This window comes from Physcomitrium patens, chromosome 1 (assembly GCF_059467195.1).
Source record: "Physcomitrium patens ecotype Gransden chromosome 1, ASM5946719v1, whole genome shotgun sequence".
Lineage (NCBI taxonomy): Eukaryota > Viridiplantae > Streptophyta > Bryopsida > Funariales > Funariaceae > Physcomitrium > Physcomitrium patens.
This window is the reverse complement of record NC_143410.1, coordinates 11375628-11435687: the sequence shown is the minus strand read 5'-3', so window position 1 is coordinate 11435687 and position 60060 is coordinate 11375628. Positions and strand designations below refer to the sequence as shown.

General features: G+C 30.1%; 4 protein-coding genes across 17 annotated transcripts in view; all 4 read right to left on the bottom strand.

Annotated features, from left to right (window-relative positions):
- Window positions 1–29368: 29368 nt before the first annotated feature.
- Window positions 29369–35065, bottom strand: LOC112291743 (PX domain-containing protein EREL2). The gene is made up of 12 exons (XM_024539596.3): window positions 34760–35065; window positions 34062–34187; window positions 33767–33865; window positions 33414–33506; window positions 33090–33198; window positions 32576–32964; window positions 31865–32320; window positions 31485–31649; window positions 30889–31038; window positions 30672–30764; window positions 30319–30522; window positions 29369–30094 (listed from the first exon to the last, which is right to left on the bottom strand). Exons 1-12 carry the CDS (start codon window positions 34847–34849, stop codon window positions 29855–29857), a joined length of 2214 nt encoding a protein of 737 aa, XP_024395364.1. The 5' UTR covers window positions 34850–35065; the 3' UTR covers window positions 29369–29854.
- A 9403-nt stretch (window positions 35066–44468) lies between these two features.
- Window positions 44469–46106, bottom strand: LOC112284261 (NAD(P)H-quinone oxidoreductase subunit M, chloroplastic). Its single transcript, XM_024523935.3, has 2 exons — window positions 45629–46106; window positions 44469–44973 (listed from the first exon to the last, which is right to left on the bottom strand). The coding sequence occupies exons 1-2, from the start codon at window positions 46061–46063 to the stop codon at window positions 44794–44796; spliced, it is 615 nt and encodes a 204-aa protein (XP_024379703.1). The 5' UTR covers window positions 46064–46106; the 3' UTR covers window positions 44469–44793.
- Window positions 46107–47057: 951 nt separating this feature from the next.
- On the bottom strand, window positions 47058–50663 carry LOC112284236 (putative folate-biopterin transporter 7). 8 transcript variants are annotated; one of them, XM_024523916.3, is made up of 6 exons: window positions 49936–50235; window positions 49675–49781; window positions 49272–49447; window positions 48877–49009; window positions 48524–48697; window positions 47058–48283 (listed from the first exon to the last, which is right to left on the bottom strand). In XM_024523916.3, the coding sequence occupies exons 3-6, from the start codon at window positions 49404–49406 to the stop codon at window positions 47343–47345; spliced, it is 1383 nt and encodes a 460-aa protein (XP_024379684.1). In that variant the 5' UTR covers window positions 49407–49447; window positions 49675–49781; window positions 49936–50235; the 3' UTR covers window positions 47058–47342. The 8 variants fall into 8 exon arrangements, with proteins under 8 accessions (XP_024379684.1, XP_024379647.1, XP_024379656.1 ...); XM_024523879.3 differs by having other exon boundaries at window positions 49657–49781; window positions 49968–50235; XM_024523888.3 differs by having other exon boundaries at window positions 49968–50235.
- A 9313-nt stretch (window positions 50664–59976) lies between these two features.
- LOC112290926 (uncharacterized) overlaps window positions 59977–60060 on the bottom strand; it is a 5418-nt gene continuing 5334 nt past the window's right edge. For all 7 annotated transcript variants that reach the window (XM_024537768.3, XM_024537834.3, XM_024537777.3 and 4 more), the window contains exon 6: window positions 59977–60060. This exon is cut by the window's right edge and continues 844 nt beyond it. The gene's annotated coding sequence lies outside the window, so the exon portion shown is untranslated.

Genomic DNA, 60060 nt, shown 5'->3' with positions numbered 1-60060 from the left:
CAAGGAAAGAATAAAAATATGCAACCTTTTATATTTAAGATGGTCAAAGATGTAGATATATTTGATTTATTTGGTAATGATATCAAGCTTGTATAAAATTCTATGTTCCAAGTAGTCAAAGATATGAATATGCTCATTTCATTTAGAAATAAAGTCAAGCTTATACCACCTTCTAAATTTAAAGTAGTTAAATATGTGAATTTATTCAAATCATTTAACAATGATGTTAAGCTTACACTACCTTCCAAATTCAAAGTAGTTAAAGATGTGATTTTATCCAATTCATTTGGCAAATACATCAATTTTGAAAAATAATTCATATTTGAAATAAATAAAGATATTAAATTACATAATTTATTAGATAAAAATATCAATTTTAAATAATTACTTACCTCCAAGGAAATCAAAGATATAAAGTTGGCTAATTTATTTGGAAACAAATTCAAATAAGTGGCTTTGTTATGATTAAATTAATCAACGATGTGAAATTATTTAATTCTTTTAGTAAAAATATCAAGCTTTTATACTTATTTATACTTAATTTTTTCAAAAGTTTGAAATAATCTAATTTTTTAAGCAATGATGTCAATTTAAGATACTTAGTTATATTTAAATTAGTCAAAGATAAGAGATTATCCAAATCATTTAGCAACAATTCTAAATAAATATATTTCTATATAACTAAATTAATCAAAGATATAAGATTCTTTATTTATTTTTTTCAATGATCTTAATCTTAAGTAGTTTCTTATGTTTAAAGTAATTAAGTTAAAATAAGCATTAACATCTAAGATAGTCAAAGTTATAAGGTTGCATAGTTTATTTTGATAATGATGTCAAAACAATACATTGCTTTATACTTGATGAAGTCAAAGATATGAAGTTGCCTAATTCATTTGGCAATGATATTAAATCAATACATTAGTCAATATTCAAGACAAACAAAGATTTGAATTTATCCAATTCATTTTGGCAATGATGTTAAATCAATATATTACACAATATTTAAGACAAATAAAGATTTAAGTTTACCCAATTTATTTGGCAATGATCTCAAATTTGAATACCTCTCAATATTTAAGGTAACTAAAGATGTCAAGTTTCTCAATTCATTTTGCAATGACTTCAAATCTAAGTATCTCTTAATGTTTAAGGTAGTCAAAGATGCAACATTGCCTAATTCATTTGGCAATGACATCAAATCTAAGCACCCTTTAATACTTAAATCAGATTATTTACTGCCCTTAGATTACAAGTACTGACTTCAACTTCTTATATCTCCTTCATCTTAGCTTAGAATTCATCAAGCACTATATAAAGAGTATAGCCAAAAAATGCTCTCTCCAATCTTAGTCGCTGATCCTTCATTTTTTTCTTTACGCATGCATTATATCCAAAAGAGTGACAATAGATATAAAATAAACGCCTTAACTTTGGGTACTTATATCTTTTTCATAAAAACTCCAAATTATACAAAATTTGCATCAAAACCATAGCAATAAATCTAAATTTTTTGATCCTTGCATCTTAAGTTCAAACGGCTTCAAATTAATAATCCTAATTCCTAATAAGGCCTTCAGCAACCTCCTTAAAGTTCATTGGGCATGAATTTTGGCCAATAAGAATGGAGATTTTTATCATCCATTTCCATTCATCCATATAAATACCTTAACTATTCTTTTTGCTATGAAGACGTTTTTTAATTCTTTTTTTAATAAGATTTATATAATATATGTCCTAAAAATTAAATAAATTAAATAAAAGAAATAAAATAAAAATTCAAAGATCATCAATATCTAATAAGAGTGACTTTAAATATGTAAAATTTACTACCAAAAAAATCAATTTCAAAAGCCACTTTCAAAAAAAATTTATATAAATTTTAATAGTAATTTTTTAAAATAACCATCTTTCAAAGTAGTTATCTAATCATATTTTGTGACTAATTAAAATCTAATAATGTGGCTCTCATCATATTGTATAGTAAATTATATATTAAATATATATATGCATTATTTTTACTTGGTAGGCAAATCATAACACAACAATAGGCTTCATCTTCTTGGCTATGGTTTTATACTTAGTTTGTATATAATTTCTTGTAATATCTTATGATTATTAACTATTCCAAGCCTCTTGAAAAATTCTAAAATCTCTTCATATATTTATCTTGAGTGAAGCACCACAACAACATTAGCTTCACCTCCATCCATATGTAAAGCGAATCTTTTTAAAACCTTTATATAATCATCTTCAAATACTTCTTCTTTAATAACACTTAAAATCCACTCACCACTTGAAATCATATCCAATCATTTTATTTTTATTTTTATATTTCTTCATCTAACTATTTTGATTTTTTTAATTTTTTTTTTAATTTTGAATTATATATATTTCTTCACCCAACCCTTATATATATGATTCACATCTCCAAGCTTTTGAAATCTCAAAACCTCCAAAGTTTTTAAATCCAAAAATCTACACTCAAAGCTATCTATATTAGTAAGTATAAGAATAAAAGACTCATTTGCATCCTTGTATCTCTATGCTATATGGGTGCTCTTTAAAAATCCAAAAACTCCTCATTAGTGCTGAAAAGAGCTTCTTTGAATTAGTCTCTATTTTTTTCATGATTTGATCTTATTAAAAAGGAATTGCACTGAATTTTTCTATCATAGTTCTTAATCCTTGTATAGTGAGAGCCATTATCTAAAATCTTGGTCTCCATCCTCGTAGCTTTGATATAAGATTGATTTAAAATAATAAGATAAGTAGCAAAGTTTTGCATAAATAAATTTTGCTCTACCTCTACATTACCAATTCTTCCTCTATTTCTTTACCGCTTCTTACTTCTCCTTGAGTTTTGCCTCTACCTTGGCCTTCAGTAATCACCTCATATTTTTTAAGTAGCATCTCTTCAAACATAAGTGCACAAAGTTGGGAGAAGACTTGTCCTATCTCTTGGCCTTCTTTCTTTGTCAAATAGAAATCCAATGCCTTCATCATAACTACTTCCACTATTATTTGCTTCTTTCTCTTGATGACATTAATGATAAGCTTTTAGAAGTCTTTTTTTGCAATGCCAAGTGCCTCTCTCAAGGTGAACTCAATTTTTTCATTAAAAATATTTTCCTCCAAAATTTCCTTTATATCAATAGAGCTTTCAATGTCCAATTGAAGCTTATAGGAAAGACCTTTATCTTTAGGCTTATTTGAGTTTATTTTTATTTTATTTTATTTTATTTTTTATTATTCTCTTGACCTTTAACTCTACTCTTTAGTTGAGATGAAGGCATTGCTTGAGCTTTTAGATAAGAAGATCTTTCTCCTCATTGAATAGACTCTCTAACCTTTGATAGCCTCTTCTTGTTGGAAAGCTCCACCAAATCTTCTTGAAAAGATCTAGTCTTTTTTTTCTTTCACAATGGCATTTTGGTCCTCTAAATCTTTATTACCATTTAAAAAGACTTTGATGCTAATAGCATCAATTAAGTCTTCTCAACCTATTGTCCTCCTAATAGCTTCTATATATCTAACCAAAACCTCTCTTAGTGGCCTTGAAGTAACAATTGTGCCTCCAATATCTACTTCAATAAGATAAAACTCGGCCTCTCTCACATATAATCCACTTGCTCTTCCAAAAAAATCTTCTACAAGCTTCTTCATACCTCCTCTTTCAAAATTGAGCTCTAAAGGTTGCTCCATAGTGGTGAACCTAACTCAACCTTCTTTAAAAAAGATAACTTCTTTTTTCAAGTCCTCATGATAATTAGAGTAGTTTTTTCTTTTATGCTTGGAACTATCACAATATATGTACCTTTTAATAAATCCCTTTGATTCTTCTAATGCATGCAAAGAAGTAGCCTTTTGTATCTTTTTCAATTCATTCATCTCAACTGTCAATTCTCTCATGTATTTAACTAACTCCTCAAAGGTATCTTCAAAAAGAGTCTTATATGTGTCTTAAATTGGAATAGATGTCATTCGACTTAACACAGTCATTAGCATCATAAGTGGTAGAGCTTCACACTTCAAAGTTCTTCTTTTTGCCTTCATCTGCTATTGCTTAGTCATCAATAGCATTGCATCTTCTACTCTCCTCTGATCATTAGTTAAACCTTTTTTAGTGGATTTATCAACCAAGAGGACAAAAATCATATCTCCTAGTACTTCATCTACTACTTGCAAGAAGAACTTAGTCTTCCTTACACCTAATAAAAGTCTCTCTAAGGATGAAAATTAAAAAAAATTCTTTTAAATTTCCTAAATAACTCATTGAAGGCCATAGACCTCCTCAATTATAGTTCAATTTATTCCAAAAATAATCTTTTTGTGATTCTATCCAAATTCTCATAAAAAAATTCATCTCTTAACTTCCCTTCAAAGTCACTCTACGTATCTAAATTATCTCTGTGTAAATCCTTCACTCTCTTTTTAATTTTAAGAATGCATGCCAATTCAAAATTAGGAATATAGCAAGACTCTAGGACTTGATGTACTTCTATCTCTTCAACATATACTTAGAAAAACTTAGTGATATTTCTCCTATTGAACTTTCTATGCTTGTTAACCATGCCTTGCAATGTCTTAGTCACATGCTTTTTATTTGATTGTATCTTTTTTTGCCTCTCTATAAACATGTCTAAAGCCAAGAATAAATCATTAGCACTTGCTCCCCTAATACTACTTGCAATAGCCCCTTTAAAATCATCTATCATCTTTGAATATAAAACATCTCTTACTTCTTCCTTTTTAACTCTTGAACTCTTCTTCATATTCCAAGCTTGTACCTTAGCTCCATAACTCCATTGTGCTCTACTTGTACTTCTAGTTGCTCTAATGATGCTTTCAATGGGAGCACCAAAATTTTATCAAGAAAACAAGCTTCCTCAAGAAAACATGGAATCTTTGATTATAAGTAGATTAGAAGAAGGGACAATGTTGTTCCAAATGAAATCAAATATAAAGGACAATTCAAAGGCTAGATACAATATATAGATTAATTTCTTTCTTGTATTAAGATGCATCTAGTCTCTAATCTTAATCTCAAATCTGAATCCTTTTTTTATTAAAATATCTATAATTTATTTATTATTAATTTATTTTTAAAAAAATTATTTCATTAAAAAATAAATAAAATCCAATAAATGGCATAGAAAACTCCAAACCAATCTTAAAATTTGCTATTCAAAAACTCAATTAATCTCCTTCTTACAAATTTGCTTAGATTTCCCTCATCACAGTTCTATTTTTTACGTGCTAAGACTTATTGAAAAGCTCACAACCAGATCTAGCTTCTTTTCAAATATCAATGTAAAAAGATAAAAATGCAAGAAGTATCATAGAAAAATCCAAATTAGTATTAAATCTCTCCTCCAAAAACTCAAGCAACATCTTTTTTACAAATTTGCTTGAATCTCCTTCCTCACAACTCTATTTCTTATATATTATGGCTGGTTGGAATGCTCACAATCAGATCTAGCTTTCCTTTATATATCAATACAAAAAGATAAAAATACAAAAAGTGGCATAGAAAAACCTGAACATATATTGAATCTCCTATCCAAAAAATTCTAGTAAAAAATAAAATCCTACTTGATTCAAAAATGCTTTAAATTACTATATAGTTGGATATCTATCCTAAAAGATAATATCTTCAAGCTTGAATAATCTATTCAAGCCAACAATCTCTTATTCTAAATTCTATTTAAATTTGTAAATATATTAGTATTATGTACTTCCTCTCTTATCAGTGAAATTAATTACCTTTCAAATAACTTTGATGTACTTAAATTAAGTGCATCACAATAGCATCAATTTTTTAAAGGTATTTTCATGAAAACTAATACATCAAACTTTGCTATGGTTGCTGTTTTATTACATATAGGAACAAATGACAAACTCTACCTAATAGCTTTTTATTCCAATGGCTAAGATTAATTATGAGATCCACGACAAAGAACGTTTTGTAATTGTGGATTTATTTTTAAAATGGCATTATTATTTAAAAGGTGCTTGAAGTCCAATCACCATATATATGATATTGTGTAGTGACACCACCATTAGGTAAAAGAAGAAGAAAAGTATTTTATCATAAAAGAGCTTAATTAAAAATATATAGTAAAAAAATATAAATAAATGATAGGAAGGTAATAAAATCTATTAGTATTAGAATTACCTTATATAAAAATAGATTCTATTTATTTTGTAGAGCCATAAATAAGAAAAAATAAAATAGATTAAAAACATAAAGACTATAGACATATGTAAGAAGAAGTTAGGAGTTGTTTTTAGCAAAAATTATTTCAAAAAGAAAAGAATTGATATTCAAAGAGGGCCAGTTGCCAATTAAGATTGAAATCAAACTTTAAAGTATAAAATTAAGCATCTATGGCAATTCCAAAGTTCTTTTGCAAATTGAAGAGTGGAGTTTGAAAGTAGATTTGAAAAAAGATTTTGAATGTTGACTTCATATTATTTGGATTAATATTGAAATTTTCAATAATTTTTTAAGTTAATAATGTATTCAATGGATTTGGATTTTTATAAATAAAAATAAGTTTATAAATTTCAAAATATTATAAATTTTATAATATGTATATATATATATATATATATATATATATATATATATTTATGGATAAAAATGAGGCAATTTTTTGTTGTACTTGTTATGAATGTGTAAAAAAAATATTTGAGGTCAATTAAGCAATTAGATTGAAGTATATGAAGATTTTTGTGGATTATGATGTCAAAAATTTGAGATTTAGGATCAATAAGTGATTCTAAGATCTATCAATAATTACAAATTGAATTAAAGAAAAATTTGGTGAAAGAAATTAAGACTTAAATATCTACACAAAATCTAATTTTTGGAGAATTTAGAGAATTTAATAAAGAAAAATTAGTGTTGAAAGATCAACATTCAAGTCAAAGAAGGAAAATGGCCAACAATTGAAAGATTTTGGAAGCTTTTGTTGCAATTGATAAGTTCAATTCTTTTCAAAATTTATATGCTTGTTAATTGCTTATTGGTTGAAGTTTAGATGAAATTTTAGTCAAGATCTATGGTTTAATTAATATTTATTGATGTTTCAAATAGCTATAATAATTGATTGAAAATTACTTGGGATTTTTTTGGAATTGTTTAGAATTTAGGATTTTTTCATGTTTTGGTTTAGAATTAGAATTTAAGATTTGATTAGAATTTTACTTAGAATTAAGATATATAATTTTTCTAAGATTCGATTAAGATTTTCTTAAGATTTTATTGGAATTTATTTAGGATTTAAGATTTTATAAAAGTTTTATTGAAATTAATTTAGATTTTTATTAGGATTAATTGTGGATTACATTAGAATTTGATTAAGATTTAAGTAATATTTCTATTTTTTATATTTTTAATTTTTTTTTTATTAAATATATTTTATTAAGATTAATTTATGATTTCTTCATGTTTCTTTTCTAACTACTTGAGACTTATTTTGAGTTTAATTGAAGTTTGTTTAGGATTCTATTAGAGTTAATATGATCATTTTGTTGTAAGTTTCATTTTTTCTTCTACAACCAAGTGCTCAATACATTTTTAAGCACACTTCACGTTATATGACAACAAATTATAAAAACTTCAAGTATTTTATATCAGTACGTGTTTTGAATACTTTTTAAGCTTATTATCGACTATATTCTTATTAAGATTTGATTTTAAGATTACTTATCAACCCAAAAATTAACAAGGTTCATTAGATGTCCTTTTTAGATATTCTTATCTTACATCAAAAAAAAAAATACAACTTTTAATCAAGAAAGAATGATTCTCTTAAAGTGAGAGTATTTTCTTCTTTGAGTAATAAAATCAACAATAACTATTGATTCAACCTTTTTCAAGCAAATTCTATTGAGTATATACTTTAATTTTTTTCTTTATAATATCAAGAATAATTCTTTTAAGTCTCATGATACTTCTAAGTTCAAGTTCAAGAATAATCTACTGTATTTCAAGGAAAAATTGTACATTCTAGAAGGTAAAACATGATTATATGTTCTTCAAACTTGTCACATTTTTTTAGCAATCCAATATTTTGGATATAATAAGACTTTGGACCTAATATCTAGAGATTTTTGGTAGCTTTAAATATGAAAGGTACTCAAAGACTTTGTACAATTATGTGAGGTTTATTCAAGATAAAAAACTCTTTACCATAGACCTTATAGACTTCTTCAACCATTATCTATTCCGAAACAACCATAGTCTTTTATTTCTATGGATTTTTTTATGGATGATTCAGTTTTACATTTGTATGATTTTATATTTTTGATAAAAAATCATTTTATTAAGATAGCACATTTTTTTGCATATATAAAATCTATCATATGTGAAGAAATGACTAAGTTTTTTTTTTTTATAGCATCTATTGCTATCACAAATTATATAAGAATATTATATCAAATAAGATGACTCAATTTGCATCAAGATTTTAGAAAATCCTTTTTAAGATTTTAAAGTGAGATATAAAGCTCTCTTTGGCTTTTTATCTTCAAATCAATAGATAGACAAAGCATGTAAATTAAGTGTTAGAATAATATTTGAAGTTTATCATTAATTAATAATAAGTTGATTAAACAACTCTTTTGATATTAATAAATTTTATTTATAATAATATGATACATTCTTCTATTTGATATTTTTTTTTCTAATTATGATTATCATCCATGATTTGATGCTTTTGATAGAACAATGCAGATGCATACTATAAGGAAGAATTTCAATTCTATATTGGCAGTAAGATATGATTATTTTATTATAATATAAAGATTAGCCATTCTTCTAATAAGTTAGATTATTGTAGGCTTGGACTATTTTCTATTTTTAAATAAATTAATCATATTGCCTATCCATTACATCTACTAGAGTCTATGAAGTTTCATCTTATATTTTACATATCTCTTCTTGAGCCATATGAGACAATGAATATTTCAAAAAGAAGACAAATGCTAATTCTTTCTATAGAAGTGAATAATAATGAAAAGTTCAAGGTAGAAGAAATCTTAGATTCAAGGTAGCACCAAAATAGGTTGGAATATCTTATTCATTGATATGGATATGATATCAATGAATACACATGGAAGATAGTAAAAAATCTTGAAAATACAAAAAAAAAAATTGATGCTTTTCATCAGCAATATCTATCAAAATCAAGATGAAAAATAACAATTCATTGCTATAAAAGAAACAAGATCTACAAAAGATAGAATTTTCTCTTATATCCTTATTTATAATTTTTGTGTATTTGTTGCACTAAGAAAATAAAAAATTAACAACTAGAAAATTCAATACAAGAGCTATTATTTGTTGACTTATAAGACAAGTTATTAAGATTGTCATAACCTTCAAGATAATATAATTAAGATGAAAATCCTCAAGAATAATATATTTTTTCTCAAATAGATAGCAAGATATAACACATTTGGTATCACAACCTTAGAAGAGACTTCTAATGTTTGATAATTTTATTAGAGGTAGAAACAACTCATGATGGTCTTATGAATGTATTTTTTGAAGGAAGATACAAAGGCCTCAAAAAAAATCAAATAACAAGGTGGTCTTCTTGTCTTAGTATGAAACATTATCAATAGCTAAGAGGAGCTATCAATTACCTTCAAAAGGAATAAAAATCAAAATATGTGGTGAATATAATTTGTCGTATCTTAGATTTTATCAACATGTAATGACGTCTCTTCATGGAACTCGATTCTAAAAGAAAGAATAATGTCATGTATATATATATATATATATATATATATATATCAATAATTATCTATATAATTAGGTATAAATAGATAAAAGTAAATTAATTAGATAGTATCTTATGAAGAAGCTTTTTAGAAGCTTCATAGATGTGGTTTAGACTTTACATGTATTTGCAGTTGATTAGTACCTTAGAAACTTGGTCAACAAATTAGCCACATATTGCATGTATTGATAACTTGTGAAAAAAGTTGTTTATGTGGCATACTTATAAAAAACTTGTTTTACAAGCTAAGATATGTATTTTGTAACTTAGACACATGTCAAAAGTCATATAGAATGTCACCACGCAGCTCTTAATTAAATAGTATATATAGAGACAAGAGTAAAGTCTTCTTCATTCTTGTCAAGACCTTTTTAATTCTTAGTCTTGTTTCAAGACTTTTTAGTTTTCTTTGGAAATAGCCATTTTAGTTTAATATTATACTATCTTTGAGTGATTTTTTAGTCTTTTTGAGTGATACAAGAATATATTGGATTTTTAATTCTCTAAGATTCATATTTTTTATAATTATTGATTTAATTCTTTCTACATGATATTAAAATGGATTAAATCTTGAGCTGTTAGCCTCTACATATCACTTACATGGTAATAGTATTTTAAATGATATTATATTAAAAATTACGAGATTACTTCTTATCTAGTTATGCTTATTATTTCTTGTCTCGTATGACTCTAATCAATTATGGATCTATATTCTTCTATTCTTTTTTTTTTAAAAAGATATTATGGATTTAGTTGTTTCTAAAGAGATAATGCTTATATAACCTTCAAACTACCAACTCTAAAAGTTGACACTACACAACATCTTCCTTTACGAAGACCTTTAAGATGTCGTTAGAAAACTACTGCCATCGTCACCTTCAACTAAGGTGGCACTACATTCGAAATAACAAATTTGTCAATTTAAATCTTTGATTTCATAGGCACTAATGGTCCCTCTAATCTACAGACAACTACAATTGATAGAATACCACTAGATCCAAAATGACTTTGATTTAAGTGGTAGTAGGCATCATCTATTATTGAACTCTCTTTACAATCCAAGTTGTGTATTTTTGTGGAGTACATCCTAGATCCATGCACTGCTTGAAATAAGCTAGTTATTTTATATTACACCAATACTATTATCAATATAATGGTGGTGTTGAACAAATGAGAGGGCCTTTGAATAACCAATAATATGAACATTATGACATTTATGACTTCGGTATATGACATTCAATGCAAGCTGGTCTATATTGGCCATCTACAAAATAATATTATTATTATTCATAAAATATTTAGTCACTTACCTCACTAATTTACTCTTCTTGTTTGTCAAATCTACAAAAAAGAGTAGATCCCTTCTCTTGAGGAGATTAATGCTTGATTCCAAATAAAAAAATATTATCTATCCTTGCAAAGAATAAAATTTGAAGAAGCCTTCATAATGTAACTTTGAAATACTTTTAATGGATAATATTGAGCACTACATTAAGAATGTTTATATGGCTTCTTTTCTTGCAACTAGATAAATTTCAAAACCTTTTTGTGTACATGTTGTAGATATCATGGCCACATATTTAAATATTTTCCAACACCGATTCCTCTTTATACAATATCACCATTGCAATTTCAATCAATACCATGGCAATCTACTTCCACTTCTTGATTTAACTATTCTACACACTCCAATTTCCATCTACAATCTTCTTATGATTATTTAACATTTATATAGTGGAGCAATTGGATGCTTATGATAAAATCTATTTTGAAGAACTCTTGGAGGTAGCTCTTCATGTTATTACTTTATATGGCAAAAAATCTGAGTGGATTCTTGACTCAAGCATATCTGCTCATTTCTTAAGAGACAAAGATGGCTTCCAATATATAGTTCTCTCTAATTCACTATTAGTAATCTTTGTTAGAGGCAATATTCACAATATTGAAGGATAGAAAATAATACATGTTTTTCTTCTTTCAAAAGAAATAAAGACTATAAAAAATATCAAGTATATCTTAGGGCTCCATTGTGATATTTTATGTATTTGAAAGATTACTAAAAAAGAGCATATTATGATATTTGATAAAAATTCTTGTATTATTCTATCTGGAGCAAAACCATTTATTCTTCTCACCTTGAAAAGACAAGATAAAGAAACGGTGCTATACAAGCTTATTACTTTTATCAATATATAAAATACTAAGCTTCATTCACTCATCCATCTTAAGTCCGTTGAACTCTCTAAGCTGTGGCATAAAAGACCTGGTCATGTGAATTTTGACAATCTAAATCTTCTTATAAAGTGGAAACTTGCTACAAGCATACTACGTTTCAATGAATTCACTGCATACCTCAACTATCATAGGATACTACGTGATTTATCTACTGCCTACAATCCCCAACAAAATGAGGTTGTTGAGTGCAAAATCACTCGTCTACAATTTTAGATAGAGATTTTTTTTAAAAAAAAAAAAAAAAAAAAAAAAAAAAAATCCGTAGTAGTTTTTTTTATTTTTTATTTTTTATTTTTTTTTATTTCTTGTAGCTCTTTTAGCTGTATCTTTATTAGTATATGAAGCTTTATTATTTTATTTACCAAATCTTCATATTTATATTTTAATATATTAAAATATCAAAAGTATCAAATTATAGATGATAAACATACTTCATAAAAAAATAGGATTTATTAAAAAAATTAATATTATATTATTTTATTTTTAATATTTAGATAATGGTCCAATTTTCTTAGTGATAGTTGACAATGCATTGTAAACATTGTTCTAACATTTGATTCACATAGTCTATTTGTTTATCCTTATAAGGAAAAAAAATTGAAGATAATTTAAAATTAATCTTTAATATGTTGAAGAATTTTATTAAAATTTATATCTATAATAAAAAAGCTTATAAACTTATTTTTAAAATATATTATCGAAAAAATATAGTATCAACTAGATTTTTTAATTTAATGGCATAATGATGAAACTTTTAATTTTTTGATTACTTTAATAGATTATAAATAGCATCTCTTTTTTTGATACAAGATATAAACTTTTTAATAATGTAATTAATAAGTTCTATTTTTTTCCTAGATAATTTATAATACTAAATATAAATATTTATAAATATATAATTCAAAAATTTTGGAAATAATTTAAAACAATATTGATTTGAAATATTCAAAATTCTTAAAATGTGATAAGATGAGAATCACCTTCTAGGTCATGTCATTCTTGAAATAGATCCACAAAAGTAAGATTTTGTTTCATTTCGGATCTCAAAATTAATTTTTTTTGTTAAGAATTTTCTTTAATAAAATAATAATAGATGAATTCTATTATTTTTAATTTTTTATAATAAATTGATACTATCTTTTTTTGATAATATATTTCAAATAGTATAAAATTTGGAAGGTATTAAATAGGAGCAAAGATAAAAGTAATATTAATATCTTAATATTTTATTTAATTATCTTTATTCTACTAAATTTTTTGTTACAAGTTAATTATATAAGTAAAGTAGCAATTACAAAGAAGTTTTAAATACATATTTAATAATAATTTATAAATTTTGAAAATTACCAAACATAATGTACTATTCTTAAAGGTACCTAATCTATAATAGTTTGTACCTTTTTAGGATCTATTTGCAATCCAACATTTAATATGATATATTCCAAAAATTCTACTTGAATTTTTTAAAAGATACATATTTTTATCTTGACATATAGTCTTGAATTTCTAAGTTTTTGTAATACAAGACAAACATTATTCATGATTGTCTATATTTTATAAATAAATAAATATATTTTCTAAATAATATACAATAAAATTATCTAAAAGTTCATAAAATACATTTTTTATCAAATTTTAAATCCCAATTGGAGTATTTAAAAATCTAAAAGGCATAATATTATGTTTAGAATGTATATGTAATTTAAAATTTAAAATTATTATTAATATTATTTTATAATAAATTATACAATTTTTATAGATCTATTTAAATATAGATTTTAGCTTTCTTCAATTGATTTATCAATCTTAATATGAAAGGTAAAATAAAAATAAAATAAATAATATTTAATTCATTGAATTCATGAAAATTTATATACATTTGTAAGGATCTGTCTTTTTTCTTGATAAAAAAGGTTGATTTTTGTACTAAATAATTTGAATGCTAAATAGAATTCTTTTCTAGATTTTTGCCAATTTATTTTCTTAAAGCAACAAGTTTGTTTTGTGACAAGTTGTAAATTGGTTTAAAAGATAGTTGAGCAACTTCTTGAGGGTCATATGCATCGTCATAAGATTGGTATTTTAGCAATGTAGCACTACTCTTCTTTCCAAAGCTAAAAAAACTTCTCTTAGACATATTATACCTTCAAGAAAATATTAATAAAATAACTTTCATTTTAGATGTTAGATCCACATGCCTTGTACTTCTTTAAAAAAATACAAAAGGGTTTCTTGTTAACAAGAATATATACATATATAGAAGCAAGGCTAAAGCCATTATTAGTGTTGTCAATGCTCTTTTAATATTCTAACATTCATTTCTTTCAAAATGAGACATGAATATATTACTTTTTCAAAAGTCCATCTAATTTAAATCTTTGATTATTAATATCATTCTTTTAGTAACTAAGTATTTCTGTTATAAGCTTAATCAGACTAAAATAATGCTATCATTTTTTTGTAAGTCTATTATACAGCATAAGTAAGAATCTTGAAGAAAACAATTCCTGCCATTATTATTAGAACAATATCCTTAGTATTATGATCATGCTCATACTTACAAAGTTTAAGTTTTTCAACAGTAATTTGAGCTAAGAAAGCCTATTATAGGTTTGTATGACACTAAAACCATAAGGATCCAAATTTTCAATCCCACAATACATATCACAAGTACACTTACTGTATTTTATATAGTTACTATTTGAAAACCCTTTGCTATGCTTTGTGCAATGATTTCAATTAGAAAAATATTATAATTTTATACCAAGAAAACATGTCAAAATCAAACAGAAATCAGCAGCTCTGCAAAATCTGGTGCAGACGCAGTCCATCATCTCCCACTCAAGCACGACCTGAAGCCACCCCGAGCAATGAGGATGAAAAACATGTGTTTATTCTTCTTGTAAGCATACCGACTTCACATCTAACAGTGAGTGATCAACATGTGCTGCCCTACCAACTACGAGAAATGAGCCCAATATGGGGGCAAAAAATCATGTGCGCGTTGTGACACATCACCGCAACACGGTGGCCATGAACACACAACGCAAGAATGAGGGCGATCATCGCGAAACAGACTGTACAAAGTGTCGCTCACAAGGCTTGCAACTGTCTATCTTTCTCCAGCGGAACAGCGTTGTGTTCGTCGCCGAAGCTGCGGCACCTCGCGCGTCGCTTTGTGCTGACAGGCAGGCTCCCCAGGAATGTAGTTTTTCATGATGGAGGAGCAGTTCATCACACGCTGGGACGTGTCCACCATTTCTCTTGCTCACAGTCTCCACATTCAGCGGCCCTTCAGGAGCCTCCAGCATCGCCTTCGCCCCCGCAGCATCGTTCCGGCCATGGTTGGAACGTCGATATCGGTGCTCCATCGGCGGGGAACCGCAGTCTCTAGTAGCTGGTGCCGCTGAAAAGGACTGCTCCCGGCGAGCGTGATCCAGACGGGAACCTACCAGCACTTAACACTTCTTTTCGTCCACTTGGAACCACCTCCATCACCGTCGGTGCGTCGTCCCGCCATCAGGAACGGCTCTTGGGTGAGACCGCGACCGATATAATCACCAACGAACCGACGCCTCCGACGCCTCAAACGCAACGCCTGATCTTGGGGACCGAGACAAGAGTCCGCCACTCCGACTCGCAGCCTCAACTGAAGCACAAAGGAAGCGCCGCACTGTGGAAGAATGGACCGCCAGGTGACGCTGGAGCAAGCTGGGGGATGAGGAATGAGGAATGAGGGACACCAGCACTTGATCTTATACATTCTCCGTGGCCGCGACGAACACTGGGCCGGAAGCATTCGGGAGCATTCCGAGGCATTCTCCATTCTCCAGACAGGTCTGCATTCGGCCGACATTTTTCGTCACTCACAGACTCGTCCGACGCTCGCGGATTCGGGGGGCGGGGGATATGGAGGGGCTCTCGCCCATCCGCTCAGCACAAGCCCCGCCCACGGTCTCCGTGCACTTTCCTGTCCTCAGCTTCTCGACACATGCCAAACTTGGCTGTCGGACGATTTGTCGGCAAATGGCCTAGCGACTGGGCTGTTTGTTGCCCAAGGTCGATGGAACTGGAATGATGTCTGAAGCCTGCGCACAGTCAAACCTTGCCATGCAGACGTATTATTGTATTGGGGGAAGGGGCTAAATATGCACATGCCTGTCTGTATGTGTGTGTACGTACACGACCATCCACAGATACGTACATGTACTTGACTCGGGATTGCGGAGCGAATTCTGGTGGATTCAAGGGAACGAATACGCGTGGGGTTTGACATCGCAGGGAGAGCTTCAGTGAATGGGTTGTGCACCTGGGCGGACTGCCATCCGCTGACCATCCGTGGACACATGGTGAACGAGCTTGAGACCACCACTGTCGACATTTCCCTCGCAGTCAAAAAGCCTATGTTTGTCAAATTCTACCTACTGCTATTGCATTCCTTCCCAGAACATTTCACAGACGATGTTGTAGACGGAAACAATCTGGATTCGGTCTGTTTTTTCAAGTTGCCGGTTTTTCAAGTATATGGTCGCAAATTGTTCTGTATGATGGAAATGTTTATGTTTCTTTGCGTATCCTCTTGTGTTCGTTTGTTTTTGTTTATATATGTTTGTCTGTACCTATATTTGTATTTTATTTCTGACTGGTAGATATTTCTCCTATATTTTTTCACTGGAAGTGTTGATGTTAAAATGTATTATACTTTTAATGAAGATGTAATAGTTGGTTATGGGATTTATGTTTTGATGTGCTAAGCGATGGTTCTGGTATCATATTACTTGTAAATTTATTACCCTTAAGTATGTTTGTTGAATGCAAAGATTGAATTTAAAGTTAGTGTGTGTGAACTAATTAATTTTGTACGCTCATGTTCATTTATTTGTTTAATTTTCCGTTAATATCAAATCTGTATACAAGTCTTATTTACAAGCTTAACATTTTTAAAAACACAAAATTTTTGTTTAAGTTCCTAGAAAAATTATCCCATCCATTCAAATACTTAAATCAACACCTGATTTAGATAAGAATTCGAGTTCATTTGGAAATTTACGTGTAGAAGTATATAAATAAATATAAATAAATACATAAGATTTTTGTAATATATTTTTAGGTAAATCAAGACTTAGTCACTTAAAATCTTTTTTCAAACCTAGCATTGAATAAAAGTAATTCTATAGGTAATAATTTATATATATATATATATATTAATAAACTAAATAAAAAATGTAGGCCATAACACATCATATATATTCAACTCTGTTTACTTTGAATCAAGTCTTTGTATGTATTTATTTGTTGATAAAATATTAATTTCTATATTTTCTAACTTCTTGCATTTCTAAGTATACAATTTAAATCAAAGCTTCTAATATTAAACCTACTTTTTTATATTTTAGAAGGATGACTTTAATTTTTAATAAATTAATAATTATTAAAATATTTTTAAATTAGATATATATAATATTTTTTGGTTTTTTAAAGCATAATATTTTAATATAAAAATAAATTATTTAAAAATAATAATAATCAATGATGTGTATCTTCAAAAGTTCCTCAATTTCACCTTCTAACTCCATATTTTTTTTTATCAACTTGCATATTTTAATATGAAGCCAAATCGTAGATCATTGCAAAGAAGCATAAAAAATCTCTTCTCTTAAGTCTTTTATAATTACAAAAAGAATTTGTAAAAACTTTTTTCTAAAGACTACCAAATTTTTGTCAAATAATTTTTTGATATCATTTATGTCTTGGACGAATTTTATACCATTTTATCAACTACTTTTGTAAATTATAAATCTTGCATTAGTATATCATCTTAGATGGTAAAAATTATTTTTTTAGAAAATTAACATACATTGCATTCTTTACAATATTGTAAATAAACAAATATTTATAAAAATCAAGATTTTTTTTAAAATATAGAGTGTATTATTTTTCAACCATTAAAAACTTTTACTCTTATGTCAAAAGAGACAATATAATAATTTTGTTTTGTTTTGTTTTGTTTTGTTTTTTTTTTTTTTTTTTTACTTTGGAACTTTATAATTATTTAATTATAAATAATTTTTTTTTACTATTTGGTAGTTTATAATTTATCACACCTTAATAAATGTAGGATATCATTTTGATGCTTTTGCACAAGAGCTATTTCTATATTAACAATAATTCTTTGATAATTATTTATTATTGATGTAAGTGTCCAAAATTAAAGTTGATGATAAAGTTTTTATCAATGTTTTGATATTAATTAATCAATTGAGGTCAAACACTCTATCAAGGTTAAATACTTTGCCAAGATTGATTACTTTATCAAGGTCAAGAACTCTTTTTTTTATAATTAAAATTTAAACCTATCTAAATTGACTTGGTTCTTTATTTTTTTCTTTATGTCTTGTAGTATTCCATTATTTCTAAATAAGTCTTTTTCAAAGAGGAAGTAGACTAATGATAGACTTTGCTTGAAGTAGAACTTTAACTTGCACTTAATGAACCTTAACTTGTAGCCATCTATTTTCTTACTCACTCCATGGTCCTAGTTCCAAATCTTCTTTAATCTTAAGTAAAAAAACTAAAAGTTTTTATGAATTCTTCTTTGAGTCATTTTATAATTTAAGACCTAAGATTTTCTTATGTACAAACAAGATAGAAAGAAAGAACATATATGAATGTTAATTATAATTTAATTATGATAAATATAAAATAAATATGTAGCTATTTATAGCCTTTATAATATTTTTTTATTATTTGATCTTAGTAAATATGTATTTTTTTGACTACCTTAACTACCTAAGGTGGCTTAACCATCATGTACTATTAACACATGGGCGGCTAATCACCTTATTTATATATACTAACTATTTATATTTTATTTTTTCTTTTTTATCTTTTTTATATTAAGTCTGAATTTATTTTATTTTTAATCTTTTTATGCCAAGTCATTTTTTCTTATGTTAATTCCTTTTATACCAAGTCTTTTATTCTTATTTTAACTCTATTTACACTAATTCTTTTCTTCTTGTTTTAGTTCCATTCATATCAAGTATTTAAACTTGTTCCATAGCTCTTCTATGTATATTGATATACATTAAAGTAAAAAAATAATATTTTTTAATTTTTTTATTATTAAATCTTTATTTAATCATTTATTCTACTCTTTGTTATCTTCTAATAGTTCCATTTCTAAGCATGCATTCTTAAAATTCAGATGATGTATTCTGTTTACAATCCACAAATCTTAAAATCATTGAGGCTATGTACAGCTATATTTGAATTCTAGAAGAAATCAAAAATAGAATTTTTTTCTTAAAGCAATATCAATAAAATATAAATTTCTCATTACAAATATTTATTGTCTTATTTTCTACTTATTTATGATCTTATTTTAAAAAACAAAATTGTAAAAAAGATTAATATTTATATTTTTACGAAATCTTGTAGATTCATACATTTTGAAAGATTCCATCAAAAAGTTTTTTTTGGAACTTTCTATGGATTTAGACTTCATTTGCATCAACATTAAGATTAAAAAAAAAACTTGATATATTTTGAAAAGATGCAATGATAATTAAATTACATATAAAACTTTTTTACTTATTTTTATTATAAAAAAGTACTATATTGTCTTTGTAGCTTTGATATAGCTTGTATCAATATATTATTTAACCTAATACTTCTCATTTCCTATTTATACTTTTGTACAATCATGTCATTTATAGATGTTCTTATAAATATTTTTCATAATTCAAACTTAAGCACCAATTTTAATATTGATTATATATTTTAAAGTCTACATAAATTATAAATCATAAAAGAGCTAATTATTACAAACTACAATAGGTCTTCTTCTTTAACATAAAACTTTGCATTAACTCTAAATTATCTCTTTTATTTTGCTACCTTTGTAAAAAAAATCAAGAAATGCATGTATCAAAGTCATCTCTTTTGAAATTCAATAGAATGCACTCTTATAAGAATATTTTCTATAATATGGTATTTAAAAATATCCTCAATCATTGCAAAAGGCCTAAATTGAAATACTCTTTATACCAATCTTTGGTATTTTGTCTTAAAAGAAGTCTACTTGAAATTTCTAAACAACATGGATTTGTAATTATAGTTTTAAATATATCTAGATATTGAAAATATTGAGTATTAGCCATATAGTCTTAAAATATCTTAAACAAATATTTTATCCTTTCAACATGAATTGACAAAAATTTATCTTTCGTCTTAGATTCTATAATTCAATTTTGTATTTTTGTACATGTATAAAAACATTTGTTTGTCTTTGATAAATACTTGTGTATAATTTATCTTAATTTATATTTAAGTAACTCATCTAATTCTATTTGATTATTTCTTAAGTATCTATTATAAATTCTTGTAACAACTTCATATCTTGTAATATGATAGAATATTTGTTATATTATAGAAAAAAATAATAAAAATAAAATTCCACTTTAATAATTTAAATAATCTTCTTATTTTTACCTCCATTTTTAATGCCATTCATATATATATATATATATATATATATATATATAGATATGTCTCATTTGGTCATGTCATCTATGTTTTCTATATGGAAAATAACAACATAATAAAGGGGCAAGTATGTAAGATATTTTTCATAAATTCATTGAAATAGAATCTTTTTCTATTAAAAAATTATATTTCTTATTTCTTCTACTTTTATTCTATTGCCAAGAATAATAATATCAACTTTGCTAAAAGTTGAATGATTATAACATTATTTGTTTGCATCTATATTAAAATGAAGATTTATGTACATATCATCACTACTCTCTTTCTATTTTCTTACTTTCCATAATATTTTATGATCTTTGTAATAAAAAAGAAAAAAAATTTGATGTTTTTTCATACATTCTTGAAGCTTCTACATTATTTGGACTGACAAATTTGCATTACATGCTATTCTTGCTCCATGTACAAAATCAACATCATACATATAAAGTTACATATAACTTACTTTTGATCCTTTTTAACTAAAAGAACATTTATTTAGTGGCCAAGTTTTTTAAATATATAAAAATTATATAGTTATGACTTTATAAGAAAATATTATTAATTTTTACACCAAAATATGTAAATGCATGTGATATATTATATTATCAAATATTCTTTTTATTTTATTTTATTTTATTTTATTTTTTTTAATCTTAACCATCAAATATCTATACAAATAATAAAAAGATATCTTTTAAAAGTGGAACTTTGATCTTTTGATGAAGATAATATATATCAAAACTTAAATTTGGTAGTAAAGTTTGTTTCTCCATCCAATGAAATATCCTAAAATGTGATCATCAAACTTCAATATTTTCAACATATCATTCAGAGAAATATTAAATAGATCCAATTTTTTTATTAAATCAACCTACCCAAAATGAAGAATATGGTAATAATGATGAATGTAGTTAATTTTCATTGGTTTTAGATCTAGTATTAAAAAAATGAATCAAAAGTTTTTTTTTTTTTTTTTTTTTTTTTTTGTTCATAATAGTTAGGATGGGATGGATAAATTTAATAAAATATTGGATCCATTTAATATTCTCCATCATTTATTGTGATTTTCAAGATAAAATTGTTGTGCTTGTCTACCATATTTTTTCACTATATTATATTCCTTGCTTCTCCTTTCCATATATTGTGCATGTATTGTTTATTCATCTTGTGTCCTTTGTCTTTATTGTGCAATTTCTTGATAATTCAGACTAAGAAATATCTCTACAAACACAATTATTTACATTAGTAACACCATATCATCTAATATAAATTCTATTGTTTATATTAGTTAATTTGTTCATGTATTCTTTATCTCAGTTATATAGCTCAAAGATTGAATATAGACACAACATTGTTAAAATCATTTTTTTCACACCAATCACCTCTAATATTGTGCTTGCTTGCTAAGCATCTACTTGTTTTTGTTGCTCTTCATTTTCACATGTTCTCTGTCTATGTTGTCCAATATGCTGGCAATTGCATAAAGGCAAACTATTGTTAAATCGTCAATTAGTGACGGCTTGGATGCTTGAATTGTGCTCACTACTCTTTGCCTGCTTTTTAAGGTTCATGACGAAAGTGGGTTTCAGCAAAAAACTGGACATTGTGGCTTGTGTTTGGATCACTCTAAGGCTGGAGCTCATCAACTAAGTGAGGTGAGGTTGGTTTGAGAGAGATGACGACGTCGCTAGCAGCAGCGCAGTTGCAGAGGCCCCACTTGGAGGATATTGGAGCTATATGTAAGTCCAAAGAGGTTGTGGTTAGAAGCTCATTGATTAGGGTTCGGGCGATGGCAGCCCTGGGTTGATTTTGGTTCCAAGGAGTCAGTTCAGAGGTCAAGTTTGTGCAATTAGTTTTTGTTTTGTTTTGTTTTTTTTTTTTTTATTTCATTTTTTTATTTCTTTTTTACTTGGTTCTGTCATTTTATCGTTTTGTAATATTTCAGTGCGACCTCTATTAGATAAAAAGAAATATCTGAATTGAGCGCTTTCTTGAGTTTAGTTTGGCAATTTTGGTTCTTGGATTTGGAGATTGAAGGCTAGAATCAGTTGACAAGAAAGTGGAGGCTGCATTTGTTTGAGATAAATTTGGAAATTTAGTATAAGATGCAAAGTAGCTGATTTTCATTGCATTCGTTTAGAGATTTGTATTCAATCTCAGAAAGAGTCATTTTTTTTGGTTTTGTGTCGGAATTCCTGGTCTTCGGATGGAATTGTACTTTGTAATTTCTTCTTGCATATTCTTCTTGTTTTCGTTGCAAAATTCTCAAATGATGTGCTACTTTGCTACTAATAATTTTTTTATTTCAGATTATATAAATGTAACAACATTAGACCCTGGATTGATAAAACTTATCATTATTAATGAGATGAGATTTAGGACTGTCAAGTGAACATCTTCTGCAAGCACAGTACAAGGCAAAGATCAAGTTAAATGTTGGACCCTATAGCTAATGCTGGGTGCTAAGATTTTTTTGTTAACCCTGCCTCTGAGTTCAATGGAATATGTGAAATAGATGAAATTAGCATGACGTCTTATTTAGATTAACTAATTTGCTGTTAAAACTGAACGAATTTCTTTTTTGACCCTCTTTCTTTGATAAGCTTGGGTTTCACTGGCTGTTCTTACATATCCAAATAAGGTCCTTAGTGCTTTATCACAAATTATTGGCCCTGATTTTGGCACGGACACAATTACTTGTGGCTTTATTAAGGAACTGGCTTGAGGAAGATCCCGGCCAGATACTCACATCTTCCTTAATGCATACTCATGTAGTTGGCTTAGTGTTGAAACTAGAACTCACAATCTTCTGTTGCCTTTCAGGTCTCTTTTCAGCCGGAGATTTCTACACCCGCTTGATCAGTGAAGGAAATAGTATGTGTTACTACTTAATAGTGATTAGGATGCAAAAATCTAATTTATATGTATAGCTATAGTTATGAATTTTTGTGCAAAAATTTAAACAACAAGCCAAGGAGAAAGTATTACCCATACCATGGCATGGGTTAATGGGGTTGATGTAAAAATAATTGCAAAACCTGTTGAACCACTTATTGTAGATAAGGCAAACAACAAAAGGCCTTCTTTTCAAGTGATGTGCCAAAATGTGCCAACATGTGCTACCAAGTTATTAGAAATTGTCCATTATGATGTATGTGGACCTATAAAGACCATAAGTATGGAAGAAATAAGGTGTCTCTTTACTTTTATTGATGATTTCTTAAGAATGATTTGGATTTATATTCTTAAAGCTAAGATGAGTGTTTTTAGAGATTTAAGAAATTTAAAGTTCTTGTTGAAAAACAAAGTGAATCTAAGATCAAATTATTACTTAGAAATAATAGCAATGAGAACATGTTTAAGCAATTTGATGTTTACTTGAAAAATAAAGGCATTGTTAGAAAAATCATAACTCCATATACTTTATAATAAAATAGTATTGCTAAAAGATCAAATTGTGCCATTGTAGAGATGGCAAAGAACATGATTTATGTTTAAAATTTTGGTTAAAAGTTTTAGAGTGAAGTTCTTATAAATGTTGTTTATACAAAAAAAAGATGTTCAAGAATTGTTCTTGCATCAATGACACTACAATAAGCTTAGAGTATAAGAAAAATTTGGATTTTATACATGAAGGCATTTGAATGCATAGCATATGCAAAGATATTAAATTGTATGAGATTCAAACTTGATGCAAAAGATACAAAGTGTCTCTTCTAAGCCTATTGTGAAGATATTAAGATATATAGGTTAATGTTTTTGGATAAAAAATTATTATTAAAAATTATAATGTTGAATTTTTGGAGCATAAGAGTACTTGTGAGTACTTGAAAATATATTTAAATAGAAATCAAAGTGTGTTTGTAGACACATTTTATAAAAACAAAAAAAAGATGAAGATGAAGCAATGACATTAAATGAAGAACCTAACACTTCTAAAGACAAGGCTTTATTAATCCAAAAGATAAGCAAGGATGATTCATAATTATAAGAAGATATGCATGAAAATCAACCTTCAATTAAAATGAGATATTTAAAATAAAATAAAAAAATACTTATTAGAGACAATAATGTTTAACAAGAACAATCTTCATCTAATAAAACAAGATATCCTATGAGAAAGAGATGGCTACTTTGTGAATGCTAAAAGAAGCACATCTTTTTTCAAGTAAGTAAAAGACCTACAAATATTGTTCTTCTTGATGATCCCTTCTATTTGTGTGATGACATCAAAACTTAAGATATAATTAAGTAGAAGAAGACTATGCAAGAAGAATATAAATCTTTTGTAGATAATAATACATAGGGATTAGCTCTTCTTTCAACAAACTAATTTAGTATTAGTTATAATTGCATCTTTAGGATCAATAGAGATAAAAATAATAGAAGATGTACAATAAGATATGCATTTTTTCTTGAAGTAGGAGCCATTTCATGGAATTGCAAGAAGCAATTTACCATAGCAAGATCAATTATAGAAGCTAAATACATTGCAAGAAGCTCTTAAACAATAGAAGTAATTTGGATAAAAAAAACTCTTTAAAGACATTAGATAGGTGCAATTAGAAGCAACACTAATTATATGTGACAATCAAGGATGTCTTGTATTTTCTAAAAATCCAAAGCACTATTTAAGAACTAAGAATTTTAAAATTTAACATCATTATATAGCAAAGAAGATTTAATATTGTAAAATAAGTGTGAAGTATTGTACTATAGAAGATATGCTTGCTAATGTGATTATAAAGACATTAATAAAGCATAGATGTTACAAGTTTATAATTCATTAGAATTGAGATTCTTTTAACAAATAACAAAGTAGAAGTGCTGAAGATCAAGAAACTATGATTGCTTACTACTACTTAGAATCTAATCTTGATAAGTTGCTATTAGTCAAAAGGCAATAAAAGCTTAGGCAAAGTTATTAAGATGAAGATTATTATAAATAAAGATCATTTACATCCAATGTAATATATCCACAAATGCAAAGTAGGACAAAAATAATTGTAGATGACGTTTAATTACATTTGATGTAATCTTTTTATCAAAGCTAAATGCAATGAAGATGATTGCAGGTGAAGTTCAATTACAATGTGATGTAATCTTCTACTTATATGTAAATAGTGTTAGAAAAGAAAATCATCTTATTCTACATTTTTCTTTGTGTGTAATCTTGCTAATTTTAAATTTTTATAACATTCTATTTTTATTTTTATTTTTAATATTTTATATTTTAATTCATTAAAATTCAAGCCTAATTAATACATATACTATTTAAAACCTTAAATAGAAATTCTTATGGAAATATTTAGAAAATATGTTATTTAAAAATAAATATTTAATTATAGGGAAAAATAAAAAATTATAAAAAATATAGTAAAAATAAATATATATTAAATTTATTCTAAATATAAAAATAAAAATAAAACTTATAATCTCTTTAAATTTTAATCTAATTAAAAAAATTAAAGACTAATAAAAAAATAAAATTATTATTAAAAAATAAGAAAGAATAATTAGAGTTTTGGAGTACTTAGATAGATATTGTATAGATACAATTTTTTTAATATGAAAAGCAAATACAAGATAACAAAATCTACAAAGACATAGCTTTATTTAATAACCTATGTACATAAGTATTTATTCATCTTCAACGTGTAATATCTAAAAAATCTACTTTAATAATAAATATCTTCTACATCAAAGATTAAAGAATTTAAAATAATACATATATATATATATATATATATATATATAATTTAAATCAAGGCATATAAGAAAAAAAATTATGAATATGAAAGAACTTATAAGATACTATAAAAATAATGCAAAAAATAAAACTATTTCAGAAATCTAGGAAGAAATTTAATTAAAATATTTTTTTATGAATGCACATCAAATAATCTAATCTAGTTTACAGGACATTGGTACCCAACAAATCTTTAAAATAACACATACCAACTTACTACAAATTTTTGAATATAAATAAGAAAAGAGATAAACTTAATTTTGAATTAGGTAAAAAAACATGTAAGAAAAGAAGTACCAAAATTTCTTTGATGTAATAAATTTTAATATACAAACATATATACATATATAAATTATATTAGAACTTTAAAATAAAAATAGATCTATAATTACATATATCTTTTTAGAAAGTATATATTTTAAGTTTTTTTTGTCTATGTACATATGTGTATATATATATATATATATATATATATATAGAGAGAGAGAGAGAGAGAGAGAGGTAACATAAGCTTTAAATTCTTTATAATATAAATTCAAAAGAAAATCAAGAATTCTGTGGATATGAAATTAATTAACCCTAAAATGTAATCAAGAATGTGGATAAAGATATAACAAGAAAAAAAAATCTTGAATTGAATTGAATTGGATTAGAATTGTTAAAAGTTCAATAAAATTTTAAAAAGACTATTTTAAATAGTCCTTCAAACACTATTCAAGAGCCACTTTCTACAAAATACTACAAAATATATAAGATTCTTATTCATAAAAGTAGAATATAAATAATTATAGATAATCAATCTTTATTATTTCTATTCAATTCAATATTTTTTTTATTTTTCTTAAGCTTTTTTTAATATTTCTTAGATTATATTTATTTTTTATTTAATTTAAGATCTTTATATATTTTTTAAAAACAACTGCCAAAGTCATCTATTATGAACTATCATAAATGCTTGAAAAAATTATACATCTTCATTACATTATACTTTTTCTTTTCAAATTATTCATCTTGGATAATATCTCTATGATTTAAAAAACCATAAGATTGGTCAGAGCACTAAAAATCAATTCTTCTTATTTAAATATTATTTCTTCAAAATTTATAATAAAGTCTTATAAGCATTCCTCTTTAGGCAATAGAAAAATTAGAATTTCATAGGTAATATTATTTTTTATAAAATTAATTTTTAAAGTTAAAAAAATAGTTAGAATAAATATTTTTTTACTTTTAATAATATTATAGAAAGAAGAATGCAATAAGGTTGTTGACTATCAACCTACTTGATTATAACTATTGGAGAAATTTTAAATTTTTGTACTATAGAATGTTGTTAAAAATGCATTACAATTCCAAGGATTCTAAATCAACAAACCTTATGCCAATATGCACATGATTCTACCCTTACAATTAGAAAGAAAGGAAGGAATATTTTCAATCTTATATACATACTTTATTGATTTAATATATTATTAAGATTAGTAATCAATTGGTATAAATGCATAATATATTGATAATTTTAAAAAGTGATAAGATTACAATAGAAACACATGTTTGGTTGGACATAGGTATAAATTAATGATATATATATATATATATATATATATATATATATATATATAAACTTTAAGAATCTCCTTTGATTTAATTTTATATATCCATAATAAAGATTGATTTTCAATTAATTTTTGAAAGAAGGATAAGATTACTAGTTGTTAAGGAAATGAATTATGATTGCCAAAGAAATGCCTTTTTAAAACCTCTTTCTCTCTTTTGTCTATTTTTTTGTATTAGCTATTATAGCTAGCTAATTAAAAGCAATTGAAAAATTATTATGATGCTACAAAATTTCCTATGGGACAACATACAATTGCTAACATGTATCAAAGCACCTTAGAGTATTTGCTAAAAAAGAATGGATTATAATAGACTTAATATTATTAATCTAAAAAATATAAAAAATCAATCTAAAAATAATATAAAATAAATTAATTTATCCCTCTAATAATCTTAATCTAAAAGGAGGTTTTGTAAAAACATTAAATAACTCATAAAATATTAACCAAAAATAAAAATTATATAATTATAAAACTATTCTATAAACTACAAAAAGACTTAATGTTTGATCCTAAGATGTATTCTTAATCTTCTACAGTAGATCTAATATCTTATTTTACAAATCTAAGCAAGAAACTAACAAAAAAGAATCAACAATCTTAAAACTTGAATTCATTTGCATAAAAATATAGCTATTAAATATAACTTTTAATTTAATTAGAAAAATGGTCACTTTACGGTTTTTATAAAAGTTAATATGTTTATAGACTATTTGGATCTTATAAAACAAATATATATATATATATTCAAAAATAAAATTTAGTTACTTTCATACCTAAAAATTGAAATGATCTGACTTAATAAATATATATATATATATATATATATATATATATTGTATAAAATTACATGTATTAAAATTAGAAAATAACTTAATAATGGTAAAAAAATTCTAAAATAATAGATCTAATTATGGATAAGAAGAGATATGTTTGAATTTTGAATTTACATTCCTATTAGTTGGAACTTATGAGTTTTATAATATAACTTAATAATCTTCAAAATTATATAGTTCAGTGTAATTTAGCTAAACTTAATTCTTTCCCTTTATGGCTCTTATATGTGCTCTTAATTAAAAGTATTAGAATACATTAGTGTACATGTTTACTTTCATCATAATCAAAGCATTGCATATACTTAGTTGTGTGTCAAAATTCATTATAAAGCTAAAAAAAATTTTCATTATCTTTTTATTTCGAGCAAAAAACTTTTAATAAAACTAGTATGACAAATTATGCTTTGTAAAACCATTCTCAACTATTTCTCATAACTTACGTTTAGTTGGTCATTTTGAGATTTCCGATGGATATCATGGCTTTCAAGGTTTTCTATGATTATCCGCTATAATTTTCAACAGATACGATATCAAGTCTAGCCTTAACCTTTCCACACAACAAGAGAATTTACGTTTTCATCAAAAAAACTGTGAATCTGCAGTGTAATATAGATAAAAGAGCCATTTGCTTGTGGTAGAGAAAACCCCACATACTATATTCAAAATTGTGCACACCCAGCTGCAGTGTCACAGTTGGTGTCACCGAGGAGCACTAATTTTGAGAAGAATCCATCAACTAAATAGTGATTCAGTTCAGTAGATATTATTCTACAGATCCAAAGTCAGAAACCTCAAGTGGAGTGAAATCACCTAACCCTGTTAATGAAAAAAACAAAAATAAAAAGCTCGTGCATAGAAATAAGAGAATAAGTAAAGGTGGCACGGAAGGCAGATACCCCTCGGTATCTCCACTATGAAGCAGACTAAACGGGTCATCGATGTCATCGAGAATGAGGTCTACGCTTTAATCAGTGTATGATATGATCAAGGATGAAGTACTGTGTGGCTAGCTTTTCTAGGACAACATTAGTTACATTTGAAATATGCAATTTGGTGCACTATTTTGTGGGACCCGCGTCTCTACGTTAGGCCTAATTATGTAGCTTCTTTAGACATGAGAGCGTTGCAAGTCAAAGAGTTCAGAGACCTGCAAAGTTGTGCCTGCTCAATAAACGCATCGATCAACATTTTGCGCAAAGCTGCTTCAGAGTCTTTGTCAGTGTAGAAGGTAACCCCAGAATCACCATTACTTTCTTCGTGTAGTCTGGGTGAAGGCCAATGCGTTGATGAGTCGGCTTTGCGGAGCTCCTCGTCCTCCTGTACAAGTAACTGAGCCTGTGATCCATTTTACTTTCAGGTCAATGACATTTTTTCATGAGGAAGTAACCAATGTGCATGTGCACGTGATTCGATAATTCTCGAAGGAACCAATTACAGTACAATGCAAAACTAACAGAATAAAATGAACTTCGTTAGCCTTGCTCGCAAACTGTTCCACTAATGACAGCCCAAAACGTACACTACACCATTTTCAATATCAAGGTTGGAAGTTATATCACCTGTCCGATCAGAAGGCTGATGCGGCTCTCGAAAGTAGCCACCATATCTGAAGCCTCGGTCCGTCCTAGAGAACCATTTCTTTTATAAAGCTCATCCATGTTGCATTCCCGTAAACGAGCCTGCAACATTGCTATTTCACGTACAAACTTGACTCGTGTTACCTGAGCCTTCTCTTGCTTTTGCTTCTGTTCGCTTAGGATTGCCTGTGGTTGTACCAAAAGAATGGTCCCGATACTGGAAGTGAGTGACTAAGAATAATCCACCTGCAATTCCAAACATATCTTCGAAAAATTTAACATAGAAGCCAAATGGGAGCTACATTTACACAAAGTAGAAGTATGAACAAGCTCACCTCCAAGGAGGCCTTGGCCTGCATAGCTTGCTTCACCTCTTGCTTGATTTCCATATGTGAAGCTCGTAGATTCTTTACTTCTTTCGCCAAAACCTACACGACAAATAATCAAGAATTGTCAGCGTATGAGATTGCATGATGTAAAAACTTTATGGATTTCTTGCCTTTGAATTTCGACGCACCGACTGTAAAGATAAGGTGAAAATCATCCGCATACCTTCTTCTCCGCACGTGCTTGAGCATCCACAGAATCACCTTCTTGTTGAAGTGAGTGATATTGCTGATTAACATCCGCCAACTCCTTCTCCATCGTTTCAAACTTAGCCAAAACTTCTTGAAGTTTTTCTTCTAACTGACCCTTTGAAGCCTGCAGAATCCAGATTGATAAAACAACTAGGTTACGTTTCAAAAGCTTCTTACAACTCGACTCTTTCAGTATTTCTCGTACTCTTGCTAAGGTGAATTGTACAGTTGAATCCAAATTAGGACAAATCTAAGATTTCTAGTGCAGTTCAATTAGTTTCAAAACAAAGGGAACAGTCGTGTGAGTTTCTATGTCATTGTTTTCATGTTTCCTTCACATCAGTGTTGCAATCTTGTGGAGATCGAAAAATTGAATCGTTGGAATGATGAAGCATCTTCAATGCTACGCATAGGCAGACACACTTCAACGTCTAATTACTAGAGTCCATATGTATCACTCGAACCAAGAATCAAAAGCCCATTCTCTTCAGTATAGTATGTTAATCTTCAAAGATGATTAGGTACATAGTTAGCCCAAGAAGTGCGGTCACACAAGGATGTAAGGTGTACTTGTAAAGACTGAACGTTCTCTTCGCTTGACTGCAAAGCCACACGACAATCATCTAGCTCCCATTGCAGAGAGATCATGCGTTCTCGTTCTGCCCAAACAGCTCGCTGCAATACCTCTCGACTCTTTCGTCGCATTCCATCAATCTCACTTTCTAAGTCTCTCACCTGCCAGAACAAGCCAAAATATGTGAGCCTTCCGTCCTATTGCAGCAAATCTCGCAAAATCAGTCAGAGTTTTGTTGAATTAAGCAAAGTAAATCTATACCATTGCTGATGGTCTTGAGCAACACGAACTTCATTCATAGCGTCTTATCTACTTGGTCAAACTGCGAACTATATCATCAAGTTAATAGTTGACAGTAGTAAACCCATAATGCTACCTTAGTTGTAAGGAATTCTTTAACAGCAGTTTCTTGACTCAGGCGACCTAGCAGATCTTCCATGTCAGTTTTCGCAGTCAAAAAGCGTCTCTGCAATGTACCCATCACTCGCTTGACCTTGCTTCGCTGGTCAGCTGGAAACACCGTTCCTACCCCTTTCAAGGACTCTGCGTCTGGCGAATGAGGTTCACCACTTGGATTAGCACCTGATGAACTCATCAAGGGGTTTTCAGTATGTAAATCCATAGACACACCTCTTAAAAGGTCGCTTCCTGGAGCAGAGCTTATCTCGCTGGATAGACTTTCCTGAGATGTTCTGTGTCTGTGCCGAGACCCTAAACTCAAAGGAGATTTTAGACTTGTTTCGTCTAAGCTTGTCCCTGCCAAACCAACCTGGTTCACAGTTGTAACAGCTGGCATTTCCTGACCATTCGGCGGTTGATTCTGTGATGATGGCTGTGCGCAAACGGGACCACGATAAATACATTGATGATTTTGCTATTGAGTGGAAAGAAATGACCGCGTGGGTTTCCACGTGATAAATGACTCAAAATGAATAACGATGAATCAAATGACTAATTCATGTGAAAATATTCATGGTACCAAAACAAGCCTATGGGCTAACATGCTTTTCAAACTAGTAAAACAATACTAATTGCACTACGTACATAAGGGAAAGACATGCACACAAAACAGTCTAAATGGACACACCTCATCTGCTGCGACGTAATCCATAAACACTGCTCGAGTCTGCATCCCCATCCCAACTCTTTCACTACTGTTACTGATCAACCCCACTGAAGTGATCTTCTCTTGCTGCTGATTCTCTCTACTCTCTATTGCTGCAGCAATACTAGCAGTCTGTTCTTCAAGAGCCAGAGCTTCCATTTCTGCCTCCAATTCACCTTCACTGCCTTTGCTTGGAGTGCCTACGACGGAGTTCTCGTAGGTCGCATCACTTCCATAATCCAAAGTAGAGTAACCGTGAGATACTACTGAGGAACCACCTCCAGTCCAGGATACTCCAGAGCGAAGTTTAGAAGTGGATTGCAATGGAATGCTGCTGGTCACACTCAGCTGCGATTGCCTTTCTGAGATTGCTACAAACAATCACAATCACCACTATGAGGAACCGGATACTGAGAGTGGAGGTGTTTTCGAAAAAGATTTCTGCCAACAATCAGGCACGTGATGATTAACATAAATGGGGCTTGTCGAAACATACCAGATCGGACTGCAGCCTCCAGCTCCAGGAATGAGGCCAGGGGTACACTACGGGAGATATCGATATCAGCGAGTAACCTTCCCATCCAATCCTCCAAAGTATGTCTTCTCTGCGCAGGAGAAAATAAAGCTTAATCAGTCATTGATTCTGATATGTTCATGCGGTGTAACCTCCTCCATACGAATAAAATAACATGAAATAAAATAAACGGTCTAGAAACTGAGTTTTCGAAATCCTTCCACATAAAACCCTAGTCCGCTTTAAATAGCCGGTAACCACTTCTAGCATATATACAATTTCATGAAACAGAAACTTCAACCTTACCTCCTTAAGAAGAGCCTGGTTTGAATTGATCCTCATCAATGAATTTTTAGGAGGAGCTGCTGGTAGCTTCTTCTTTGGAAACAATTTCTTTACCTACAAAAATCTCCAGAAAATTAAATAGGGCATACTATGAAGATACGAAAAAAGTTGTTATGTCATGTTATCACGATTAGCGATAACAGGAAGACAAGTTAGTGATGACGGCGACAAAAAACCAGAATTTTGGACTGTAGATGTGCCCTAATCGTAAGCAACTGGAAGAGAAAGGAAAGGTACATATAAAGCTCAGGGTCACATAAGCGCATGTCAATTCAATACAATGTTTCATAGAAGAATTCAGCTTCGTAACCAACCGCAGCATGCAGCTTTAGAAAATCGCTGAACCTTCTAAGAATTGGTCGCAATGTGCTGATGCCATCTGGAGACTGAATACCGACTTGTACTTCGAAGAACTGCCATACATACATGAATTTCAAACTAAAATCATCACGAGTACAGAGAGATGAACCTTGTCAACAGCGTTGTTCAGAGGTTGATATTCCGAATACACAACACTCATGTTTCCCTTGATTAAAACACATATGCAACAATCAAAGATAGCGAGCTGTACTTCGGCGAACGAAAAGCTATAGAAAAAATGTAAGATACCACTTTGGGGTTGATGGCTTTTCCATCAGATTCTTTTCCCTCGGGAACAGCCACCCACGATGGAATAAACACACAATAGCTCCAGCCTGTGCGAGGATCATGCGGCCACACAGTCTGTGGTCCGTTCTGTATCAATCAAATCCAAAGGATCTCAGGTTGGTATCTAGTGCAATCACATCTTGCAGACTAAATCCATAATTGCATCGACACCTGCGTCAAATCATTAAAGACGTAACAAAAAAATTCGAGACATATGCAAAGTAAGAAAACCATTCTACGGCAGTGCAAAGTCCTATAATGAAAGTCTTGCCAACATGAAATCACATTGATGCATGACCGGTGTCAAATTACACTATTAGCTGCTCAACATGTGTGCTAATCTACTCTAGCCTGACAGGAACCTCAAAGCCTGCTTCAGTACCAAGCAAACTCAGCTTGCAATAATCGACTTCTAACAGTTTCAGATACAGATTGCGTTCCTCGAGTTTATACAACAACCCCAACGCATAAGTCGGAACAAGCTAGGACAAACCCCAATGCACAAATGTGACCAAGCGTTTTTTCCTTTTTCTTTTTCCGACAGATTGGGGGAAGGAACCTAACATATAAACCCTTCTGACTTAGGCAATCAATTACAATAGGGTTATATGCTGCGAACCGTGGCAATCAGATCCAGCGAGAGAGGTTCAGGGACAAACCCAACGAGCAGGGGCAGGGCTGGCGTCCATCCCCAGAGGTAGGGGCGACGATCCATCGTGTCTGTGCCGAGGTGGGCTTCTCCCGGCCATTACATGAACCTGAATGAATCCCACGCCTCCCCTTTGTGCACAGCAGCTCGAAATTTCTTTCTGGCCTGCAAACTACCGCATCAGAGGGCAGGAATTGGACGCAACGGGACCGGGGGGCCGCAGCAGAGGCAATGGATTGAATCCCCACACACTGGATTCGTCTCCTGCTTCTTGTTGCGCTTCTCCTCGTCGTCGTCGTTCTGTGCCTTCTTGCGAGTTGATCGATCTCTCTGCGTCCCGGCATCGGTTTCCCCTACACGAGCTTGCAGTGTGAACGGAGGTTGGATTTGGATGGCCGTGTGAATGGGATTTACTTTGTGGTCATAGTGTGAACGAGGGTTGAATTCTGATTGTAGTGTGAACAGAGCTATTTTTAACGGGAGGTGGTTCCCTTCCGAATTGTGGAGGGCACGTTTGGTTCGCTTCGTCGTTCACGTCCAATGGAACTCTGCCTTCTCTTGGGAACATTATTGCCTCTCAAGTTCATCGAATTTGTTGAGAGTATTTTAGAGAAAGAGAGACAATAGTGGCTGGAAGTAATATGCATACATATGTAAACACACACACACGAAGTAAGTTTATTGATAGGGTTAGATCCTTTATACAAAGAGAAGGGGAGAAGATAAACAGTGTCTCCCTACTACATTCCAAACACTGTAGCTACAATAAATACTGTAGATTATAGTAAATAGCATGGAGAGCAGTGGCTACATTTAATGCTCTCATCACTCCTCCTCGCATGTCATAATATTTGTATGCATAGAATTATGATCTATATTTTTTTTTGTAATCTTGTAACTTCAACAACTGCTACTTTATTAAAACCTTATTTAAGAAAACTTTATTATATTTAAAGATAAAACATAGATAAAGGAAAAAGAATACAACTTTATCTCAAGAATTCATTAACTTTCTTGCTTAAGAAAAGCAAATCTTTGCATGCCAATGCCATAAGTAAATCGGCGATGGTTGCACAAAGGGAGAGCTTTGGTGAGGAGATCAACAAGATTATTTGCAGATTCAATTTTCTTGATCTTAAGTACTTGATCAGTAACCAAGTCATGGGTATAATTAAAATACTTTAGATCAATATGTTTTTTCATGTCCCTTTTAATGAAACCAATTTGTATTTGTGCAACACAAGTGCTATTATCTTCATACAAGATAGTTGGAGAATCATCATATAAAAATCCACATATTATTTGAATGAGTTTATCAATTGATCACAACCAAATACATTCTCTAGATGCCTCATGTAAAGCAATAATTTTTGCATGGTTGGATGAAGTTGCAATTATACTTTGTTTAATTGATTTCCATGATATTGCAACTTCATGTCTTAAGAATACATAGCTTGTTTGAGATTTAGCTATTGCAATATCAAATTTATATCTTGCATCAAAATATCCATCCAATTTTGGATCTGCAGATCATATGTAGTATAATCCCAAATCTTTAGTGCCTTTTAAATAACGTAATAAATGTTTGATACCATTCTAATATAGTAGTGTTGGATGTGCATTATGTTTTGTAAGAACACTAACTACAAATGTAATATCTGGTCTAGTAGATGTGGCTTAATATAAAAGTGCTCCAATTACTGCAAGGTATGGACATTGTTCTCCTAATATTTCTTCTTATTCGTCATATAGATAGTATGGATCATGACCATCACAACCATGTCTAACCATTGATGTGGACAATGGATAAGCATCAATTATATTGAATCTCCATAAGATTTATCTAATATATGTTAGTTAGTAGAGAAAAATGCTACCATCTATAAGATGCATAATCTGAAGATCAATGCAAAAAGTTATTTTTTCTAACATTTTCATCTCAATTTCACGTATAAGTAGGTTATTAGCTACAATGCATGTAGATCTAATATCCACTAGGTTAAGATTATCAACATATACAGAGATGATCACAAAATCAATTTTATCTCGTTTGATAAATAAATAAATAAGAGATTAGTGGATCACTTGTAAACTTATTTATAATTAAATAATCTCGGAGACATTGATATTACATACGTCCAGATTTTTTTAGACCATACAGGGCCTTATGTAATTTAATACCACAATATCGTCTTAGAGTAGGTACATTTGGAGTTCCTATTTCCAAATCAGGTAGAACTTTTATATAAATATTTGCATCAAGTGAACAATATAAATATGCAATTACGACATCCATGAGACACATTTCAAGGATGACATGAACTGCCATTCCTATAATATATCGGAATGTAATTGAATCTATGACTAAAAAATATATGGATTCATAATCAATGCCAAACCATTGGATAAATCCTTGAATAACAAGACAAGCTTTATAGCGGGTTAATTGACCTTTAGCATCTTATATCCCACAAGGCCAGAAGTAAGAGTATCCACAATTAGACCAAAGACTTTCCTCTTACACAAAGAAGCATATTCTTCCTTGATGGCAGTTTTTTATTTTAACCAATTAGAGCAACGCATCACTTCTTAAATGATTTGAGATATAAGATCTTTTTTCTCGTAAGAAAGAGCTTCTGCCATTATGAATACAAATGATTTATCTATTATAATAGATGGTCTATTCCAAAGGTCATTTGTAGCACAATATAGAACAAATAATTTTGTATTCAACTTGGTTTTATTCCTCCTAATTTCAAAATTTTCTATAGCATGAGGTGAAGGTATAATGTGCATAGACATATTGTCAATAATTGATGGTCTCGTAGGTTTAGTAGGAACTTCCATAGAAATAATACCACAATCACCACATGTTATAGCTTTCTTCTTTTGTAATTGCTTATCCGGTCTACAAGTCCTTTTAATTGTTGATGTTTTAACTTGAGGTATATTTGTTAGTCGTATTGTAATTTCAGCACGTCCACTTTAAGTCCCATTAATTGATATCTTAGTAATCCTAGGAGTATCATTGAAGCCATTAGGTGTTTCATTTGCAATCCATTTTAGACACATTCAACCAAAGATGTCCTAGGATCAAGATTCATTGTAAATATTTTTGATGCTCCAAATGCAAATAATATATTTTTTTATTGATTAAATACTCTTTAATAAAGAGATGGAAATACATTCTCTTCAAAACGGTAATTTTAAAAATAAGCATGTAATAATGTGCTAGTTGATGGATCAATTCTATGAATAATACTTGGTGAATCAAATCCAACATATATGCCTTCTTGTCAATGAGCTTCAATGGTACGCCGTTGAGATTCTGGTACTAGAAACCAAGTATGGCAACTAAATATTTGTAGGTGAGATATATTTGGAATACGACTTGAAATAAGCTCTTGTGATGTAATAATTTGAAGAAAAGAAAGATGGAGGCATACTAATGTTGCAACATGCAAAACTGCATGATCTCACATACATGCAAGTAAATTTGCATGAAGGAGTGGCTGAGTAATGAATTGTATAGGCTTTATAAATGACTCTGCAAGTCCATTTTGAGCATGTTCATATAGAATATAATATGTCAACTCAATCCATGTTGCAGTATAATGGTCTTTAAAGGACTTTGATGCAAATTCTTTTGTATTATCCATATGTAATGTTTTGATAGGATAATCAAGAAAATATGCTTGAAAATGAATGAGCATAGATATAAGATTAGTAAATACGATGTTTCAAGGTGATAATAATGAAACATGTGATTGTTTGCGTGATGCATCAATAAGGATAAAAGAATAATAATAAAATGGTCCACATATTGGATAAATAGGACTATAAATATCACTGTGCAATCTTTTAAGCATTGGTGGTAATTCTTGTGAGAGTTTCTAAATTGATGGCTAAATAATCATCTTACCCTGTATATATACACAACATAATTCTATAGAATTTACATCTGCAGGTCTTAAATTATGTCTAATTATACATGGAATTATCTTCCGAAATAATATAGATCGTAGATGTTCCAATTATCCATTCCAAAGAAAAATGTGACTCTTTGTTATAGATGATGCAAAATGAAATATAATAGGAGGCTAGATTGCAATCAGGTGTAAATCATTTGTCATAGCAAAGGCTTTTCCTATAGCTTTATGGTTCTATTCAAGGACCAAAACCTCTTGCCTATTTAAAATTATAATTGAGAGGTGATAACCATTGGTACGCACATCTCAGTAGCTGATTAAACTCCGAGGTGCTGAGGGTGCAAATCTTGCATGTTTATATTTTATGATAGAGCTTGTAGGAAATTTTACCATTGCTATTCCTTCTTCGAAATGAAATGCATTCAATCCAACCATAGTCATCAAATTTTTAATTTACCAAGTTGAAGATTTTTCAATAAAAAACTGTCTATTCTATAGGATAGTATGTGTTGTTGCAAAATCAATGAGCACATCATTTGATTCATCATTAGAGGTTTTGTCATTCATATAAGCTTCTAAATCATCAATACCAATTGAATTCATGGATGCATCTATAGTATAAAATTCACGAGTCTCAACTCAAAGTTTCTTATTTTCTTAGAACATTTTAATAAAGTCTTTTGAAGTATGGCATGCATGTGCCAAATGTCCGATCATTCCACATTTATGGTAAGAATGCATCTCTGATTTTTATTTTCTACTATAATTAGTTGTAGAATATTTATTCTTTCTATATGGGTAGAAATGGTCACAACCATGACTAATCTGGTGCTTATGAGCATATTTTCTATGTTTGTATAATTATTTCTTAGACTTTGAAATATTAAGTGTATGAGATTCTGGAACCATGGTTTCAATAGGATGAGCTTCTGCATTACGTGGAGATTACTGTGCATTATAATTACTTTCATAAGAAGTAGATACAACATGAGATCAGGATGACTTTGAAATTTCATATTCCTATATTGTTATGCAAGCATAACAAATGCGGGAGGAAATGTAGAGAGATTATTCTCAATCATTTCTTCTTTAGAGGTGCTTTGTCCACATAATCGTAGTTGTCAGATAATATAATATATTTCATGGTTGAAAGTATTTAAATTTAGAAAATCCAAGACAAGTTGTCATAATACGTGAAGTCTTGCTTGAGAATGCTCTGGGCACGTGACTGTGGAAGGTAGAATGGAAATTGTAACAAAAAAATCCTAAATATAATAGAATACTAATTAAATTCTAATTAGACTATAATAATATTAAGCAAGCTTTAATCAAATTCAAAAAAACCTCAAAAAAATTTCAAAGAAACATTAAGAAATCTTAAAGAAATATTAGAATGATCACAAATATCTCTCAAATACATCTCAATTCAATCTTAATTTAATTCTAGTTAAATCCTATTGGACTTGATTCAAACTTTAGGCCAAAATTAATTAAATCTTAAATCTTAATAAAATCCTAAATCCTAAACCAAACCCTAAACCAAACCCTAAATCCTAAATAAAATCCTTACCAAATTCTAAACCAAACCCTAAATCCTAAATCAAACCCTAAACCAAACTCTAAACCAAATCCTAATCAAATCCTAATCAAATCCTAACTCTAAATCAAACCCTAAATCAAAACCAAATCCTAAATCCTAAATCAAATCCTAACCAAATCCTAATCCAAATCCTAAATCCTAAATCAAACCCTAACCAAATCCTAATCCAAATCCTAAACCTTAAATCAAACCCTAACTAAATCTTAACCCTAAATCAAATCCTAATCAAATTCTAAACCAAAACCTAATCCTAAATCAAACCCTAATCAAACCCTAATCCAAATCCTAAATCCTAAAACAAATCCTAACCAAACTCTAAACCCTAAACCAATCCCTAATCAAATCCTAGTAATTCATATAACAAATTTAAACCTCAATAACTAATGAATAAACCGTTGATCTTAATTCAAATTTTTCACACTTATTAAAAAATAAGTTTAAAACAAAGACAAAAAAATTTGAAAAGGATCGAAATTACTAAATAGACAATAACCTCAAAAATGTGCTTGGGTATTGGCCGGCCTCTTTCTCCAACCTTTATGCCAATCTCCTAGAGCCAATATCTCTTCTTTTCACTGTTTGATTGATCTTAAAATTCTCATACACATAGAAAAACAAGTCTAATATCCTTTCACATAAATTTCATTCCAATCCAATTAGTAGATTGCAAAAAATCTTAAAAACCCTCACTAGACCTAAAATTCTACTTTCTAAGACCTTGACCCATTTAAACCTCAATAATCCTCAATTAAACCGTTAAATCGAGCTCAAATTCATAATACATATTAAACACAACTATAACCATAAACCCAAAAAATTTCACCTATAGATCTATTACAAAACTCTTAAAATCATCCAAAATATAAACCCTATTTTATTTCATAAAACCCAAGTCATCCAAAACAAACTTTGACTTTGCAAAGCTCTTACAAAGTCATAACAACTCCAAATTGCCCAAAACCAATGCTCATAGAAACCTTATCCAATCTGCTATCAAACTCTACTCTTTGATTTACAAAAGAACCTCGGAGTCGTCGTCGAGACTCGGTTTTGTGGCTCAGGATCTAATTTCGACCCTCCTTCACAACCGGCCTTCTCCGGGTATCAATATCTAGTTTTTCTAAGTAAATTTTTCTAGAATTTACTCTTAACTTTCTTCTAAAGATGCTCATATCATTTATTTTACCAATCTACTTTGTTTTGCCTTACTTATGGTGCTACAAAGTAAGTAGAAGTCACCTTTCTAAAAGGCAACATTGGTACCTTTTTGTTTTACTACCTTTTTGACTGTTAACTATATTTCTAAGATAATTTGTTCTAATACTTTGAACTAAGATCTCCTACATTACAATAATTTCCACACTCTTTCATCTCTTAGACGTGGTACATCATGACAATGTAAATATATCCAATCATGACATGCACGTAGAAAGAAAATGGTCTTTTGATGATCTAATCTAGATTTAAGATTCTCCCAAAGCTTGGCTGGATCTTCCATTTCTAAATATTGATGTTGTAATGCACGTACAAGATGTCCACGAAGGAGAAGAAGTGTTTTCCAATGGATAACAATAGGAATTGAAGTACTTATAGTAGAAGATTCTTCAAAAGGAATTGTATCAAATAGTTGTTTTGCAAATAAATTTACTTTTAGCCATTTTTATTCATAATATATATTTTTTTTTATCAGCACTCAATGGTGGAAATAGAAGAGCTTTAAAATGTTAGAATATAGTAGTGATAGTTGGAAACATAGTACATGCAATTGAAGATGTTAAAGCACTCATTATGAATAAATCTATGAATAAAAAAAAATAAAAAATAAAAAAATGCTAGTTTAAGTAGAAAAGGTTGAGTAAAATGTACCTTAGAATGTAAAGCCAAATAGAATAATAAAGTTAAAACTTGAAATCAAAAATGTTAAGAAAAAAATTTAGAATTTCTTTTTTCTTTTTTCTTTTTTCTTTCACAAAAATAAGAGTCTGCAGCAGATTACAACAAGGTGCATCAATCAATGGCAGTCAACAGTAATCAGTGACAATCGGTGGTAAATAGCGTCAGTTGGCGACAGTCAATGGCAATCAGTGGCAAACAACAACAATTGGTAGCAGTCAACAACAGTGAGCGGCAGTCAGCAGTAGTCGATGACAGCAACGATAGTAGTAGGACAATAGCAATAGTAGGAGTAGCAGCAAAAAAACAACAGCAATAGCAGCAGTAACAACAACAATAGTAGCAAAAATAATAGCAACAATAGCACAAGGAAAAAATAAATAAATAAAAATAAAGAAAAAACAAAAAAAATATATATATATATATATATATACACATAAGTTTTTAAGAACTAAGAACTAAGACTAGAGTATAAAAGCAATCATGCTAATAATATGTTGAGAATATTTTAGAGAAAGAAAGACAATAATATCTAGAAGTAATATGCATATATATGTAAATACACACACACACAAAGTAAGTTTATTGATAAGATTAGATCCTTTATACAAAGAGAAGGAGAGAAGATAAACAGTGTTTCTCCACTATATTCCAAACATTATAGCTACAATAAATAGTGTAGACTATAGTAAATAACATGGAGAGCACCAACTACATCTAATGCTCTAAACAGAATGATCAGAAGTAAATCTACAAGAATAGTTATTTCATTCATTTTCATAGTTTCTCCATAGGAAAAAAATTTTAAAAAATTTTAAAAAATGGACATGTTTATTTAAGTGGAATTTTAAATAGACCCATTTTTTACTAAAACAATCCACCTATCATAACTATCATGAAAAATAAATAAATAAATAAATATATCTAGATTCATTTCTATATTATTGGATTTGCAACCAATGAAAATCAACCACATTCATTAAGATTATTATATTCTTCATTAAAGGTGGGTCAATTTAGTAAAAGCATGGGTCTATTTAACATTCTGTAATTTTATTCTCATTTTTTTCTAATTATGGCTAATAAGTCATAATAGAAGTGAGTTCTAGAGATAAATAATTTTCTTTATTATGTAAGGGATTATAAGTGAGGTTTTATAAAACTTCTTATATCACAATAGATTTGTATTAATAATGTGCATTAGTTTTTAATTTTTTATTTATCAAAATAATATTTTAATAAATATATGCATTTTGTTACTCTTTTTTATCCTCAAAAATATGGATATTCAATAGTAGACATATGATTTAAGATTTCTTTTTTTTAAATTATTCATTAATTGGTTGTAACTTTTAAAACACATGTCTTAGATTTTAAAAGTCTATTTATAATCAATATATATAATTTTAAACATCATAAATAATATATAATATAATAATTGATGTTTACAAGATTGTATTTATAAATTTACTAAATTTAGTGTTTGAAATATATATATATATATATATATATATATTATAACATGTAAGAGGATGTGTCTTTCTATTTCTGCCAATAGGATGTGAGGGCTTTAAGCAAATGTTTATTTAAGGCAAAAATGTTTGTATTCTTAGTATAAACTCTTGAAATGTAGTTTCTATTTATTCATTTAAATAATTAATTATTATTATAATATTAGTGCTACAAGAATATCTTAGAGAAAATTGTTACAAGCCAGCAAAGCAAATTTTAGCATTGAGAAAACTGATGAAAAATAATTACTAACTTCTAAGTGGTGTCTTCAAATTGTGACAAAGTTTTTAAATGTACATAATATGAAAACACTGTAGTTTTGAAAAGTGTAATAATTGTGCAAAGTGTGGTGGAAATAAGTTTCAAAGGGTGTTTTTTGAAAGTGGTATTATAATCTTTATAAGACCAATATGAAAATGCAAACTTTGACAACTAGGCTCGTGATGAAATAGTCTTCCTACACAATTATTTATGAAAATACTTTTTTTTGTTAGCTTCAAGTAAGCAACTAGCAAAATAGTTGATTCAATCATACAACACATTTACAAAAACTCAACAAAAAAAATGTTCTACATATATTGCCAATAGCGAAAACTCTATGATTGGTACTGTTTGCACAGTCCTATCCTAACAGCAACGAAACAGTCTCCATGATCACAACCCAACTCACAGACCCTACAATCTATCTAACATTCGGTTGAAAACACCAAACCTTCAACACGGAATCACCTAAATAAACTAAACCACATGCACTTCATCCACACAGAAACTCCAAGACAAGATCGTGTTTAAACGGGGCAACATGATTCAACTCAAAACTTGCCAAAAATAAAGAGGCTACTTACAATTACTCAATTGATTCCCATGCTTTTTCTTCAACAGCCTATCTGCAATAGTTCGAGTGATGGTCAAAAAAAGAATAACGTGCTTCGGCGACAAGGAATGTACACATAACAAGCTGCAAATGAGCTGGTCGGTCTGTGTGGATCTGTGTCTGTAAAAATGTGTCAGTGTGTGTGTGTGTGTGTGTTGTTGATGAGATTACATTCCACTGACACATCGCTGGCCGATCACCGTAAACATCCAACACGGTTGCTGCTGCTGCGGCGCTCACTCCTCCACCTCGACGTCGTCCAAGTCCGCTGGGTCGATGCGGGGCTTACCCATGCTGAAGTTCAGCACCCTACAGTCCAAGTTGTATTTGAGCTCCCCCGCTAGCAGCAGCTTTCGGATGTAGTGCTCCAGGTCGGACCCGATCAGCCGCAGCGTGTACTCCGTCAAATCTGCACCCTGCGGTTGAAATGCGCAACTGGGTTATGAGCTTTTTTTTCTTCTTAAGTCAAGGGGAGCTACGTGCGTGGTTTGTGTTCAGCAGAGTTCATGCGTTGTTTTGCAGCGCGTGTTCGTCTCGTGGATTCTGTGGCTGGGAACCTACAGACTTGTGACGACAGTGGGGTGAATCCGTAATTCTTACGAGCCATGTCGACTAGGACGTAAAATTTCTGAGGACATTGGATGCAGACTTGTCCGTTGATGTTCTCTCGAAGTGAAGAACAAATGCTTCCGAATAACCCCTAGCAAGAGCGTTTTGGCTGAACCTTCAGAAAGGCTATTCGCATTCCTTAGTTGGTGGTTCATTCAAGGTCTCAACGCTAGGAATTGAAACATTGGGTTAAGCAAGCAACTTATTGTTCACAAGCTTAACTGAGGAAATCTTGCGACTAGTGGGGGAGCATGATTTCAAGCGATTCGTTCAACGCTTGAACGTCATTCACTTTCTGAATCGAAAAACCGCTACGGCGGTTTCTGAATTCTACTGCTTCGTCACTCCAATGCTACAACGCGGAATTCTGCAGCGCTAATCTTTCCAGTTAATGGCTTTCGCAATTCATGCTTCTAGTGGGTGCTTGGAACTCATCAACGAGGTGGGATTCAAAGGACTTACTGCGTAGGTTTCGACGAGTTCCCTGTATTTGTCATACACTTTCTCCACCATCTCCTCAGGCCACTCGAATTCATTATCCGGGTCGAGCATCAATGTAAGCTTATCCAGCTGGGACTGGTCCATAACTTGCGTCTCGGGATCAACATACCCAGCATAAATTCGCACATGACGAGTCGTGCAGCTCAACCACTGCCCACCACTCTCCCTGGATAGACCCTTCGCTTGAGTGACCTCCTTCACCTCCTCCGCTCGGACTGTCACCGGACCCGGCCTGCTACACCTTCTCTGAGACCACCGCTGCGATGGCATTTCCACTGGTTGACCCAAAAAGGTGACATTAGTTGTGAGAAAAGCGGAGGACACTGAAGGAATTGAGCACGCTAAGACCGCATGGACCTTGCACGCACGCGTGAGAGACATGGAGGTAGACGCCATCTTGGCTATGGCGACAATCTGAGATTCGGTGAGGGAATTCGCTCGTGAAAGAGAATAGACGCCCCGCACAATACATTTGCGGATTCATCCGCACGGCCTCCTCGGTTTGGATGCGAAAATGTGAACCGAAAGAAGCATTCATCCCTATCCCTTGTAGTCTTTCTCGTGCATTCAATCTTGTGGCCCAAGAACGTCAACTCATTCGCCGAACAAGAGGCCGACCGACGTCGTCTGGGAAGAGGTTTTCCATCCAGAGGGGTTCAAAAGTAAGGCCAACAGGACGCTTTGGTGATTGCTGCTGTTGGGGTGAGGTGAAGGAATTTGCCGAGATGATTGTAAGTTTTAACTAAGCAAGACGTTGCGCGTCATGATCGATGTAAACTTAAGTCGCAAATTGACTTGTGAGGGCAATTTGCATTTGGGGCAATCAGGATCCCTTGGAGCTTCTCAAGTTCGAAGATCGAAGGAAGGGGACGAACACGATCCTGAGACCAGGCGAACTTCAGAATGATAGTACGACAGACACAGAGGAAGCGTGTCAATGATCTATACAGCAAGAGGTAAGGCCAAAAAGGCTTGATCCGCTCCAACAATATGCGACATGAGAACGAGGGGAGAGATTGCGGAAACGATGAAGCGGGTGCGAAGTGCGTTACTCAAGTTAACTTTCTGAAGCAAGATCATCTACAGCACTCCTGGGTACTTGTTGCAGCTGCAAATACTGGAGTCGAAAAAACTAAAAATATCATATTTTCTCGCAGACAGGATTTGACATTCATCTAAAATACAAAAGCGTGAACAGACTTCCAAAGACTATCCATAGAGAGATGCCACTCGCCAATCGCTCGAATAGATGATACGGGCGACCACCAATCGACGAATATCAGTTTGGACTAAGCTTTTGATCACACTAATAAACAGACATCTACTGCAAGAAAGACCATCGAAGTGACGAAGAGAAAATCGACAGAGGAAAAAAAACAACATAACAAAATAAAGCGAAAACAAAAACAAAATGCTTGTAAAGTTAAATAATAGACATAGACATCATTTACATTTTTAACAGTGGTTCATCCATACAGTACCAGGAGAATCGGCTTTCCTTCCACCAGTTTCTATTGCTGTTCTACTGGGCTTGAGTAGGAAATGTAAAACCCATAACCTATATTAATGACTAAAAATGCACTGAGTAAATTTACATGCTAGATCATCTGACAAGAACCTGGGAAAAAGATGCATATAATTCAGAAAGGGCAGAAGAAAAAAAGAGAAAATTGTTCTACAGCTCTTTCTTAGTTTCAATTTCGTCTGACTGGGAAACTGCAACAGTTTTGGGCTCGGACGGTATCAAACCGATCCAGAGAACAGGGATTAAAGCAAAGAAAGCTTGAATGAAAATGCCAAGGGGTAACCCTGAGAAATCATTACCAGAGATACGGAGAGAGGAAGCGAGAACAACGCCCAGGTAGCCATTTGTCAGACTAGCAAGGCACTGAGCAGACATGAAGAAAGCGAAAAGCGAGGCTTCACTGCCAGGAGGGCAGAGCTTTGCCAACAGAACCATGAAGGGGAGAATCTTAAACTGACCAATAGCTTCCACAAACGCTGATGCTCCCAACACGAACCACTTGTCTGGAATGCCAAACTCCAAGTTGATCCGGTTCACCAGCAGAATGTCCGTTAGCATGCACAGCGAGAGCAGGATCTGGACAGTTGCAAACATGCGCCGGATAGGCACATCCTTGAGGCACTTGTTGTACAACATGCTCCCGAAGAGCAGCCCCACTTGGCCGATCACCCTTGCCAGCCCAATCACCGACGCGCCCAAGCGCAGGTACTGCGTTTGATAGTAGAATAAAGCGCTTCCAAGTCCCGGGATTACTGCATACGACGAGAGAAACCATAGGAGAGGCTTGAATATCTCAGGCTTCTGAAGTGATTCTTTCAGTTTAGTGATTTGCTCCCGCATGGCTGCGCCTGCATCTTTCTGCCTTTCGTGAGATTTCTGTTCTGGGTTATCGTCTGTGTCCTTTTTGATGGGCCCCAAAGCGAAAGAGTGCTCACTCACAGTGAGAGCTAGAAGCAGCTGCGTAGCTATAAGGATTATGAATATGGCGAGCATCACTTGCGGAGGCACAACTTTCATCGCGTACCCGGCTGTTAAGTTTCCGACTACACCTCCCGAGGCCAAGGCTAGCCAGGCGAAGGACTGTAACTCACCTGCAGGCAATGGAAATGTGCATTTAGGATAAAATTCACGCCCACTCGTTTGGGTGAATTCAAGAATAAAGTGCATCCTAGCCTCTTGAGAAAAAATAGAGTTACAAAAGCGAACACAAATGTTTGCTCCAGTTATACAATAAGTACTTTGATAAAAACAAAAACAAAAACAAAAAGCACTAAATAAACGAAAAAGCAATTAACTAGTTATGACAATGCGGTGAGTTGAATTTTCCATACCTTGCTGTGCACCTACCTTGTTCTTTCCAGCTTCAGCAATCATGGCATCATTCACCACCTCCGAAATTGCACCTCCTAAGTTCGTGATAGTTAGGAAGGCCGTTAACATAGCAGCCGATGAAGAAGCCCCAGAGTGCACAACTATGGCAGTCCAAGCGAACAACTGAAGTGCTCCTGGAAGCAGAGCAAGGCAAAGAATCAGGTGACCATAATTTATTCGTCATTCAGACGAAAATCTTCGGCTACATTTGACGTTTCAAGCATGGTCCCCAAGAACAACATCAGTTTAAGAGAACAATCACGCTTGTCAAGATCAATAACAATTTTAAATGAATAGTGAGGCAGAATCTTACCTGCAATAATTAAGTATGGCACACGATGTGCACCTTTGATGTAGACAGAGTCGGAGATAATCCCATAGACTGGTTTTGCAACCATGGGTAAAGTAGCTGTTGACATCAGGAATTGCATCTGGCCAGGATCAACCTGCAAATCCACCCATTTCAACTCCCACAAACTCTTTATGAACGAGAATTACCTATGAGACGTTCCTAAGACAAAACACGGAACACTTCTCTACATTTTTTAAACATTGCGCTCACAGCAGCTTCATTCTTATTGCAGTGCATTCATTGCACTGCAGTCTCATTTGCAAAACCCTATTACACTACTGGATTCTTGAGAGCAGCTGAGAGATCCTTGAAGGTGGCAGAGGCAGAACGAACATATTCTGGAGTGGCACGGCTACCTTTAGAGTGTCCTTGTACCAGTAGCTCATGGCTGTCCAAGGGAAACACCTCAATCCCTGCGTGAAATAGCCCAGCAACACCAGGAGCAGAAAGGAGGTTCCATAGGTGCCGTTCAGACGTGTGATGATCGACATGTCTTCAAAGCTTGATCCACTCTCCAGCACTTCACTTCAGCCTGCACGAGAACAGAGAACAAATCACTATGACAGGAAAAAAAGGAAAATGCATGACAAACCCTTCCTCTTCACAATGCGGGTCGTTAACGCGAACTGTGACATTGGTCCCAATTAAGATATGGTTTGCAATTCAGCCCTACAGCCCTGCAAACCGTGGGAAGCATTGTGCCCTTCTTATAATTTCATCTCAAGAAGTTAAGGCGCAGACCGGATGAGGGAAATGTACAGATTAGTTGAATGACAGCCCTGGATGAATAGGGAGAGTGCTGATTAGAATTAGATGCTACTTGTCGTAATTCCTTCCGCTCGCTTCCCTCCCCACAGACTAACACACTGCAGTGCCACACACTAGAATGAAGACAAACAAGCTGAAGCGAGAGTCGATCAAATCTCTTAACACTATTTGCATGCCAAATCACGTGGCAAACCAACAAGAAATCTCCCAAAGATGCGAATCATCCGCTATTAAGTTCAATTTCATCAGTACCCTGCTTGGTGAGGTTGCAAACCCAGCTATACCTCCCAACAATCCTTGAAATTTGATGGTGCCGGCGATAGCGAGCTAGCAAGTCGACCTCCTCACGAAGCCTTGTACTGATCGGCTTCCCATGGATCACACCATCACCCTCAATTCCTTCCAAATTAAAAACTTCTTCAATTCAAAATAAGATTTACCCAACTCGAATCTCGCGTTGAAATACAAACTCCACCTCACTCTTTTTTCCTCACACTATATATCCTAGCGGCCAGGACTCAGTCCCGTCCGAACCCACCTAACAAAACTGGAGAGTGAGAGATTGAACGAGTCCAGACCCGGACACCTTCACTTGGGACCAACAAAAAGGGCCCAACTCTGTCGCGACAGCGACAACCGTCCCCGGTCCTCGCCGTCCTAGTCTGGAACGCGTCTATGAGGTCACGGCGAAGCGGGGCATTCGTGGCATACCCGCATCGATTTCTGAGGCCTCGCGTCGGCGTCTCCAAGTCCCCCGGGTCTCGCACGATCACACACTCTCTCACCCCGTGAGAACAGGCTCTGTGCCCCCATGCACAAAGGTCTTGGCCATGGATCCAGCGCTTGATTCGGAATCCGCCACGAATTCGCAATCGTCATGGCTTGCTTGTCTTCCTCGAAACGCACCCTCCACTCCCAAAACCTACAACCGAAAATTATCCTGCCACATAAACGGGGTCATTCATGTCGACATGGTCTAGATTGTTTTATGGGTAACCCCATTCTTCAATTTCGCACCAAACCCATCATATCCTTTTCTACTTCATCCTCCGTTTCGGATCATGTGCGCGGCGATTGTTTGCGACGAATTCAACCTTCATCGGGGCGGTGTGTTGGATTCGCCGTGGTGGCGCTTTTCACTTCCTGTCGCCTCCAGTGGCCTCCGGTTGCGTAGTTCACAAGGCGGTTGAGTAATAAAAATTTCAAGTAAGATCACTACACTATTTCTATTATACATATATATAGAGAGAGAGGACAATAAATAAATAAATAATAAAAAAAAAAAAGCTGAAGTTGTTGCAAGATTTCTATACATGAAAGTTAGAGGATGGGCAATTGATTCTAAGTTGGGATGTGGGTTTCTGTGCCATGCCAAAACTTGGTCTTCATACATTGGTTTAGCTTTTTGCAAGGAATCTCAACATTATAATTGTTATGTGTATGGATGGATATATATTGATTTTTGGTTTTTCTTTCTTTCATTGTTGTTTTTTTTGAGCTGAATTGGATAAATATTATTAATAGAAACCAAAGAATAAAAGGGAGGATTCTTGTTTAATGTGAGTCAATATCATGGGTGGTCAAAGAAGCTATTGCAAGTCCCTATGAAGTTGTAATTTTTGGTTTGTACAATTATTTTATTTACCTTGTCCAAATGTTGATGTTGGAAAGTCAATGTTGATGTTTATTGTAACCTTATCTCCTTGGAATCCAAACTAATGAGAGTGATTGTTTTGATGATTTTGAGTTTATCTTTTCTTGTTTGATATTTAGTGTTTTTTGTTTGAGAAATTTCACAATATGATCCCATTTTGATTTGGAATTTATAATATGACCATATATCGTGGATATTCACAATATGACCATGTTTCATTGTCCACACCCTCTATGTCTTCATGCTGCAATGCTCACAGTGGGAGCCTTGATATAGCAAGAGATTATTATCTTTAAGCTTTAATAATCTCTTGCTATATCAATATAAATAGTTATTAAAGTTTTTGATTCTAAACTATACAATTCAATCTTTTTACAAATTACTTTACATGCGCTTTTATGTATGTCATCCTATTGTGCCTTTTTTATCCACATGTTTTGCATGTAAGCGCTTCTACAATTACTTGCATCATGTTGTCTTGTTGCTTCTTCTTAGGTCTCTTATACAATTATTTAATAACCGGCAATGCAATGTTATCATAGTATAGATTCTCTAGGATCATTGAATGATAAGATTGAGCATATTGTGTGCCATAATTGATAATTGAGTAGAATAAAGAGACTAACAAAATTGGTGGAACTTTGACCTTAAATGCAAATGCAATAGCACAGCAACAATGTGACAATAAGTATTGGTACATGCTACAATCACAACTTCTCTTCTTAGTACCACTTGACATCAAAGTGACAATGTACTTCTTGTATGAAGAAGTTGATATAATAATTTTGTTTAAGGTTGTCTATGGTATTACATTGTAATTATGTGAAGTCTAATTCTTCATTGAAGCATTTCATGGTGGTATTAAAGACATAGACCACTTAGTAGCAACTATGGGATGTTTATAAAACTTTTCTATTTGATGGTTGTATATTGCTTTGATCATCTCAATCACAAATTTCTCATGTATTTTCTTTATGATTGAATTTGCTATTTCCATGAAATGAAAGGTAATGTGTCCAAATTACACACCAACAACTACATATATAGTCCATTGTTTATGAGAGATATTATCAATATACCTACCCATATTTGCACTCATCTCTTCTACCTTCTTCAACTCTTTTTTGGAAAAAAAATAATAGATTTTATATCAGTACATGTCCAAAAAGCTTTCTTCTGCTCAATTCTAAACTTTTAATCAATATTTTTAGCAATGTGAAAGTAATACCAATAGTTTTAGATAAAAGGGAGTACTTTGGCATAAGCTTCAATTAAATCCTTTTCTAGGTCGTTGATAATGGTTATATTTGATAAATTCACTTCAAAAATTGTTTCTTCTAGTTATTAAAGTTACCAACGTCTTAGCTAAGAACATTAACGTATCCTTCAAATCCATCTCCACCTCTAAAATCAATTAGAAGATGAAGCAATTTTTGATGAAAGTAGCATCAACGATGATAAATATTCTTAGATATATAAAAACATGGCATGTAGTTCCTTTACAAATAAATAGTCTTTCAAAGCAATGTATTCTATCTCCATTTTTCCATAAAAAGTCTCCATCTTTTTGAAAAAAGAAATAGTCTTGATATTAAATTCTTTTAATCTTTCAATAAAGTTTTGTGAAATTTGGAATAATTTACTCTAAGCATGTGTATATTCTTATAACATTGTTTCTTTCTTCTTATTTGTAGTGTTATAGACAACTTCAATGTTGTAGGTCAACTTGAATTACAATTTAATGACTTTCAATGTCAATTTTTGATTGATTATTAGTGGTCTTTTTTAAAGTTTTTCAACCATCCATTTGTAATCAACTTCTAAATCCTTTGTTTTTGCCAAAGTTCTTTGCAAGTATGATCCAAGTTCAACCAAGTCACTTTTTATGTCCTTTGTTTTCTTATTGAAGATTACATGGACATAGTATGGGCATTCTAAATTTCTAAATCTACGGCAATTAAGAACCATTCTTTTGATGTTGCAAGTCTTTATGTAGAAATTATAGTTGTTCAAATCAACATAGGCTTGAGTTGCTTGTTTGACATTTTCAAAAGAAGGGCATATTGTTCCTACCAAAAGTTATAGAAGTCAATGACTTATAGCATCCTAAGATTAAATAGGGGGCATAATGATAATGTTGATGACAACAATCTCTAGCAAGTTTCTACAAGTAGAGTTTTGTCAACGCTTGTATAAGCAAAAAGATTGCAATCTTGCAAAATACTCCTATTCTTTGTAGAAAAGAAAGAAGAAACTTATATTTGTATGAAAAAACAATAATGATAATGATTTTAAAGTTTTTTTTATTGCTAAAGCTTGAAGATAATGATTTCTTGCCATCTTTTAGCTCTTGCTGCTAATAATGTGGTATAGAGACAGAGAGGTATGAACATAGGCTCTTGCTACATATAGCATGGCATGGAGCGTTATTATGTTGTAACATGAATATATGATGAAAGATAAAAATTTGGATTTTATTATAGAAGTGAAATGATATAATAACAATATATGGCTAAAAAGTATGGAGGTAATAAAATAATTTAGTGATAATATTTTCTTTTTGTAAAAAAAACTTCTACTTTATTTATAAGACCATAAATAAAGTAAAACAAAGTAGATTAAGAAAATAAATAATATAAGGATCTTTAAAAAGGATTTAATAATAGTTTTTAGAAAAAAATTACCTTAAGATATCAAGAATTGATACCTAAAGAGAACCAATTGTGAACCAAGGTCAAAATTACATCCTAAGGCAAAAAACTTTATACCTACAATAATTCTAGGGTTTTTTTTGGTTGGAGATTGAGATGTGAGAACAAAATTAAAGAAAATTGTTATAAACTTGATTTTAAGTGATTTAGATACATATTAAGTTTCTAAGAGCATTTCAAAGTAAAAAGTATATTCAAAGGTTTGATATTTTGAGAAATAAAAAGAGGCTTATATATTTAAAGAATTTTTAAGTATTGTAGCAAAATTTAGATGTAAAATTTTTCCAATTTTTTTTATTGTACTTTTTAAAAATATTTTCTGTAAAGTTGAGATCAATCTAATGGTTAGATTGAAGAATATGAGAATTTTATACTTGTTATTTGTAAATGGATTAAAATGTAGATGAAATTTTAGTTGAAATCAATGGTTCAATTAGTAGCTATTAGAATTTTTAAACAACTATAAGAATTTATTAGTATTACTTAGAATTTACTTGGATTTATTTAGAGCTTCATTAGAATTATTCTAACATTTGATTAGGATTTTTTAAGGATTTATTAGAGTTGATTATGATTTATTATGATTTATCTAGGATTTATCAAAGTTTATTTAGGATCTTTTTAGGATTTTTCAGAATTATTTTAGGATTTTTTAAATAGTATTTTAGAATTTGATTAGGTTATTAAGGATTTATTTAATTTAATTTTTTTTATTTTAAAGGATTTTTTTAGTTAATTTATAAATATATGTATATATATTCATATATATTTTTATAATTTCTTAACTTTTTTAGATTTGATTAGATTTTGATTAGAATTATTAAGGATTAATTGAAGTCTATTTAAAATTCTATTAGACTTGTTAGCACCTTGTTGTTGTAATTTCCTATTTATCTTCTATAGCTAGGTACCCAATGCATTTTCAACTATAAATTCACATAATATGATAGTGTGCAAACAATAAAATAGGATCATATTATAAATTTTGGATTAAAATAAGATCCTTTTGATAAATTTTTCATTTTTTGTTTGTTTGTTTGTTTGTTTTTTTGTTTTTTTTATGTCTTTAAAAGATGCCAAATTATTTGTATATAATATACTAACACATATGCACTACTCATTAAAAAAAGAATCTAAAATAATAGTCAGATTATCTTATGAATTTTTTAATGTTGAATTATTACTAAATCTATTAAAATATGTCAATCAATTTTTGCACCATCTACAAATACAAGAAGAAAGAATTAGATGTAGCATTGTCTTGTAAAATACATATGATATTAAAGAGTATATATCTTATAACTTAATTTTTAAAATTATAATTAATTTTTTTAAGAATTGAATAATTATGTTTTCATTCAAGGATTCTTATTAATTTTAATACAGTCATAACCCTTAAATCACATCTACACAACTTCAATCTATTTTTATTGTTTTATAATTACTTTTAATAAGAAAATATTTTTAAATGTTATCTTCTATATTCTATGTGATAAAACTATGTTTAAACATATTATGTCACATATCTAAATTTATCTAAAAATAGCAGTAAATCTAGACTCATATAAAATACATATAATCAAACAATGTTGTAGTATACAAACCAAGACTAATGATAGATATTTTGTTATTGATTTGAATCTTAGATTAAATCTTTCTAATGGATTCTAATATATATAATTTTTTTGGTATTATTATGTAGACAATATGAGAATAATCATATTTTAAATGAAAGTGATAGATAATTATTATTTTATCAGGCTAAGAAAAAAATTCTAAAATAAATTTATTAGTAGTTATAAAAAATAGCCATTATTGATTTTGATTTTGAATTTTTCATATAATTTGATTATTCTTATGAATGGTTGGTCATTAATTTGAATAGATGTTGTTAGTAAAATAATAATAATAATAATAATAATTATATAATTTTAAAAAATTCTAATATATCTCTCTTGAGCGCTTCAAAATATCATAGTTGCAACAATATACAAAAAAATCTATTTTTCTTGTAAATCACCTTAAATTCAAAACTTCTTCTGTTTCATTTTTTTATAGGTAATATATTTTAACTAGAATTAATAGCAACTACTTCTATCCAAATGTATTGCTTGTCTTATAAGATATAAATACAAAAATATGGTAATGTTTTTTAATTTTTAATTTTTTAAATTGTAGGTGATATCTGATTAAATTAATCTTTATAATGATAATTATTGTTTATTATTAAGAAAAACTATATATTTAACTTATCATAAAATAAATTGGTTGTAATAGTACAACATGTACATTTGAAGTCTTACAATAATAAATAAAATCTTGAAAATTTTACAATATCAAGTTGTATTTAATGAAAATAATTAAGAAAAAAATAGTAGTTATTAAAAAGACAATATGTAATTGTAATTGTAAAAGAGTTTTGCTAGCAGAAAGAAAGTTTTGACATTTTTCTAATGATGATTGAAGATAAAAACTAAAAAATAAAATAAATAAACACAAAAACACAAAAATACAAAAACAAAAAGACTACTTTAATACTTTATTTAATTTTTTCTTGACATAAATTATTTTAATATAATTTTATCTTTATCTTTGGTATTTTATGAAATATCCTATAAAACCTTATGTGCTTGGATTTCGATTAAATTATAATATTAATTTAAAGTCGACAATTTTGATAGATGTTGAAGATAATATCTTGAATTTTGGTTTTATAGATTAATCTTTATACAAATTATAACTATTTTTAGATATTTTACAACATAGAATACAAATTATGAAAAAGATATGATTTTAAAAACTTAAAAATAATTAAATTTAAATGATGGCATAAACCAATTTACAATTCTTAGAATTAGTGTAAAAATATTTATAAAATAAAGTTTTTTAACAAACATATATATATAAATATATATAGTTTTTATTATAAACTTTATAATCAATCTAGCATGCTAAATGGTTTTAAAAGATGAAAATAGGAGAAAGTCTGTCATCTTGACTAATTTTTTATAATGTAGGACCTAATTTAGAAAAATAAATAGATTTACAAAAAAAAATTGCTTTACATTTTAATACTACTCAAGATAATTTTTTGGATCAGTTTAATTTATAAACTTTAAATTTCTCTTTGATACACAATATACTTATATTATTTATAATACACATTATTCCCATCTTGGCACATAATTCTATATTCTCAAATATTAAAAATATGTGAGAATTATATTTTTATATTTTTACTAAATATTAAATTAAATTGAAACATTATCATATTAAAAGAAAACCATATTAGATATTTTTTTTCAAATCACACTGATTTGTAAATATTCAAAATTTATTTTAAAAAATTACGAGTTCAATGGACATAACATTATATTTATGTTGTCTATAATTAATTTTCATTACAATTTTGTGATTATCTTTTATTTTGATGCATCTAAAATAATAAATATATTGATAAAGTTTTTCTTTATACGTATATTTACAAAAGAGAAACACACATGCCTTAAATACTTTCAAAGTGTCTTATTAGATGTAGTATGTATCCAAAATAATTTCTATATTCACTGCACGCTTCAAAAGATATCCACAATTTTAATTTCAATTAACATAGTTTGACGCTTCTCAGAAAAGATATTATTTATCTAACATATTTCTACCTAGTGTAATTAACTTCTATTTATTTCTTTTACTTACTTGGTATACATATTTTTTAATAGATGTAATTTCTAAATTTCTTTAAAAATATAACTTTAATTGTTTTTGTATTTAATGATGGTGCTAATAGAAGTTTTATTTAAAGAGATAGTTGTTACATCAATAATAAAAAGATATTTATCTTATGAAACTTGCAAAAATTCTTCCTTTTTACAAAAAAACATGTGTTTTAGTTTAAAATAAAATTGGAATTTTAATAGATTAACTAAGAAAGTTATTAAAACAATAATAAATATCTAGTATATACATAAACTGTTGTATTTTAATGATAGCAAGTCCAAAATGACATGGATAGTTAAAAATTAAAATATTTTTAGACCATTATGCTATTGTAGCCAAATATAATTATTTTTTATTATTAGTGCTTCATAGATATCTTTTATAAAGATTAAAAGTTGGCTATCATTGACATTGTATTTTTTGATTAAACTTATTGCACCAAATGATACCTTTGGTGCATAATTAATTTCACACTTAAAGTAAAGAAAAAATTACAAGTTGTATTATGGTAGAAAAGAAATTAAATTATTTTAGCATAAAATATAGAGAGGATTTGTTTAATGATCTAATACCATAACAAGATGATGGAGCACAAAAAGTTAATTTTTACTACTACTTTGCACTGGATTTTTATTTTATTTATTTATTTTGATATGCATACTATATGAATGGATAATTTATATAATTTTTATCCTAAATTTTTAGTTTCATCACTTCTTTGGAAAATATAAAATAATATTATAAATCTCTTTTAAAAAATATAAAAAACTTCTTGCCAACTTAGAGTTTTCTTAAATTATAGAAGTTGGATATTGTAAAAATATAAATAAAAATAATTTTATTTTGAGTTTTTTTTAGAGTATAAAATAAAATAAAATAAAATATTATAAAAATTAGACTTTTAAAGCAAAACATTCAGAATTAATTGTCGCATTTCACAACAAACATGATTTCTTAGTTTTATATTTCAAGAATGACACAATCTAATAGAGGATTATTTATTAGTTTTTGCAAAAAAAAATATATTTCTTGATAGGTGTAGTATTATTAATTTATATATTGAATACTGGCAATAAAATTATAAAATCAATCAAATAGATTGCAAATATTATTTTGGAATTTTGGAATTTTATTAATTTTTATAAAATTGTATCATGTTTATAATATGTGGACCAAAGTTTTTTTGAAATTTTTTTTTGCCGTGTAATTTTTTCTAAAAGATTTTAAAAAATTAACAACTATTAAAAATATTTATTTTTTATTTTTTATTAAACAATATCTATATAAATTTAACTTAGAATATTTGAGTTTAATAACTTCGAAACCAAAATTTAATAATAAATTATACTTGGTTTATAAATCTTCAAAACTTAAATCCAATGCTATAAAATTTATGAAGGATGATAAAATTTAGTTTATTTGTGAGTGTAATTATATTTTTATAATAATTTTTAAGAAAAAAGAGTCTCTTAGAGTAGTGCAATTGTTGAAGAATGTTTTGATATACGTATATGTCTTTATAGCTAGTTTTTTTTAACTTTAGTTGTGATTGTTCATAAATTTGCAACATCAAAAATATTATTTTTTAATTTTAGTTCTAAAATTTTTAATTTTAATTTTAATTTTTGGTAGTTTTCTGATCGTTTTGATAAAAATAAAATATTAACTCAAAAAATAGAATTTAAAAAAAATTAATATTACAAAGAGATATAATTGAAAAAGGTAATTTTTAACTTCTAAATTAATTTAATACTTTTTTTAAAAAAGAAACAATATACTCTTTTTAAGAAAAATCAAAACCTATTATTATGCTTGTTAGCCTTATCAAAGTTTATAAAGAAAAATTTCAAATATACTTGTCAAAAAACAATATAATCATGTGCATCAAAGAAATTAGAAAGAAGACTATAATCAAATACATTAAGAAATTAGAAAAATACTAGAATGCATATTTTTATATATAAAAAAAACAGTGCAGAGTATTACATTAATGAAGAAATCGATGTTGGCGCTGAAAGATTGCAGCAATTACCAAAATACCGTTCCTCACACTGAAGCATGTTGTGAAGGTTTTTTGTATGATTAACAGACTGCAATATTTTGAGGGAACAGGATGAACATATCATACATACAGCTAGTTCTGAGCTGATCCTGGACACATTCAATTTATTTTTAGCCTAAGGAAGCAGTTTGCAAGGAAGAGAGTCGAAATTCACTTCAAACTCCACCGTAAGGCAAAGATTCTTTTACCTAACTTGCGGTGCACCCAACTTGCGGTGCTTGCCAAGTCTTCTC

Coding starts and splice junctions, on each gene's coding strand:
- LOC112284236 (XM_073533708.2), bottom strand. CDS start 49,406: ATGTCGATCATCACACGTCTGAACGGCACCTATGGAACCTCCTTTCTG. Junction 49,010..49,271: donor GGTACAAGGACACTCTAAAG/GTAGCCGTGCCA, acceptor GTGGATTTGCAG/GTTGATCCTGGCCAGATGCA. Junction 48,698..48,876: donor GCCATACTTAATTATTGCAG/GTAAGATTCTGC, acceptor CTCTGCTTCCAG/GAGCACTTCAGTTGTTCGCT.
- LOC112291743 (XM_024539596.3), bottom strand. CDS start 34,849: ATGGCCGGGAGAAGCCCACCTCGGCACAGACACGATGGATCGTCGCCC. Junction 32,321..32,575: donor ATTACGTCGCAGCAGATGAG/GTGTGTCCATTT, acceptor GTTTGCGCACAG/CCATCATCACAGAATCAACC. Junction 30,765..30,888: donor AAGCACGTGCGGAGAAGAAG/GTATGCGGATGA, acceptor TTTGTCGTGTAG/GTTTTGGCGAAAGAAGTAAA.
- LOC112284261 (XM_024523935.3), bottom strand. CDS start 46,063: ATGGCGTCTACCTCCATGTCTCTCACGCGTGCGTGCAAGGTCCATGCG. Junction 44,974..45,628: donor AACTCGTCGAAACCTACGCA/GTAAGTCCTTTG, acceptor TTTCAACCGCAG/GGTGCAGATTTGACGGAGTA.